The sequence below is a fragment of the Leptopilina heterotoma genome, unplaced genomic scaffold, assembly GCF_015476425.1.
Source record: "Leptopilina heterotoma isolate Lh14 unplaced genomic scaffold, ASM1547642v1 Lhet_180, whole genome shotgun sequence".
In the NCBI taxonomy this organism is placed as follows: Eukaryota; Metazoa; Arthropoda; class Insecta; order Hymenoptera; family Figitidae; genus Leptopilina; species Leptopilina heterotoma.
Window position 1 is genome coordinate 471,767 of NW_025110897.1, and position 64,927 is coordinate 536,693.

General features: G+C 28.5%; 1 protein-coding gene and 1 long non-coding RNA gene across 2 annotated transcripts; both read right to left on the reverse strand.

Moving 5' to 3' along the window:
* Positions 1–32,040: 32,040 nt before the first annotated feature.
* LOC122500007 lies at positions 32,041–38,956 on the reverse strand. The gene is made up of 3 exons (XM_043608676.1): positions 38,842–38,956; positions 33,704–33,879; positions 32,041–32,441 (listed from the first exon to the last, which is right to left on the reverse strand). Exons 2-3 carry the CDS (start codon positions 33,736–33,738, stop codon positions 32,108–32,110), a joined length of 369 nt encoding a protein of 122 aa, XP_043464611.1. The 5' UTR covers positions 33,739–33,879; positions 38,842–38,956; the 3' UTR covers positions 32,041–32,107.
* A 286-nt stretch (positions 38,957–39,242) lies between these two features.
* LOC122500008 lies at positions 39,243–44,754 on the reverse strand. Its single transcript, XR_006301423.1, has 3 exons — positions 44,377–44,754; positions 42,890–43,305; positions 39,243–39,559 (listed from the first exon to the last, which is right to left on the reverse strand). It is a non-coding gene; the product is annotated as an uncharacterized LOC122500008 (long non-coding RNA).
* Between the last annotated feature and the right edge of the window lie 20,173 nt (positions 44,755–64,927).

The window sequence follows — 64,927 nt, forward strand, 5'->3', positions numbered from 1 at the left end:
CAAAGGGTTGTATTTTGTGTAAATGTTTTTGTGATGTTTAACAAAATCTCATGTTGCGTGTAATTGTTGCATGTAATTTTAGTTTAATATAATTAAAAAAGGTATTAACAATATAAAAAGTTACGGAGTTCGGCCGTAACAAATGCCCCCCTTTTATTAGGCTGACGTCCCTTGTCAGCTGCTATGAATGCGTTATCGAAGATCCTCTTTTAAAATTTGTAGATATAACTCGTTTGAGTTTTACAAAAAATCGTATCCTGGTTATCTTGCTTTACAAAAGTTTATGTTGGAGAGTGATTATGTTAATCTTTCTTAAAAACTAGCCTTATAAATTTTAATATATTTTTCATTTATAGAACATGTTCAAAATGAAATGCGATTTAACATGCCGTATGCCTAAGTTCTTTGATTAAAGTATTTTTCTACAATGTTTTTACTTTATCGTTGGTAAAAATGGTTATACAGGTCATTGTGTTTTTAGTATAATTATATAATTTTAAAAGAATTTTGTCGAATATGACTTTAAACGCTGACAACGTCTTTCACTAGTATCATATGAATAAACGTAACCATGTCTACCTAAGTTGTATTGTATGTGATTGTCATAATGAAAAAAATTTTTTTTTTATTTTCGGAAAGAGAAGAAAAAAAAAATTGTGACGACAAGTCTGTCGTCATGTCCCCCTTTTAATTAGGCTGACGTCCCTTGGCAGCCGTTTCTAAATGCTTTTGTTCTTTCTTTTCTTTCCAATTTTTCTAATTCTTTTCGCGTTGTAATGATTTGTTATAAATAAAAACAGGTAAATTATTGTTGTGAGTTTTACTTTAGTTTCAAGTTTAGTTTACAAAAAAAGCAAAAACAAAACTGGTTTTCGATGGTTTACAAGTTATTTTTGTATTTAGCATGATTAATTTTATTATTTATATAAAAAATATTTTTAATATTTTTGTTGATTTGCATATTATTTTTGTATTTATTATGACGCATTTTTAAGTATTTTAAGGTCTAGAGTGGTAAAAAAAAACTGTTTTAATTTTTTTTAAACATGTCTTTTAACTCTATTACTAAAAACAGAATTCTAACTCTTTATATTTTAATTGCATTTTTACCAATCTAGGCATTCGCTTATTTCAAGATATGTAATTTTTCTGAATTTCCATTTCACTTTTTTTATAAAATTTGAGTGACAACGTTTATTATTTCAAGTATTTTCAAATTGATCCTTATTTTTAAATGTATATTGTAAATTATAAAACCTATAGCTATTTTTAGTATACAACTTTTTTAGGGTGCTATTAATTTCAAACGAAGAATACATTAAATATTTTTACTTTTAATAATTTGAAAAAACATAATTTCATAGATTCAAAATTTGAATTTATCATAACAAATTGTTTTTGCTAGAAATTTATAATTATAAACTTTTTTTTTTAACGAAGATTGTCGAATTTATTTATCATTTCAATTTTTCTTAATGCCGTTATGAAATAATTTTCAATAGGTTGCATTATATTTTTATTTCACAATAATAAGATAAAAATTTTATTTTTGCAAAAAATACTTTCATAGGTTGGAATATTGTGAATTTTTATACTTTTCTTGAAAAAATTCTATTTAAAATATTTTTTTGAATTGTAGTAAAATGTTTTTTTTATCTTTATATCATTAAATTATTTTAATATGTGGTAGCAAGAATATATTTTTATTAAAAAAAATGTCTTTTTAACTATAAAATTTTTGTGAATGTTTTGTAGTTCTTTTAAAAGACGTACAAAATTTAAGGAAAAAAATGTTAAATTTTATTAGTTTAACTCTGTTTCCTTATTACATTTTTGTGCAGTATGAAATAGAAATTGGTAAACAATATTGAGAATTTATAGAAGAACGGAACATTCTGATTTTTTTTAATTTCATTACTAATAGAAATTCTGGTCAAATAGTTTTGATAAAGCAAAACTTTTTAAATTATTTATTATGCTTATCCGTTTTAAAATTTTATTTAGAGCATTTAAATATAGTGCTTTGTATTGAAATTTTTCAACTTTTAAAAATTTCTTTATAAGTTCATTTTAGAAATAGTGTAAATTGAATAAGTTATCTTTTTTTTGACTAAGAAAATGTAAGGCAAAACATTTCGTTTTAGATTTTCTTTTTAAAAAAAAATGCTGTTTATCATAATTTAAACTCTTTTTTTTTAAAAAAAGAAGAAATAAACTGCACTTTTAATCAAAAATGGCTATTTAAAATATTTTAAAGAATTTGCCTTTTAATATTTATGTTTCAATTTATTTATGTATTTTTTTATATATATTTTTTTTAAACTATAAAAATACATTCGCGGTTTCTAAGACAAATGTATCTTTTTAAAGTGTTTTTATATTAATGTTTATAATTGTATAGTATTAATTTGTTAATTTATATTAGTGTTATTGGTGCCAAAATAGTTTCATTTTTTGCTCGAGCTTTAAGGCATTCCCTTTAATATTATTTAATTTGTCATGTCCTTTTAAGGAGTTATAAAAAAAATAGTCGCAGATTCTAAAAGCATTTAAAGCGTATTTTAATCTGAAATTTAATATAATTTGTCAAGAGCATCAATGAAACGAGATTTCTAAGTATTTTAACAAATACTATTATTTATTTTAAATCATTGTAGTACTTTTTATTTTTGAAACACCGTTCGTTTATGGATTCAGTTAATTTGGTTAATAATAATAAGATTATGTACAATTGCATTTTTAAAATAAAAATGTTGTAACTTTCTTGATTTCCTTTTTGAAATTTGTTTTTTAAGTAAATATCTTTTTAGTTTGACATTTTAATGTTTTCATTCATCACTATAATTTTAGTTTATTATTATATTATATATAACCCATTTTATTAAATTTGCTATTCCATTAGAAGCATTTACTAGACTAATATTTTTGTGTTAGTATTCGAGGCATTATTAAATGTATTAAAAAACATATTTTTTTTACTAAATTAGTAAGCGAGAATTTTTAGCATTTTATGTCTCATTTTTCAATCTGATATGATTCAATATTTTTAATTTGTTACTTAAATGTTGATTTAGTTATCATTTTACTTTATTTATCATTTTATTTTCATTGTTATAAATATTTTGACCTTTTTTTTACTTATTAAAGCATTACTATTTTTGAAGTACTTTACGTTTATCAATGTAGTTAGTTTGGAATTTTCTTAGTTTTATTTTTGTAATTTAATAAGCAGGAAAAATTTTAGTTTGACATTTTAATGCGTCTCTTCATGACGATAATTTTCATTTATTTTAGCAGCGTATCATATTTTTTAAATTTACTAAAAGCATTTATTAAGCTTACATTTTTTTTACATGTTAGTAATCTACTGTTTATAAAATATGTATAATAACTTGTTTTCCTATTTTTTACTAAATTTAGTTAGCGATATTTTTTTTTTAACATTGTATGTCTTTTTTTTTGGACTATTATTTTTTTTATATTTTCTTAATCTTTTATTTGTGTGTTTACTAGTTATTATTTTACTTTATCGATCATATATGTTTTTTTTATATTTTTATAAGTATATTAGATATTTTTTACTCTAAATGAGAACATAAAATAAAGATATAGTGTAATGGAAAGAGAATGATAAACTCAATTAATTAATATTTATATTACATTTAAGTCTTTGCAACTTGTAAAGTGCGAGTAAATTAACTGTTTTACCCGAAAGGAATCGTTGAAGATATTTTGTTCTTTCACTGTTATTATTTCTGTCTCCTGCTTGATTTTACATACGTCTAACCTATTCCTAACCTCTCTGAGTAGACTTTTGTTACTACTATTTTAGGTATTATACTTTGTAGTAGTGCATTCCCTTCGAATTTGTATACAACTTCATTTTTCTCATTTGTCCCGAGTAAAAATGTATCCCAAAAATATTTTTGATGTGTTTCTGATAATCCGTTATGCAATGAGATACAATATTCTACCATTTCTAAAATTTCTTGATTTAGGCTTTTTCTAGATGACACGTGATCGTCTAATTCTCTTCTTCCTTCTTCATTTGTAACGCTTAGTTGATCTGGAGTTCTTGATTTGATTTTACCAGGTTTTCCTTTTCTTAGTTTTTTCATAGGACTGTCCGGATTCACATGTTGTATTAAAGAATATGAATTATCCATGATTGTGACATTTTCATTGTTTGCTAGTTTAATATCGAAAAATTCTTCACTTTTTTCAATAATTTTTTCTTCACCTTTTTGACCTGATTTTGTTTCATTCCATTCATGGCTAATTTCAGATGGTTTTGAATTGTTTTCTCGCTGTGAAGTTTCGTGATTATAACAACTATAATTCTTTAAGTCATTATCTTCTTCTAATTTCATTTCATTTTTGCTTTCCTCCAAACTTGGAATTTGTAGGGATTCCTTTCTATTATCTTCCTCTTCTTTGAGCATTTTGTTGTCTAAAATACAAGTTTGGTTTTCTTCTAACGATAAACTAATTTTTCTGTCTAAATCTCCATGTATGTCCATCTTTTTCTTGTTTGGTGGTTTTTCATTGATGTTGATATCTTCTTTGTCGTCGTCGAAAGTACTTTTAATAGGATCCATATACACTGCTGTTTGTTCTTCCTCTAGAGACTTTTCTTCATTTTGAATAGCTTTCTTGTTGCTTGATTCTTCCTTTTCTGTTGCGAGCTGTGGATCATTTGCGGAAGGTGAAACACCATAATTTAATTGATTTTTATCCCTAAAAGAATTCGGGCTGGTGAGCGAGTTCTGCAAACAGATTGAATGATAAATATTAGAAAATATTTCGTTAAAGCTTATAGAAGACTGTTCGTAGTTGTCATATTTGTGGTCTCTATAATCATCTCTACTGTAACTATCCTGGTCGTCCTTGTATCTTTTGTATTCATTTCTAAATCTGTGTTGTGAATTTCTGTGTTCGACATTACGCTCGTCAAAATTTTGATCATAGTTATAAAGGTTTTCTCTTCCATAATCCTGCGAATGCATGTCCCTGTTTTGTCCATTTTCTCTGAAACTCTTGTTCCTATTCTGATTGTTAAATTTATTGTAGCCTCTATTTTTTCTTCTATGTTGTTGACCCCATTTTTGTCGCTGATTCCTTGGTTCATACGTGTTGTAATGATCAATGGCATTGTAATTTGTTCTCGAAAAATCGTAGTTAGAGGGAGAGGAGTCGTCGAATAGAACATTTGGAGAAAAATTTTCTTTTAAATGATCTAATAAGTCTATCAAAATTTTAAATTGGATGCCAACAGTGCTAGCTTTTGCGGTACCCTCTAATTTATCCAGTATAATTGTTATTATAAGGGCTTCACAAGTAATTGGCATTTGTGACGCTACAAATGTTATTTGATCTATGAATTCTTCAACTGGTATGTTGTATCCATCAAAAAATTTTAATTGTTTTTCGAATAGTGCTAAAGACAATGCAAGATTTAATCTTTGATTGACTATCCGGGAGTCTTCTCCACGGTTTACTTCCGACATTTTGTTTCAAACGTTAATCCTCCGTTTGCGTATTTCTGCTAATTCAGCATGATTTATTTATTGTTCTTCCAACTGATGAAGGTTTATTTTCAAAATGTTACTTTTTATTCTTCTATTTCGTAGACTGATTTCACCGAAGTCATGATCTTCAAAAAATTTCTTTTTTACTATAAAATTTTAAATCAAATTCCTAATTTTTCTTAATTTTCGAAGTTTAATAAAATACTGAATTTGTCTCCATTTTTCTATGCGTTTTAACTAAGATTTTTATTCAATTTATAATTTTTAGGTTTTTTAATTTCGTTAAAATTTTATTTGTTATTAATCAAATATGAATTTTATTGAAGAAGTAACAATAACAATGTGTACTTATTACATTAAATTATACAGAAGTAAATGAGTTTTTTAAAATGTCTATGTAAGCATTTCTTCCGATGTCTACTTCCTACTGACCTACACACCTGAAGTGTAATCTGACACAGTGTCGCGTAACCGAGTTCGTATACCTATCTAATTTAGCACATTGTCTCTATATTTTATTTCCAATTATTCTTTTTATTTACTCATAAAAATAAATTTAATTAATTTCGCAAACAATTTTTGTCATTTCCCGAATTTTATCTTCATTGTTGCTCTTCAAGACGGAGGATTCTTTTCTGGATTTCTTCGAACTTTGAACCTTGTTTTGCTTGTTGGGTTTTTATTCTTTATGTCAATTCTCGTTTATCAATTTTTTTTAGTTTATATTATTTATATTAAAACAATAATTTTTTAAAATAATATTTTCTCGCGATTTTATTTCTACTATACCCTTATATTTTCGATTTCTTTTTATTTTAAACATAAAAAATTGTATAATTTATTTTTTTATTAAAAGCTTTTATTTAACCGAATAAGGTAATTTTTATTTTAAATTGTTGTTTTACGCGATTGTATTTTTCAGTTTTTTAATCCCTTCACACACTTTCGGCAAGGTTGTAAACTTCTCTAAGTTTAGCAATAACAGAATAAATCTTTTTTGTTCCTCTCTTTCCTCTTTTACTTTTACAACTTGCTTTTGAATTTAAAATAAATGCTCCCTGTTTAGGCATAGGTAGTACGAAAATCAAACTCTACTAACAACAGTACGGGGAGACTGTGGTCTGTTGTGAGATGTATGATTAAATTCAATATTAATTAAAATTTTACATTTAATTAATATTGTATTGTTTCGTTTTTTGAACAAAATTGCTGAATATTCACTGCTAACGAAACTTTCGTTTTCGCTTGAAGAAATAAATTCTAAGCGTCTGTGAAAGTCGAGCGTATGAATGGTAAAATATGCTTTTTTAAAGAAATTTAAAAATACATATTACTCACTTCAGTAACTTTGAGGATTTGGTTAAATAAAATAAAAAGGATAGGTGATAATTCTGGAGCATTTATTTACTTTATTTATTTGTTTTTTTTTAACTAATAGATTTCATGAAGAATAAAAAAAAATTAGGATGTGAATTTCCCTTTAAATATTTTCCTTATTATATTCTTTTTAAAAAAGAAATCTACTAACTACACTCAGCATTATGAAATTTTCATTGATGCTCACTGCTCGCGTACGCACGGCCTTGCGTGTTGTAATTTAACCCAGTTACGTTTTGATACACTTTGTTAAAATTCGCAAAGTAAGCTTTAAATTCTTTATTATTTTCTTTTTAATAATTTTTCATAAAAACTTTTAGATTTTTTTTTTATTTGCAATTGGCCTAATTAAAATTTCTATTCTATATATTTTTTCTTACCCTCCGATAATTATCTGATTAAAAAATTTTCTCAAATCTTAATTCTGCTTTTCCTATGAAATCTTTATGCTGATTCACGCAACCTTAAACTGTCTAAGTTTCTTGTGATACTTTCGAAAACAGTACTTTTTTATTTTCTGCGCTTTGTTCTAATTTTTCTTCGGAAAATAACACTCGTTTTACTAAATCTACTTGTTCTTTATTGTATTTCTTTCGAATCAACACTACTCTGCTAGGGTTTTTCTTTATTCCTAAACTTTTAGTCTCATCAATTTCTAATTTCCCATATATTTGTAACTATGTTCTAACCTAACTGATTAATAGAATTTTTTTTTTAAAATGACTTTATTTAAACTTGTATTTTAGTACCCGTAACTAATTGGGAATTTTAATTTTTGTAATTTAAACAAAGTTTTTAGAAATTTTTAATCGTCGCAAGGGTAGTTACTGTTCCCTGTGTTCAACTTTAGTGAACATAAAAAAAATCTCTTTTACCGCACCTTTTAAATTTGATATATTTTTCTCCTGTGAAGAAACAGATAGACAATTTTATATAAAATAGACAATCAATGCATTTCAATATGTATATATCTAAATTTCTCATAAAATATATTAACCTTTTAGTATTAATGTGTATAGTGTAACCCTGTATGTAAAAATTTAACTTTGTATATGTCTTTAAAAAAAAAATTTTTTTAATTGTTAATTAATTTTTTTTTCTATCTTCTCTTTCCTTCAAAGAATAAAGAGAAAGAATCCCACCGCTGCCACCAGTTTGTTAGAGCCGAATTTGAAAAATTAAATTAATTAATTTAATAATATCAATTTTTAAATAAACTTTAACTTAACGTGTCCTTCGGACGAAAATCGTATAGGTAGTGAATTCCCCCTCTTCTTGGTTATTAATTCAACCAAGGGGTAAGAATCCTACTCTTTGAATTTGGAGAAGATAGGATAGTTTTAGGAATAATTAAATTATAAGCAAAAATAAGATTAAACAAATAAGATATATTTTACCCAAAGAAATCCCTAATACAAGTAATTCTAAATTGGTGTGAGTAAAGAGTAATTATATACTCGTGTATGAAAGAATAGTATGTGTATGTGTGTGAATGAGGTGAAGAGTATATGTAATTTTATACAAGATGCTTTACTCACTACTTAGAAATTCTTTCCTTGAAATGTGAATCCAATGACGAATGTTTTTATCTCTCTGTCTATCTCGAAACGGTTATTTCAGAAAATTGAGGAAATACCAAATCTAGGGTCACTAGATTGATATTTTCACTGAGTACTTTAATATTCCTTTAGGAATGCACAAAACCTGAGACTTAAACCTCGTAAAGAAAGGTTGTCTTTACATATATTGGAATTAAAACAAATCCTTTAAATTTATTAGAATTATATTTATCTTTCTGCTGACTTTAGATTTTTTACTTTACTTTAATTATTTTTATTCTTTTGTATGAATCACAACTTCTTTATATTTATTCTTTACTCTTTTATTTTATTATTTTCTTCAACTCTCTATTCTCAATACTTATTTCATAAATTCTCTATATTTATTTTCTTCCACTTAATTTCAATATTTTATGTTTTTATTTCATCAATTCTTTCAATTATGCACTTCAATTATTTTATTTTATTCAAATATATGTATTCAATTCAACTCTTTTTTACCTCGATTTAATTGTATTTTTCTCAAATAAATTCACTTCTTCTTGAACAAACTTTACTTAATTTCACTCTTTAAAACTTCTGAGAAATATTTCAACTTTGAACTCGGCTAACTTGCCGGACTTAGAAAATGCCTGGCCCAAACTGCCGGCTACATCAACAGGTGACTACGACCTGGGCTAAACTGCGGGCCCAAACTGCCCGGGCTAACTGCCGGCTACAACGGCCTGGCTTAAACTGCCCAGATTTCCCAGTGTCAATCAATTTTATTGAAAGACGATTTAGTGGGGAAATCGTATGTTAAGTTTATTGCACTTGACTGTTGCCAAGCCAATTCTGCAAGCTTGCAGATTTAGGCAGTGGCGTGATCCGAGTTCAGTGACTTGGATGCACCACTCCTTATATTGGGCAATTTATTCTTTTATATTTTCTAGATATTTCTCCAAAGGTCAACAAACTGTTTGTCCAAGAAAGGAATTTATTAAGAAATACCCTGTTATATTCTTAGGTTTTTCACCTCGAAATTGTGAAATTCAAAGGAATGTTAAATTTCATTAAATCTATTAATTAAATAAAATTAGATTTTTATCCGATTAAAATACTTTAGATTTAAATATTCAAAAAGAAGAATGTCCCTTTTGTGAAATTACAAAGGGTTGTATTTTGTGTAAATGTTTTTGTGATGTTTAACAAAATCTCATGTTGCGTGTAATTGTTGCATGTAATTTTAGTTTAATATAATTAAAAAAGGTATTAACAATATAAAAAGTTACGGAGTTCGGCCGTAACACTACAGAATTTTTTTTGAAGTTATTTCTAGTTTTTATTTTCTAAATATTTAATTGGAAAATTCCCGAATAATCGAAATTTAGTAAAATTGAATTGTAAACAAATGGATTTAAAAATTCTCAAGAAATTTGCGCAAAAAATTATTAGCCTCCCTACGGTTTATTATTTTTTAATTTTGCAGAACATAAATTCATAATTTTGCTAATATTAATTTTGTCCATTAATGTTTACATTATATTAAGTATGACCATTTAGCTTCAAGTTATACTAGGAATTTACAAATTTTTTAAAAGGAATAGATCAAAGAATCACCCTATGTTATCTCGGATTAAACCGTTAGGGAGGGTAAATATAATTGATAATTGAATTCTTTCGAAGAATTTTAATAAAATTTTTTAATACAATTAGTTTTCGAAGAATTTACCTAAAATTGTAGTAAAAATTATTTTAATTCCAGAGAAGAATTTTATTATTCAGGAGAATAATTGAATTCTTCAAACAAGTTTTATTACATTCTTTTAATTATTGAAATTCTGTGAAGAATTTTATTATTTATGAAAATAATTGGATTTTTGCATTGAATTTTATTAATTTTTTAAAACAATTTATAACTTGTAAAGAATATTCAATCTTAAAAAAAGAGAAGTTAATGATGTTTTTAAATAATTTTACAATTATTAATGAAATTTGTAAATAAGTGTAATAGAACATTTTTTTGAGAATCTAATCATTTTTAGAATGAATCTGAATATTCTTTAGGGTCATGGAGAAAGTCAAAATTCTGTCTGGAAATTAGGGAAAAACAAAATCAATTTTTTGTAGCAACTCTGACTATAATTGACTTTTTCATGAATTTTACATTAAAACATTCTAAAAATCAAGTATTTCTAATCAAATTTTTTTGGTTTTTGGTTGCAGAAAATCAAGAAGGATGTCAATCATATGCTGAAAAAAATTTTACATAAGAATGGTGTAATTTCAAAATTTTCAAATAATGAACAAAAAGGGCGTGGTGGCGGAGGTTATAATGGAAGAGGGGGTCGTGGTGGTGGATATAAAAGAGGTGGACGTGGTGGTGGCAGAGGTCGAGGAGGGAATGGAGGACAAGGACTCTCAGTTTAAATCTACTTTTTTAGCAATTTTATTTCAAAATACATCTTTTCATATGTTTATTTTAGAGCTGTGCAAAAATAATTCGAACCAAACTGTTCGGTTCGAATTTTGCACAGCTCTAGTTTATTTTTATTTACATTATTCTTATTACTTTTTTACTATTCTTCTTTTTATTATTATTATTACTATTTCTTGTAAAACAATTATTTACAAATGAAATTAAATACCAATTCTTAAAAAAATCCAACTATTCTTTAAAAAATTTGTCCATCATCCCATTAACAATAGAGAATTTGAAAAGTTTGACGTTTTGTAGAATATTTTATTTATACTCTTATTGTGAATTCCCTTTTTTTAAATTCATTTGGTACTCTCTGTTGGTACTAATTTTTGCTTAAAATGAATTTCAGTTAATTTTATTTTACTGATTTAAGGATTTCGTATACAAAGTATACCGTAAGGAATCCTATTAGTTTCGATATTTAGAAAAATTACAGTTTATCTAAAAAAAAATACTAGACCGATTGTCTTCAAACTTCAATAGACTTGTGTTTTTCAACATAGAATCGGGAATTAATTAATTAACTATAATAATTTGAATGTTCTTTCATTCTTTCATTCACTTTTTCTGTTCCTCACACTCTGAAGTTGTCTTTTGTTTATACTTTTGTTTTTTGTTAACTTTAGATAGATTGTTATTTTATTATTATGTTATCATTTTTTTTATTTTATAATAAAAATTGTTAAACAACTGTGATTAAGAAATAGAAAATTGATTTATTTTGCATTGTTTTTGTTTACGAATCACATTTTTTTTAAACAAAATTATTATTTTGTTTTAGAAAAAGAAGAAAAATATTTGAACAAATTTTATTTTTAATCTTATTTTTGGAACAAGATTTACCACAGGAATTAAGACATTAAAAAATTTCAAAATGTAAGCTTTTTCAAATGAAACAACTTATAAATGTATTTTTTATAAAACATGAAGACACCGATTGCTCCGAGTCGAAGACTCGGAGTGATCAATTTCTTCATGTTTTCTAATAATTAAAGATGACCGAGAGATAAAATCATTGTTACTGTAACTTCATCAAAATTATTTTCATCATTTTAATTGAATTATTATTTTCTACAAATTAAAATTATTTTTTACGAAAATAATAATTGAATTCCTTAAAAAAATTTTATTATTTATGAAAATAATTGAATTGCAGTCAAATTTTTATTATTTATGAAAATAATTAAATGTTTGCACAAAATTTTATTAAACTTTTTTTTAAATAATTGAATTTTTTTAGGGAAATTTTATTAAAATAGTAGATATTGAAAATCATTAAAATTAGAAATTTTTTGAAAATTATTGAAATTAGGACAAGAATTTTTTTGACATTTATGAAAATAATTGAAATTTGGAGAAAAATTTTGTTATTTATAAAGATACTTGGAATTTTTACGAGAATTTTTTTCAAATTTTGAACATAGTTCAATTTTATAAGAAGAATTTTATTTTTTCTTCAAAAAGTTGAATTTCTGCAATTATTTGAAAATTCTATTATTTTATTTAAAAATTTTTTCGAAAAAATCAATTTTGTTTTTAAATTGGACTTTTAATTTTATAAATATGGGGCAAAATTCCTCAACTGTCCAGGTCAAAAAATGAATTTTCTCTAAACTTTGATAAAATGTTACTTTTATTAGTAGAAGTATAAATATAAATTTTTTTTGAATTTGATAAAATATTTTTTGAGTTATGAAGTTTAAAAATTTAGATTTTTTTGAAAATATCTTTTTTCAATTTAATATATTGATAAGTAAAATTAATCAAATTTAAAGTATAAATAGTGATTTTTAAAGAGGTTTTCACGGGCTATAAGCTGGTGATGAAAAAAAGTTGTTTTCTTTCAATTAGACCTTGAAATTCAGGGTCAAATTCTTAATTTCAATATATCTAAAAATCGATGTTTTTTATTTTTTTCTAACCTATCCCAATCGAAAGCTTACCTTTTTTCCTATGAGCCATGTAAAAATCAGAGTGTGACCATGGAAATTTTTGAGGCAAATAATAATTTATTATTATTTTACATAGAAAATGATGATTTATAATTTTTTTTTAAATTTCCATAGTCCCACTCTGATTTTTACATGTCTCATAGAAAAAAAGGTAAGCTTTCGATTGGAATAGGTTAGAAAAATATAAAAAACATCGATTTTGAGATATATTGAAATTAAGAATTTGACCTTGAATTTCAAGGTCAAATTGAAAGAAAACAACTTTTTTTTATCACCAGCTTATAGCCCGTGAAAACCCCTTTAAAAATCACTATTCATACTTTAAATTTGATTAATTTTACTTATCGATATATTAAATTGAAAAAAAGATATTTTCAAAAAAATCAAAATTTTGAAACTTCATAACTCAAAAAATATTTTATCAAATTCAAAAAAAAATTATATTTACACTTCTACTAATAATAGTAACATTTTAGCAAAGTTTAGAGAAAATTTATTTTTTGACCTGGACAGTTGAGGAATTTTGCCCCAAATATATTTTAATAAAATTTTTTTAAAATAATTGCACTTTTTGCGGAATTTACTTAAAATTATATGAAAAAAGAATTGAAATTCTATAATGAATTTTATTATTTATAGAAATAATTGAATTTTTGCATCGATTTTAATTGAAAAAAAATTAAATTCTTAAGAAAAATGTTATTATTTAGAAAATTAATTAAATTCTTGCCCAAAAAATTGATTAAAATCTTTTAAATCATTCAAATTTTGCACACAATTTTATTATTTTTGAAAATAATTTAATTTCTCAGAAAAATTTTATTATTTTTATGAAATTAATTGAATTCTTTCCAAAAAATTGATTAAAATCTTTGAAATAATTGAATTCCTCACAAGAATTTTCTTACTTATGAAAATAATTGAATTTTTCTGAAGAATTTTGTTAAAATTTTAAAAAATAATTGAATTCCCCTGGAAAATTTAATTATTTATAAAAAAATTGAAATCCCCTAAAAATTTACTTATTTATAAAAATAATTGAATTCTTCACAAGAATTTTATTATTTATGAAAATAATTGAATTTCCCTGAAAAATTGAATTATTTATAAAACAAAAAATTGAATTCTTTACAAGAATTTTGATTCAAATCTTTGAAATAATTGAAATTTTGTGAAGAATTTTATTATTTTTGGACATAATTGAATTCTTAAGAAAAATTGTAATAGTTTTTACATTAATTGAATGTTTGAGAGGTATTTTTTAACATTTTTTTTATAATATAATTGTTTTGTAAAATTTTAATAAAATAGTAATTAAAAGTTGAATTCTTTTTTGGAAATTTTATTAAAACAGTAGATTTAGAAAATCATTGAAATTAGAACATTTTTTGAAAATTATTAAAATCAGGACAATAATTTGTTTGGCGTTTATGAAAATAATTGAACTTTGGAGAAGAATTTTATTATTTAAAAAGTTAATTAGGATTTTTACGAGAATTTTTTTCAAATTTTGAACATAGTTGAATTTTGTAAAAAGAATTTTATTTTTTTTAAATTATTGTTTGTAATTTCTTCAAAATTGAATTTTTTTAGTGTTTTCAACATGAACTTAAATTAGAAAATTTTTAAATTCTATTATTTTTAAAATTACTAATTATATTTCAATAAAGGTAGTAAGAAGTTAGCCATGCGCTTTAGCGCGCGAATTGTTGCTAGTAATAGGGTAATGTCACATTAAGTGGACCGCCACTTTGAGTGGACCACCTGAGCTTTTAAGTTATCTGACAGCGGAAACATAAAATAAATAAAACGAATAGCAGCACCGCACCTAGAAACCGTAAGAAATTAAGTTCCGCGATAAACATGTACGTTATTGTTTGATGTAACGCATTTTTAAGAATACAAACCAAAAAAGAAGTCGCTCTTACAATGAGTAAAGTGATTCAGAAGTGTAAAAGTAGTGTAAAATTTAAGTTTTAAAAGGTAACTTTTTTCCTACTACTTTGGACATTGAAATTGATTGTCTTAGTTTAATTAAGTGATAATTTTGACTCAAAAAAAAATTGTGGTGGCTGCTATAAAAAGTTGTATTTGACTATGAGTGGACCACTGTTTATAACCATGAGAGGACTTCCTGTTTTTTAAATTTTTAATGTCAGTTTACAATTTTTAAGGAAATAAATTGACAATAAATTGGTTTGAAACTATGTTTTTGTTCTTTATTAATTTTTTTGTGATATTGATGTGATATGTGCCAAAATTATTAAAAGTGGTTTCACTTGTAAACATTGCGACACAATCATGGTCTGAAGCTGCATAAGCATAAATTTTGTTTTAATATATTAGAAATATTAAATTAATTAAAGAAAATATAATAACTTTTACAATTTTTTAGGAGTGGTCCACTCAAGGTTACATTTTTTTCATTCCTTAAAAATTAGCTATTTTTTGAAAGTCAATTGTTTTTTCCAAATAAAAATAAAACAAAAAAAATAAAATAAAATAAATAAAACAAAACAGATAATCATCTGTTGTTTGTTAATTTAAAAAAATATTTTTTCCAATACACGATTTGAAAGAAAATTTTTTTTACCATCATAAAGTTAAGAAATTTTTCTTTTAAAACCACTAATAGTAAATAAAGTTTGTCTTTAATAAGTAGGAGAAATAATTATTTAAAAATTGCCTTTCAATGTCAATTGTTTATAAGAAGGGTCCTTTTAAAATGGAATGCCCCATATTTAAAGAATTAATTTTATTAATTAAATTTTATTAATTAATAATTAAAAGAATTTTATCATAAGTTTGGAAAAAAATTTTCCAATTTCTTTGTATTCTTTTTTAAATTTCATTAAATAAATTCTACGGAACTATAAAAAGCAAAATAGGGTCAGTGCACTAGTTTCTGCGATATTTTTTTATTCAAATTGTTTTATTGGAATTTTTTTAAGAATATATTGTTAAAATTTTGTTTAGAATTGTTAAAAAATTTTATAATATGCAATTTTTTTTAATAAATAATGCTGATAAGTGTTTCTATTAATTAATTTGAATTATTTATCTAAAAAGATAATTTAAGTGTATAATACTTGTACACTAGTTTATCTAGTTGGAAATCAATAAGGTTCTGATCAGTTTTATCTAGTCTAAAAGATCCTAAGTAGAATTCGATAGGATTCTGGTGAGTTTTTCCAGCCCAAATTATGCAACCACAATTTGATAAGAGCTGGATCAGTTATATACTGGAACATTTAAAAAAATTTATTTTAAATGTCTGTTTGTACCAAGTTTCATTGTTATTCATTTATTATTGTTGAAAATATTTTAACGCTTGAAAGTAAAGTTTTGACGTCTTTGCTTTTTTGTTATATCTTATTCAAAATTACTTGTTAAAAATTTTTGAATATCAGATTTTGAGTTGAAAACATTTGTTCTTAAAGAACAATTGACAATTATTGTTTAATACTTACGGTATTGATAAAAAAATAACAAAATTTTCAACAAGCACCTCCGGAGCGTAATGGATCATTGTGGCCGGGGCGTATTGGCTCGCTTATTCTTGTATGCTTAAATTTCTCAAAAACATTGTTCTAGAAAAAAAGTATGAGTGATATTAGGGCGTACATTTTTTAATTGAAAGCTGAGATGTTAGGCTAAGTTTTCTATATGATGAAATTTTTATTAAAGCAAGAATGACGAAGTTAAGGGGATGTCAAAGTCGATGCGATTTTCCCATTGAAGCTTAATGCAAAAATCCAATCGACTTTGACACCGCCTTAAGCAACAAAAAGTGAAAAATGATCCATTACGCCCCGGTCTTCCCTATAACTAAAAAAACCAATTTGACCATTCTGACTTCGGATTCGGATTCAGCGGGCAAAAACATTTGAATATACTAGTGTAGTGTCTCGGCCAAAACACTTTTTTGTGTGCCTTTGTTTTTGAAAGTAGATTCTTGTAGACTCAGTTAGTGGAGAGTTCAGAATTCCGATTTAATTTTTGAGAGTTTACTCCTACAGTTTAAGTCAGTAGAGAGTCCAAAATTCTAATTAAATTTTTAAAAAGTTTATACGTAGAATCTATCTGTGGAGAGTTAAAAATTCCGATTTAATTTTTGACAGTTTACTCGTACAGATTCGGTCAATGGAGATTTTAAAAACGTTAGTTGTAACAGTTGTAAATTTTGTGATTTTAATGAAAAAAATTCATTTTTAATACTTAGTTTAGTTCGTAAAGTCAATTTAATTAGTTAGTAAAGACATCTTATTAATAGGAACGAATAAAACACTCGTTTTAATAACTTAATTTATTTTTGGAATTAGGTTATCACATATTTCGTTTCCTTTAACACTATTAGATATTTTAAACCAATCTTTGACATTTAATTACGATCTATAATAACAATTTGAGCTTTATAATAGCTAAAAATAATATTATATAATATATTTTATAGAAATTTAAGAATAATACAATTTTTTCTGCGAATTTTTAAATAATTAAGGAGTAATTGGAGGAAGAAAATTTATCAGAGTGTCTACTCGTCCTGGAAGTCCTGGAAATGTCCTAAAATTTAATATTCTGTTGTTGAATTTTTTAAATTTCGGGTTAAATTTTTTTAACATTTTTAATTTTTGATCGAATATTACACCTATTGCGAGATAAATGATATATTTATAATTCTGATGAAGAATATATACAATTTTTTTAACGTCGGTAGTAGTTAGTGATTTAGATTTTTTAAATACAAAATAAATTTTCTAAAATTAAGAAATTAAAACTGTTTAACTGTTGAAAAAAAATATTCAGCAATGGAAATTTTTTGATTTGACAATTTTAAAAAATCTGAATAATATAAATAAGCATTATAAACCTATTAAATATGCTAAAGCTGATAATTTTACAAACTTTTAGTATGGACGTTATAGGGGATAGTGGAGCAAACTGAATATAAGAAAGTCAAACCGGGTACCCCTGTTTTTTATAATTAGTACTTTTTTAACCTTCAAATATAACTTTTATATTACCCACAGAAAATGAGAAGTGCATTTGAAACCAAAAAAAATTTTCTGATTAAAAGTTGTACAATTTTAAATTTTTGCACATTTTCAGAAAACATGTTTAATTTTTAAAACAATTTTCTTTCTTTAAATTATTCTAATTTTCTCATACTTGAATATTTAATGAAAAATTCTGGGAGTTATATAAATTAATTCGTTCATTGAATTCTTTGTAAACTCAAAATTCCTTTTTATTGTACTTTGACTTGCCCCGCTCTCCCCTATAGGACAAGAAAGAAATAAAGTAAAAATGTTTTAACTAATATTATTCTTATTAATTTTCAAGAGAAAGAAAACAGAAAAAATATAGGAGTTATAAAAAAAATTGTGTCCTGGAAAAATCCTTGAAATGTCCTGGAATTTGAAATGAGATTCTCAGTAGACACCCTGAATTTATGAGATCAATATAAATCAAATTAAACCGAAAACTAAATTAAAAACGAGCAACAAGCTCAATAAATAACAAAAAACCTATAAGTAGAAATTATTTTTGACTTTTGTATATGAAAGAGCAACTCGAAAAATGTTTTTATTAATATTTTTTTCGTTGGAAAATATGAAAGTGATTTACACGAAAAACTGTGCATCGGTTCGAATAATTATTTTTTATTTTAAATTTCGAGACTGACACAAAAAAACCATTTCATGAAACTAGAATATCCAACAGTTATTAAGGTAAATATTAGAATAACAAAAATATAATATGTATCGTATAATAAAGTATCAAAATTTCGACCGAAAACCTTATGATAAAAACAGCATCTACGAAGCCTCTTCCGTCGATTTTTAATGCAATATACAATTCCATCAAAGTTGGACAACTTATTATATACAATGTATCCTCACTTAAATGAAAATGTACATTGCATCTTGTACTTTTTTTCTCTTTGATTTTTAAGTTGTAATTTATTATTACTAATCATGCAGTTAATTATATGTAAAAGGCAAAGTTATATTAATCATGCACAAAATTTTTTAATGTTTAGCAGGCAAATTTAATATCATGTACGACAGACAACTATAATGTAAATGAATTCGCAATCATGTGAATTTCAGTCACATTTCTATATAGAAGTTTCGCTCTTTTAAATGTGAAACATCAAAATATCCATTTTTTGTATGTATTATTACATCGAGTATTAACAGTTGACAGACATGCAAATTTGTTTTAAATACTCACATTCATTAATTTTTATTTACAATTAATATGTAAATGATTGTTATACAAGTGCAACTCTTACTGTCTTTGATAACATAATATTACTTGCATTTATATTCACCATAAGTTTGTAAATGCTTGTCATACGCATGCAAGTATGAAGTTATTTAACTTATTAAAATATAAAAGAAAGAAGAACGTATTATTCTAATCACTCCTTCTCCGTTATTTCTGTAGTGGCAAATTTTATTCACACATACATAATATAACGGGTGTCTTATTATTGTTGTTAATATTTGAGAAATTATTACTAATTTTATTGCTCTAAATGAGGTTATTTTATTTCAAGAATTTATTTTTATTTATTTCCGAATCAACAAACTAAATAAAAACACACGTTACTTTGTTGTTTGAATTTATGCCCGAACGCCAGAGATATTTTATGGAAAAATATTCAAACCTAAAATTTAATTAATTTTACGCTAGCTCAATCTTTTCAAGGAGAGCGCGGGGTAAGAGAAATCACCAGTTAATGTTTAAACTTTGATTTAATAATAATAAATTACAGGTCCAGACGGGACCTGTTCAAATTACAGAAATGTCGTGAAACAAAGAAAATTGACCTTTTTATTTTTGATTGATTGTTCGTCAGGAGACAACACATTATTACTTTTGAGACTCACCGGAGATGCGCCAACGCCCCCCGCATTGTTCCTCGGCTCATCCTTGGGAAGTAGGCACAACTTATTAAACTTTTTAATTTTATTTTAATTCAAAATGGTCTACTGCGACCTGTCATTAAACGACGCCAAATTGAGAATCAATTAAATGTCCGACGGGGACGCCGAAGCAGACGCGCATCTCTGCTTCGTGGTGAGTCTCACGCGCACTTGATACAAAGATTTTCGGTAGGTAATCGATGCGCGACAGTAAGTAATTCAGGTCATTTATCGACCGTCAAAAAAAGAGTTCATGAAAGTTCGTTTAGTCTCCGCGAGGGGCACTGCGCGACGACGTCTGGTTCGGAAGATGGCTGCAGCCAGTGTTTTGACAGCTGATGTCCTCGTCGATGGACTTTCGCCTTTTTGTCACTTCGTGTGACCCGTAATCATTACAAGTAAAAACATTACTTGTTGGAATACGAAGCAATCTCTCGGCAGTGATCCCGAAGATTGAAAATCCGGATCTCGCGATGACAGTGGACATGAAATGATAAATCGAGTATCACCTTCTTATGTTTAATAGCAATAGTGTTGAGCAGCGATCTGACGGTTCGCTAATTTTCAGGTTTAAATAACAATATTTTAAGAGAAACTAAATTTTACAGTACTCGAAAAATTTAAAGTAAGTTTTCTCAGAAGGAGAAAATGATTGTTGATTCTCAGTTTGACGTGAATCAATTCAATTTAAAGTCTAATAAATAATAATTTAAAGTCTATTATTTAAGGAATATTAATTTGTACGCGGCAAATAAAATGCCGCGTTACAACTCCCTCCTGCCAAGGGTGAACCTGGGGGGGATAGAAGGCGAACCGATGAGCTCTCCCAAACGAGTCATCTCCGTCAGACTACCGATCAACCACAACAGTAATCAGATTTAATGTTAGAATTATATATATTTCTCATTTACGTGATTAGATTTCTAATTTAATTCGATTAATAATAAAAAAAATCAAACATCAATTCACCAAAAAAAATTGAGAACGTTTCAAGTTATTAATTAAAGTGACATTCAAAATGATAGAATATAGTTTGTCGATTTAATATCAAAAGGAATTAATTGTTTTTATGGATGAATTTAGGTTTTGAAAGCAAGAATAATAACATGTTAAATCAATTGTTTATAATTTTAATTTCAAAGTAGGGGTATTTCCCGTCCCTACAAGAGCTAATACGACATTCTAAGTTTTTAATTTTCCGAATTTTCCACTTATCACGTTTACTGGAGAGGACATGGAGTGATTTCTTGACCAGATCTTTAATTACAAAACGCTGGTCCCGATAATAACGATTGTAATATTTGGCTTGGTGAAGAAAAGCCTTATCTTGTTTCAAAGTTAGTTTCTCTCTTAGGTCACTCAATCCGGTCATTCGAGTTGACCACTCATTGACATCAGGAGGAGGCAACTCGACCTCCCCCTCCACAAGGCGACAGAAGGATCGTAGAGGGACTCGATTGGTGCTGTGAAGCGCCGTGTTATACTTGAAACGAAAATCGACTATATAGAAGTCCCAATTTCCATGGTTATTTTGACGGATCGACGAATGATCCTCGGTGTTAATGACGTGTTCAACCAACTTAACGGCCGGTAGTTTATCTGGTAGAGGACGTGCTAAACGTTTAATTATCGAGTTTAAGTCCTCCTGTTCAATAGGAGAGGGTGTCATGAGGCCTGCACATTTCTCAAGGTTAATTGGTTTATTAGATTTACAAAACGCAATTCTAATAATCGGTTCTTCCGCTAACCAAAGCCGCTGAACACTTGTGTCAATTACTACGCCAAATTTTGTTAAGAAATCTATTCCTAACACACATTGATCAGTTAACTCTGGGATAACTTTAATTGTTAAATCGCGAGTCACTCCCGCGATAGTGACAGGCAAGATTGCCTCACCAATGATTGTCTCAATCGTACCATTGACCAACATTACGTTACCCGATTCAAGTTCATTTATTTTATTACCTTTAGATTCAACAATTGATCTACCAATAGAATTCAAGTAACTTCTAGTCGAGCCAGTGTCAACCAGTGCCTGTACTTCAGTACCACCAATCAACAGTTTAATGTATGGTCTCGATTGAGAACCGATTCCACACAGTTTATCAAGGTTAATATAAGATTCAGGGCCCATTATAGGGTTTGAATCTAGAGTTAAGTTATTTTTAATTTTCTCCTGAACACTTACTGTATCAGTTGAGATTTTACAAGTTACTTCTGAATCGGTTAAACTTGATTCAGATTTATTTACTGGTGGCTCAACCAGAGGCTTACCAAAATCACTATTTTCATCATTTATTTTCATTTCAGATTTATTTGTTAAAGAATTTATTTTATTTTCAATTACTACATTACTTGAATGGGGCGATGGTAATGCTGATTCTACGTTAAGAGTTAAATTCATGTCCGATTTCTTGTTAGTCAGGGTCCTAGGTAACGAACAAGGAGAAGCATCGACCCTAGCGCTGCTCTCCTCAACTAGTTTCCCTGACAGTAATCTGAATAAACAGTCATATTTGGTGAATTCCGGTTTACCGCAAATGTGGCAGAATTTTTTCCAAGTTAATTTACAATTATTCCACGAATGGTCATTAGCTTGACAGTTAAAACACGGCGGTTGTTCAACCGCTTCCCGAAATTCTTTACGCTTAGGTTTAACTTTATCGTTACTTGCCTGGTGAGACTTAGACTTGTTATTTAATTGATTCGGTTTACCCGAGTTGTGTTTTGTTTCTTAAAATTTGACTCTGAAGGGGAATTTTTGTTTCCTCTCTAAATTTTATTAATTTGTTCAGTCATCGCGCTGAACATGTTTACTAATTTATCGATTGACGAGTCTGAGTCTTTAGTATTATTCGAAGCTACTGAATTTTCTTTACCCGAAAAGGCAAATTCTGGGAAGAACGAATCTTCCGGTTTTTGAGGCTTTCTCTCAACCGCGAGTGAGCTGTACATACGTTCAACGTCAGACGCAATAAGAGACAACTCTTCTAAATTATTAAATTCGCGACGTTTAATACATTGTTTTAATCTCGGCAACATGTTCATGTAAATTCTATCCAACATTTCCGAACTCGTAACGGCACGGTTAAATTTACAATACAATCCTTGCATGCAGGTGAGGTAATTCGCAGTGGATTCACCCAGGCCTTGGATTCTGTTGGCCACTTGGTATTCAAGTCGCCATTGATAATTCACGTCACCGAACCGAGCGCGACAGGCAGCTTTAAATTGGTCCCAAAAGGACCATTTAAATTTATTTTGCCTGTACCATTGAAGTGCAATTCCGTCAAGCAAAAGTACCGCGGCGCCAAGGACTTCTTCACAGGTGACTGAGGAAATTTCCATGACGTCATCGACACGCTCAAGAAATTCCTTAACGCTAACCTTACTATCTCCCGAAAATTTTATACCCCATTTCCGAACGATAGAATCTAGGGGCTTCCTAGATGGGGCCACAATACGTTCACGAGCGAGGTTCGAAGCTGAGCAGTCCAACTGGTAATCTTGCAATCGATTTTCATTCGACTGCGCATGATTAAAATTCAATGTCGCGTTATTTACGCGCTGGCTGCTGATTGGTCTAAAAAGGTGAGAATTACCTTGGTCATTTACTTTTATTTCACGATTGTCTACAGGCGAGTCAACATCAACGGTATTTGAGATGCCGCTGGGCTTTGGTTTATGTGAAAATTTCGATTCTAGTTCAATTAGGCTTGAACTAGATTCAGCCCGCTCTACAAGCTGGCTAAAACCGGGCCCTTGCCTGGGGCTATCTAGCGCCATATTTAGGCCAGGCTTCGAACTGGCTGGATACTGGCAAAAGGTTTTGCCAGGATTGGACCAGTTAACAGTCGAGACTTTAGGAATAGTCCCAACCGATCGATTTGTAGTGAGTGGGGTTCGAAAGGCTGACTTGTCATGTGAAAAATTGTTAATCGGTTGTTTAATTACGTCAGTGTGTAAAGGTGTCAAAAAATCTAAACCCGATTGCATTACGGAGACGCCGCTAGAAGCACTATCTATTTCCGCGGTCAAATTTTCATACAATTTTGGCAACGAAAAATCAAATTTTGGTTTTTCAATAGTCGCTGTCATTATTCCCGGTTTGTAAAAATGGAGTAACTCTAAAGGTGGAGCAACTTGAGTGGTTAATCCTAATGGGCCTGGAGTTTCAGAGACTCGTGAATAAGAAACCGAATTTGCTACGGTTGACCCTACTGTCACAAAAGAATGAATCAAACTAGTCGTGGTTATTGTGGGAAAAAGCGAATTCTGGGTACTCAAAACCGTAGTTGAAAAACTTATTGTATTTCCTTGAGAAAGAGGATTTTTAATTATTTCGTGTACTTGTTCTGATGAATCAGAACCAGTGTTTACAGGGCTTAATTCAAATTGAATTTCATCTGAGGGAAGCCACTATTCCGATCTATCGCCGGAGGAAAAGCGCATTAAACGCGAAGCACGATCTCTTAAGTGTTTCAAGGGTTCCGTGTGAGTTAACCTTAAACGATTCCAAAACAGTTTTTAATTGATCGATTGACCAATTGTCAAATAAATTTGACCTAATATTTTGTGGGGAATCCATTTTTAAATTTATTTATCAATTAATTTACGAAATTGTTATTATTAAATTGGGATTTATGGATAGGACTTGGTTCGCGACGTTCTGCAAAGAGCTTAGACCAATTTTATTACAAGTCAATTTAAGAAAATATTATTTTCAATTACTTCATTGATGTGATGTAAAAACAAAATTTTTACATCACCGTGATATTAATTTACAAAAAACAATAAAAAAAATAATTCTTATTACTTTGAGTTCAAGAAAAATTACAAAAATAAAATTTTTAATTGATACTAAACTCGTTACAAAACTGCAGAGCAGTCGGACCAATCAAGGAAAATTTTCAAGGAATTTTTCATTGCACAAGAAAATAATCAGGCGAACAAATATTTCATCATAATAGAAAAACATAATAAACAAATAAATGTCATATTATCAAATTGTCACCAATAATATTATATGAAAAAAATAAGTTTTATTTTTATTTATTTATTCTTATTTAAGTTCAATTTTTAATTCAATTATCAATTTATTTATTTCAGAAATTTTATTTATTGAAAGAATAAATTTTCTTTCAACTGTGATTCTCAATTTTGTAATCATTCAGTGAATTTTACCAAGAATTGATATTATACACGGGGCCATGTTGTTGGCCTAGTGACGCACTAAATTTTGTTTACTCGATTTGTCCTTGACGGACAATTTTTAATTTTCGAATTTTGACCAAGAAATATTTTTCACAATTATTTATTTTTCTGTTTTTTTTTTAGAATTATTTTATTTTGTTTAATTTCAAAATATCAATTCTTAGCTTTAACATTTGAATTTATTTTTCACGATTCGAAATTTTACTTTGTTTCACGAATATCATGGTGATTTCCTCGCGCGCGCTACGTTGGTCGCCATTTATAACGGGTGTCTTATTATTGTTGTTAATATTTGAGAAATTATTACTAATTTTACTGCTCTAAATGAGGTTATTTTATTTCAAGAATTTATTTTTATTTATTTCCGAATCAACAAACTAAATAAAAACACACGTTACTTTGTTGTTTGAATTTATGCCCGAACGCCAGAGATATTTTGTGGAAAAATATTCAAACCTAAAATTTAATTAATTTTACGCTAGCTCAATATTTTCAAGGAGAGCGCGGGGTAAGAGAAATCACCATTTAATGTTTAAACTTTGATTTAATAATAATAAATTACAGGTCCAGACGGGACCTGTTCAAATTACAGAAATGTCGTGAAACAAAGAAAATTGACCTTTTTATTTTTGATTGATTGTTCGTCAGGAGACTTTTTGTCACTTCGTGTGACCCGTAATCATTACAAGTAAAAACATTACTTGTTGGAATACGAAGCAATCTCTCGGCAGTGATCCCGAAGATTGAAAATCCGGATCTCGCGATGACAGTGGACATGAAATGATAAATCGAGTATCACCTTCTTATGTTTAATAGCAATAGTGTTGAGCAGCGATCTGACGGTTCGCTAATTTTCAGGTTTAAATAACAATATTTTAAGAGAAACTAAATTTTACAGTAGTGGAAAAATTTAAAGTAAGTTTTCTCAGAAGGAGAAAATGATTGTTGATTCTCAGTTTGACGTGAATCAATTCAATTTAAAGTCTAATAAATAATAATTTAAAGTCTATTATTTAAGGAATATTAATTTGTACACGGCAAATAAAATGCCGCGTTACAATAAGTACATACAATCATTCTTCAAACACTTTCACACATTAAAATATTCGTACACTGATTAAGATAATAATCAAAATTAATGCCACTATTTCTGTTCCTCTTGGGGAAAGCGTTCTATGTTTTTTGAAAATAAAATTTTAATAAAATGTTCTCTCATTAAGAGAGAATCTGATGAAAAGTATTCTTTTCTCATGTCATGACCCAACAAAACGCTCAAGACAGCTGCGCAACTGTAAACACCACAAGTGGAACCATCAATTTGGTATCCAGTCCTCAATAATTTTGTGTTGCTTATCTCGATACTTGGATAACGTTTTGATAAATAAACTTGTTCTGCGTTTGACAACTTGTCATACGTAGGTAGAGTTCTACTTTCATAAATAAATAATTCATTGCTCTGCTTTTTGTAATGACATGTTCTCCAATGACCAATAGCATTTCCGCCTATTATTTGTATATCTTCATCTCGAGAACATGGTTTTATACAATGTGGAACGCCCATGTTTAAAACGCTTAAAAATTCGAAATCTTGATACATTTCACTTAACAAAAAAAGAAACGTATCAATATCTTCATCACCTAACCAAACATCCACGTTCAAAACATTTTGTGCAATTGATTCCATTTTACCATTTAAAGGTAGCGCTAGTAAGACGCTGCGAACCTTTTCTGGTAAATTATTATTATTTGGTACAAAAATAATGTCATCTTCATATGCAACTTTGGTTTCTGTTTCACTTAAAATTTTGTCCATATTGTTGAAATTTTCGTCTTTAGTATTGCAATCATTGTTTGTGTCCGTTATGATTTCTGCTTTATCAATAATTTTGGCTTTCTTATTTACACTTTCGCCTTCAGTAATGCAATCATTGTTCATGTCCATTTCGAGTTTTATTTTTGTTTTTGCTGCTTCTCTTTTTTTTGCTACAGTTTTATTTACAAAAGTGAAGTCAGCATTCGCTTCTGTGTTTTTTGGGACATTTTTTGCAATTTTTGACTTTTTTTAACTCCCAGTAACGTAAACAGGTTCTCTATTATCCATACTTCTTTTATCACGACTGTCTACAATTTCTGGAAGTAGAGAGTCAAACTAAAAACTTAGTAACTTTGGCTCCATTTGTGTTCGCCAAAAATTATCATCTCTAAAAACTGGAGTTACTTTTATATCTTTGTCTGTCCACAACACAAAAAGACCATCTTTTCTCTCGGCATGATGCATTTGACCCTGCAGTTGATAATAATAATAATGTCTTTTATTTAGTGAATTTGGCTGCTTGGAATCGTAAATTCTTCTAAAATCTTTTAACTTTGTAATTAAGTCGTTGACTAACTTATTTTTTTCTCTTGCTGGACATTTAATTTCAACACAGCACCCCTTTTCAACTTTATATAACAAAAGAGGTCTTTTCATTGCAGATATTCCTAATGCCTTGCCAATCGGCAAATCTTCTAAGTTTACGTCAAGCAAACTGTTACGTCCCGAGCAGAAGGCAAGGTTAAATTATTATTTAAATAATTGTGTTACGTTCAAATCGTAACTATTTTAATTTATTTAAATATTTTTTTTTATTAATATTATATAGAATCTAAAATGGATAAACTTGTTAATTTAAATTAAGTAACACATACGCATAAAATAGGGTTAAAAGAATTTTTTTTATGATCTTCTCTTCAATTGATTACTTATATTATCGAATTTTTTTATTTATTATATCTGAACTTTAGAAAATTCGAAATTAAATATTTTTCAATGGTTTTTACCTAAATATTGGGTGATTGGGGAATACAAAATAAATGTTATCAAGTATGGAAATCGTCTACAACCCTTGGGAATTTATCAACTACCTTAAATTAAAAAGATATTTCTCTAAAGAAAGGAGTTTTTTCAAAAATAATATTGTGGAGAATATCTAAATTGAATGCACATTGGCGAAACAGGATATAAAGTATCAAACTATATCACGCCATTCTTGAGGAATTTGCAAGATTGCTAAAAGCTTGCTTGGCAACAGCAAGGTTTGGTGGGCCGTGTGCAACGGATTCTCCCACTTTACCGATTTGAGTCGATTTTCCAGGGTGTGACCGATTGTCCACGCTAATTAATCGAGGAGTCTTAATTAGTATTTCCCGCAGAGCGGACGTTACAAATTTTTTTATATTTCGTGATTTATTCCCGCAAAAAGGCGTAGGTTTTTGTATTTTATTTCCCCGAATTTAAGGGTTGATTTTAAATCAATTGAATTAATTTAATCTAATTAATTACTGTTGTGAAAATATATAATATTGAGTGAAATAATAATTATTTAAAGTTGTTTGTTGAAGATTATAATTGAAACAAAGTGATTCATTTAAAAATATAATTATTTAATGAAAATATTAAAGAAGTTATTTGAGATAAATAGATTTAAAAGTAAAAATATTTGAGAATATAATTTGTACGAAGAGTAGAGTGAAAATTTAATAAAGATTATTTTAAAAAAAGGATTTTAAAAGCAAAAAGAAATAAAAATATTAAACCTCAGTTTCTTTGCAATTTGAAGATTTATTTCTCTCATTCTACGTTAAATAAAGAATTTCAGAATTGATTACAAATTTAAAATTTGGTGACCATAAAATTTTAAATATTAAAATTAATTTTGATTTTTTTTATTTAGTTTGAAAGTAAAAAGAATTTATTTAAAGACCATTGAAAGAAGAGCATAAAAGATAAAGAAAAAAGGAAGTAAAAGTGAATACTATCACAGGTGTAACTAGAAGTCAAGTAATAAGAGACTTTTCTGTCTCTAGCAAAAAGAGGAATATAAATTTTAATAAGTTACCATTGGTGAGTTAATTAATAATTATTCTGGGACCGACACGGACACGAAAAAAACGAAAATTCGTGTCGTGCCCGTGCCGTGCCTTGGCACGACATGAAAAAAGTTTTGTAATTCGTGCCGTGCCTTGACACGACACGAATAACGCTTGGTAATTCATGCCGTGCCTAGGCACGACACAAAGTACGTTTGGTAATTCGTGCCGTGCCAAGGCACGACACAAATAAAATTTTTGAAATGTGTTGTGCCAAGGCACGTTTTAAAGGCACGCATGGAATATTGTGTAGAATCTCAAAAGCAATATTTAAGGCACGACACGATTTAGTAAGTGTAATTCGTGTCGTGCCTTGGCACGGGCACGAATTACCAAGCAAACTTCGTGTCGTGCCTGGGCACGGCACGAATTACCAAGCGAACTTTGTGTCGTGCCTTGGCACGGCACGAATTACAAATCGTACTTCGTGTCGTGCCAAGGCACGGCACGGGCACGACACAAATTTTTCGTGAAAGTCCCTGCTTAAAAATGGTAAACTGACATTAAAAATATAAAAAACAGGCAGTCCTCTCATGGTTATAAACAGTGGTCCACTCATAGTGAAATACAACTTTTTATGGCAGCCACCACAATTTTTTTTGAGTCAAAATTATCACTTAATTAAACTAAGACAATCAATTGCAATGTCCAAAGTAGTAGGAAAAAAATAAGTTACCTTTAAAAACTTAAATTTTACACTACTTTTACACTTCTGAATCACTTTACTCATTGTAAGAGCGACTTCTTTTTTGGTTTGTATTCTAAAAAATGCGTTACATCAAACAATAACGTACATGTTTATCGCGGAACTTAATTTCTTACGGTTTCTAGGTGCGGTGCTGCTATTCGTTTTATTTATTTCATGTTTCCGCTGTCAGATAACTTAAAAACTCAGGTGGTCCACTCAAAGTGGCGGTCCACTCAATGTGACATTACCCTAGAAATAGCGATTTTTTGCTTTAATTTGATCAGGATCTTATGTAACATACTCTTATTTAGAGGGAAATTCGTTTAAACCATTTTTAAATGTTTTTTAATTTGAATTTTTTTTTTAATTTTATTTTTGAAGCTTCATCTACAAGAAATCAAAAATAATATAATATAATTGTAATAAAAAAAGATCCAAAAATAAATTTTACATTAATAAAAATAGATAAATAGAAATATAATAATATTTATACTGAAAATTTCCATGTGTATGCACAAAAATAATAAAAATTGTGAAAAAATTGGTTGATGCGTTTGTTTTTTTCCAAAAAAAACAAAAAGTTTTCTACAAAAATTGTGAATATAAAATAGAAATTATGGTAATTTTTTATTTATTTCTAAAATTCTTAACTTTTATGAAAATCGTTATTAAAAATTAGAAAACATTTTGAAAGTTTTTGTACTTAAAAAAAAGAATACTTGAGATTTTCTTGAAATATTTTGAAAAAGAAAATATCAGATAGAAATTTTTTTTAACAAATTTCTTAAAAAAAGAATATATTTACATATTCAACTTTCATAGTAATGCTACTAAAATAATTATTTAATTAAAGTTATAATTCACTGCTGTCAAATATGCACACAATTGTTTGTTGTGTTATTATTATTTAATTATTTTTTTAATTAATGTCCAATTAACACATTTGATTTAATTTAATTAAGTTATTATAAAAGTTTAAAAAATAGAAAAATAGTTTTCTCTTCTCTATCATATACTGTAAAGAAAGTATTTATATCAATATTATAAATTATTGAACTACAGTTGAATAAATATATTTGTTTCCTTTTAATGTTCTATAATATATTTTTATCAAAAAAATAAATAACTTCTCGATTTTCTAAATATCGGTATAGGTTAATTGTCAGGTTACATGTTTAAAAATACAATCGACCATCGACAAATGGTGCTTTCGCTCAATTGATTTTTAAATATATAATTTTTGTTTAACAATGTAGTTTTGTATTAAAAAGTAAATATGAATATTAAACGTTATTAAATCCGTCGTCCAAATACACAAAAATTACTATACTGAAGTATAATGATGTGCACCGTCGATTATTGTCCGGTACACACATAGAATTCGACTGTCGATAAACCGGTTGTAATCGGAGAGGTTTTCTACAGTTTCCCTCTCCACTGGCGAGAAAACCCATTACAGCGGTTCCACATGTTGGCGAAATCGCGAGTCGTTGCGACTGTCGTACCCCCACCACAAGCTCTGTATTGAGTGAAACCAATGGTTCTCAACATGTACATAGAAAGCGCAAGAGGGGAAATATGAGCAGATGGAATCTTGTGCACTGTATTTAAAGTTTAAGATACCCTGTAAAATTCATGTTTTGAGGTTATCTTCCTACAAACTTAGATATTTTTGTTGGTTAAATATTATCTTTTATCATAATTTTTCCCTGAATTCCATACAAAATTTTCATCAGGGTGTTTACTATTTTCGTTCAACGAAATTCCCTGTATTTTACAAATTTTTCCCTGTTTTTCTTCTCATAAAATTTAAATTTATTTTATTTAAACATAAATAAATCTACAAATGTCTGTTTATAATTATAATTGAAAATATGATTTATCAATTTTATTAAAATTATATTGATAATAATTGAATTTCTATGAAAAATTCCAATATTTTTATAAATAATTGAATTCTTCCAGAGAATTGAATCAAAACATTTTTTGAATTAATTAATTTTTTTGAAGAATTTAAATTAAATTTTCAAAAATAATTAGGTACATTTCTCGATCAATTCCTGTGAAATTGTATTAAATATAATTAAAATCCTTCGATGAATTTGATTATTTATTAGAAAATAATAATTGAATAGTTGCTAAGAATGTTTAAAAAGAATTGAATTTCTGTAAAAACTTTTGTAATTTTTGAAAATAATTGAAATTTTTCATAAGAATTTTATAAACATTGCTTCAAATAATAAAATCACTAAATCAATTATTTTAAATCATTTTCAGAAAGTAGAATAATTGTAACTGTCTATGTTTTTTTTCTTAAGTTTATTAAGGTAGGTATAATATTTTCAAAAAATAAAAATAATCAAGTTTTTAAAGACTTTTAATGATAAATATGATGATTTGTAATTTTTTGCACTATAAAAATAGAAATGAGTTACATTTAATACTAAAATATTGGATACATTTTGCAAGTTGTTACTATTGTCCTTAATTTTCTATGATGTTCATTATTTTATTAAATTTCTCCAACTTTTTCTCCTTTGGTAGGCGCCTAAACGCTTCTAACATTATTTCTTCATAACCGAACAGATTGTTTGAACACATTTTTTTTTGCTTTTCGATAATATTATTTAACATTTTATTAATGAATTTGCCACATTGTAGAATTTCTTCTCCAATGTCATCATTTTCTTTTTCAATATAATCATTATTAGACTTTTCTAAAACTTGTTCCTCCTCATTTTCCTCTTCCACTTCAATTTCCGACCAGTTGTTGGAAGCGAAAATGTTGTTCGAAGGCAACTCAAAATTACTAAACGTTCTACAAAATATAAATAAAAAATATAGTATTAAAAGGTTATGAAAATGTAAAAATATGAAAAAAATTTGAAAATAATGCAGGTAATTAAATTATTTAAGAAGTAAAATTTCAGCGTTGCCACAAAAATTTAACTTTATTTTTCCCTGATTTCCAGACAGATTTTTGACTTTTTCTCTGACTCTAAAATATATTCTGATTCATTCTCAAAAATCTCATTCTCATTTCATACTCAAAAAATGTCTTATTACATTTATTTAAAAATTTTTCTTCAAAAGTTAAATTATTCTAAACAAAAATAAATAATTTATTGAATAATTATTGAATATTTTTTAAAATTTAATTTTTACGAAAAATTTTATTAACAACTATTTATTGCAATTTATAATATTAAAGAATTTTATAACAATTTTTAAAAATAATTAAAAACTTATTGAAGAATTTTATTACAATATTTAAAAATAATTAAATTTATGAGACGAATTTTATTAAATTTCGTTTAAATAAATAAAATTTTGTTTAAAAATGTTATTAAAATTGTTGACAATAATTTAATTCTTAACGAAAATTTTTTAAGACGTTGTAAAATAATTTAATTTCTGCAAAGTATTTTTATTACTTTAAAAAAAAAATTAAATTCTTGTTACAAATTTTGTTGTTTATCAAAATAATTGAATTTTGGAAAAGAACATTATTAACATTTCTTAAAATAATCGATTTCATGGGAATAATTTTGTTGTTTATCAAGATAATTGTATTCTTTTGTAGATTTACTTAAATATTTTAGAAAATAATTTATTCTGAGAAAAATTAAAAGTTATTTATGAAAATAATTTAATCATTTCGTCAAGTTTAAAAAAATGTTAAGAATAATTGCATTTTTCAAGGAATTTATTTATAATTGCATTAAACACATTTGAAATTCTGCGATAAAAATAATTGAATTTCTAAATGAAATTTTTTTATTTATGAAAATAATTGAATCTTTTCGTAGAAAGTGTATAAAAAATTGTTTTCAATAATTCAATTATTTTATAAATTTTATAAAAATAGTAAATATTTAAAATCATTAAATTGCAATAAAAATTTTAAAATAATTGAAATTTTGTAAAGAATTTCATTTAAATTTTTGATAATAATTGACTTTTTGTTAAAATTCTTTTTATTTATAAAGATAATAGAATTTATGACGAGATATTTGTTAGCATTCTAAAAAATAATTGAATTTCCTGATCTATGGAAACCTCGTAAAAACTCACTATTACCTGTTGTGCCTGACGTGACAATCTAAAAACATCATTGCATCATAATAATCAAATGTGCTCACTTTCTCCTCTTGAACACCTGTTCCACTAGGAACATATATACCTATTTCTCTTTTTGTGTTCTTTCATGAATAACTTTTTTTTTAAATAATCCCATCTTGATTTAATTGCTCTAACTGCAAAATAAATATATATTATTTTATTTGTTTTATTTTTATTATAAAATTCTAAAAGAATTTAATTATTTAAATGCAAAAATAAGTAAAAATGTGGGCTGGACTCTCGCGTTAGGAGTACCAGAGAGCGAGATAGAAGCTCTCCAAGCCCGGCAGTTGAAACTGTGTTTTGGGCTAGGTCAAATCACTCTAAGAGTGGCGAGGCAAGGTACTGACACAGCTGCTGGGCAGGGTACCCAGGGGGGGAAGCGACTAAGGAGACCGTGAATCAGCCTTAAAAATAGCTGCTTCCGGGATTCATTGTACGCAGATTAATTTGCATCATTGTAAGGGCGCTTCGGCGATTTTAGCCAAGAGCTTGACAAAGATGCAGACAGCTTTAGCCTTTATTCAAGAACCTTGGGTTTTCAAGAGAAGAATTAGAGGTCTGAACGGCTGTGGCGAGCTGGTTAGTTTACCACAGGAACCAGTTCCAAGGGCGTGTCTGATCTATAAAGGTCTAGACGCTTTCCCTCTTTTGGAATTTACTACTAGGGACTTAGCTGTAGTTAAAGCTAAGTATCTAGAAAAGAACGGAAATAAAAGGGAGGTGGTAATAGCGTCTGCTTATTTTCCGGGAACAGGGGATGAACCTCCACCACCAAGAGAGGTGGAGAGTTTGGTAGAGTACTGTCAAAGGCGAGGGCTTCCTTTGATAATAGAGTGTGCTGCTAATGCGCATCATGTTGTTTGGGGTACATAGCACAGACATTAATGACAGAGGCAGAAGACTTTTAGATTTTCTGTTAGATACAGATTTAGATATTCTAAATCAGGGTAATAAGCCGACTTTCGTTACTGTTAACAGAAAAGAGGTGTTGGATATTACGATATGTTCCAAGTCTTTGTGTGATGGCGTCGGGGACTGGAGGGTGTCTGATGAAGATTCCCTCTCGGACCACAGGCTTATTACGTTTAGATTGGAATCGATAGATCAGGAGCAGGAGTGGGGACGTAATCCTAGGAGTACCGACTGGGCTTCATATAGTGAAGACCTAAAGGCCTCCATTGCATGCTTCCACACTTCTTATGGAACGAGGGAGGAGTTAGAGCTTGCAGCGGAATATCTGCGAGATTCTATTATCTGTTCTTTTGAAAGGAACTGTGTAGTTAAGAAAATGGGCTTCAATGGGGGCGGTAAATGGTGGACCCCCCGTTTGGAGGAACATAGGAAAACTGTAAGAAAGCTTTTTAATAAAGCCAAGAAACGTAGGCATTAGCGAGCATGGGATGAATATCATACCGCTCGCGATTCTTCCAAGAAAGAAGTAGAGAGGGCAAGGGGTGTCTGCTGGAGAAGTTTTTGCGAGGGAATCGAGAGAGTACCAGAAGCTTCAAGACTTTATAAAGTACTAGCTCGAGACCCAATGGCAAAATTAACTACTATTAAGCTGCCTAATGGGCAGTATGCCCAGGATAAAAGGGAGTGTCTAAAGCACCTGATAGAAGTAAACTTCCCGGACTTTAGAGAAGGTTTGGAGAACAGCCATGGAATAGGACCAGGTAGGAACCGAGGATATCAGGAACACTGGAAACTAGCAGCCAAGGTCGTAACTCCGGAAGGGATTGATTGGGCAATAAGCACTTTCAAACCATTTAAGGCTTCAGGGGGGACGGTATATATCCGGTTCTTTTGCAAAAGAGATTGGATTGTATTAGAGTACCCCTGTGTAAAATTATGAGAGCATGTATAGCTCTTGGTTATACACCGGAGTCTTGGAAAAAGACGAGAGTTGTGTTTATTCCAAAGGCCGGTCGATCAGGGTATACTGCGGCGAAGGACTTCAGGCCAATCAACCTAACTTCCTTTATATTAAAGACGTTAGAGAAACTGGTGGATAATTTTATTCGACAGGAATGTCTTAGAGATTCTCCCCTACATCAGGGACAGCATGCATATAGAGCAGGCTTCTCAGTAGAAACAGCCCTCCATTCGGCAGTAGGCAGAATAGAGGGACAAATTAGCAGTGGTGGCTATGCGGTTGGTACCTTTCTTGATATCGAAGGTGCCTTCCCTAACACCTCTAGCAAAGCTATCTGTAGGGCAGCCAGGATGCGAAGTGTGCCCGAGCCGCTAGTTAAGTGGATTGACAGCATGCTTTGCGAAAGGGCCCTGGAAACAGAGTATGGTGAGGCTAAGGTAACAGGCCTTGTCTCAAAAGGGTTGGTGCAGATGAGTTAATTAGAAACCTCAATAGCCAGTGATATTATACGCAAAGTTATGCGGATGATTTCCTTATAATTATAAGAGGGCACGCAATTGAGACCCTCTTAGAACTTACAGAACGTCCACTTAAGATTGTCAAGGATTGGTCCAATCTGACTGGACTTTCCGTAAATCCAGAGAAAACGAATATAGTAGTTTTCACAAGAAAATATAAGGTACCAAGTTTGAAGAAACCGATATTTTATGGAAAAGAAATTTCTTTTTCTGAATCGGCTAAGTATCTGGGAGTAATCCTGGATAAAAAGTTGGTTTGGAAGAAACATTTTGAATATCAGTATAGAAGATTCTGTACTGCTTTTTGGACGTGTAGAAGGGCAATAGGGTCATCGTGGGGACTAAGGCCTAATCTGGTCAACTGGCTCTATCAGATGGTCTTAAAACCCAGGTTTCTTCACGCGGTGGTTGTTTGGTGGTCTAGGACTCAACTGATAACGGTTAAAGAGAAACTAGACCAACTGCAAGCAATGATTTTCAGGGGTATTACGGGAGCTATGAGAACCACGCCAACAGCTGCGTTGGGATTCATGCTAGCCGAGGTACCTCTGCATATTGCCGAAATAAAAAAGGCGGCTTTTACTATGGGCAGGTTAACCGCGCAGGGAATGTGGAAGGTTGGTGGTATACACACCAAGCTTCGACGCTCAATTCTATCAATACCAGAATTAAGTATGGTGCAAGATAGAATGATCAAGAGGGTGAAATTTAAACCCCGCTTTAAGATCATTACACCTTCCAGAATTGACTGGAAGAAAGGTTTTCCACTTGGGGACGAAGTCTGGTATACAGACGGCTCCAAGATGGACTGCGGTGCAGGCTTCGGAATTTATAGAAAAACTGGCTGCATTAAAGTGGATGAGTCACTAGAACATTATGCCACGGTCTGGCAGACAGAGGTCTGTGCGATTTTAACTTGCGCCCAAATATCCACTCGAAATGGAACAAAGGGCAAGAGGATTAGTATTTGTGTAGATAGTCAGGCGGCCTTAGGGGCTCTGAAAAATCCCACAATAGAATCAGAACTCGTTTGGGAATGCCGTAGCGTACTAGATGAGTTGGGTTCAGCAAATAAACTTTCATTGATTTGTGTACCGGGACACTCGGGAATCAAGGGTAATGAAAGAGTAGACGTCTTGGCGAAAATCGGTTCCGAGACAGAATTTATAGGTCCTGAACTAGCAGTGGCAATAATGCCTTGCTTGGTTAAGGGAGTCATAGAAAGATGGGGTCAAAAAGAACATAAGAAGTATTGGGCGAACGTTGGGGTGGGAAGGCAAGCGACTTACGGGACATGGACAATTGAATTACCATCAGCATAAAATAGGCAGACAAGTTTCACCTATGTGCAGACTGTGTGGGGAGAGTAACGAAACTTCAACTCACATATTATCAGAATGCCCAGCGTTAGCTAGGATCAGGCTATCTAGCTGGGGTCAAGCAATTATTGACCCTAAGCAGGTGAGCAACCTATCGATAGAAGAGATACTGGACTTCTGGAGAAAAACAGGACTCTAAGGGGTTGCGATAAACGAGCGAGCTGGAGTTTGGTACAATGGGTTTTATAACTTAGGTTCTCACTTTCCCCTCTTGAGGAAATCCAGCTCGATCTCGGTTGATAGATTAGATTAGGTTAGATAATTAAACTTAGTTAAGTGTTTTTAAATAAAATTTTTCTGTAATTCCTTTATTAGGGTAACTGCTCCAGTCGTTGGCACCCTTAAGGCCAAATTTTGACTTTAAGAAATATTTTAATAGATAAAAACTAATATTATATAATACTTATAGTAATATATGTATTCAGAATTTAATGCAGAATACGATAAAATTATCAATTTTGAATAAGAATAAACTGAAACTTTTAAATTAATTAATAATGATATAATGACACCAATTTCCAGTCGTTGGCACTGCAAGCACTAGTCGTTGGCACCCACCAGTTTCAAGTGGTTGGCACCTATACATAACCTTTAAATTTCTTATGTTTCAAACAAGCAAATTAAAATTTTTTTTATTTTCTGAATAATCAAGAATAATTTATTATAATTTTTAATAATAAACAAATACAAGAAAATGTACTTATATATAATTCAATAATACATGTATATATCATTTTTCAAAGAGACTGAAATTATTGACTAGACGTAAACATTGTTACATAACCTCACTTTTCATTGCGAAATGAGGGATGTCAACGACGAAGAAGAAGATGATGATGAAGGAGAAGAAGAAGGCAGATGTAATTTGAACCAATCAATAATGTCTAAGGTAAAAATAAGAGAAGAACTTGCAAAATATTTTGACATAAAATAAAGCAGCAATTACAAAGAATTTTCTTTGATTGTAGTGTTTAAATCAGACCAGAAGTTAATGCTTATTTAAATTTCGTCTCCTAAGAGAAACATTTGCAGATCTTTTGTTTAAATTTTAATGAAGAATACGTATAATATAAAGCTTTTTTTATTTGATAAACTTTAATTAAACAATATGAACAAGAAGTTTGCTTGTAAATTAACATTTGAATCTCTTTATAATATATTTGTATTTCTAATTCAATACGGTCACAAAAATATCTTTTTTGTATACTATAAATGACAATGTCAATAACAAAAAATAAACATGTAATGATATCACAATTATCTTGAACACTATCGTTATTATATTACACAAAGCATTTAAATATTTCATATTTTTCAACCAACATCTGCTAAGCCTTGTAAATCACATGTCAACAATTTCAAAAATAGAATATATATTTATCACTTTTCTCATTAAGAGAAACAGGCATTATAATAATATAAAATAAAAAATTGAAAGAAAATATTTAAAAAAATAAAACTAGAAAATTTTCATTCCCTATTTTTTACTTTTAAAATAAAAAAAAAAATAAAACTTTATTATGAATATTGCTGCTAGTGCAGCTCGGTGCATACTGCTTGTTGCAAACAAAAATTATAAGAAAACATAAAATAAAAATAAATGTTTTAAAAAAATAAAAAATTCGAATCTCTTTTTTATTGCCTTATGCATTACCATCATTTTCCTCTACTATATGTTGATCGTTGTTTTCTAATGTTGTAATCATATTATCAACATTTTTTATTATTGAACTAAAAACAAATCGTTTGTTTTTAAAACTTACTTGTCTGAAAGTGGTAATTAACTCCTTCTCATATCCATCCATATTTCATGACGTTTTCAGTTCTTTATTAATAACATCTTGGATGATATTCATGTTAACGTTGCTTTCGTTGTTGTTAGTATAGTTCAAATTAGTCAAATTGCTTTGGTTCGCATAAAAGAAAGTTATTACATTAGTACACTCTTTAAAATCCTTAATTGCTTCTTGAAACGCTTGATCTCTTTCCTCCCAACACTGTCTCTTTTTTTTCGCGAAGTTATTAACAGGTGGATGGTATTCTGAAAATAAGTAAATAATAAGAATTATAAATAACACATTAAATAATAAAAAATAAGCACATGTTGATATAAAGAATAACGTAAAATATTATAATAGGGTCAAATTTTCTCAAAAAAATCAAAGTTGGTCATGGGTCTTTTAATTTTTGTGAAACTTGGTATAAAGGTAGTGTTTAATGACAGAAGATTTTAGGAAAAAATTATTTTTCAAAATTTTCAAAATTGTGGATTTTACCGGGCACGAAACATTAAAGCACATTTTTTTGAAAAACGAATAACTTTTATCCATTTAGTTAGATTTTGTTTATATTTTAGGTAATAATAGTTGATTATCTAACAATTTAAAGTGCAATATTAAAGAAAAAAAATCCAAAATTTGTCAGAAAAAAAAGTCAAAAAAAATTTTGATTTCATTTTTTCGGACATAAGCACCCCTTTGATTTTTTTGTAACTATAATATTTGGATTCGTTATCTTCTCCAGAATTTTTTGCAAATAAAAATCCCTGGAGACTTTAAAACTAACCGAAATATCGAATTTTTTGTCTCGAGGTGCACAGATTTCGATCTCGCGTAACACGCCGGAGATGTGCACCAAACGTTCTTAAGCGTGAATTTTCGCATTCTAATATTTTTTTGTTAATTTTGAGTGAAAAAGAAAGGTTTAAAAATTAAGTTTTGCAATTACAAATTTGTTTTTAAACAATTTTGAATCTCAAAATGTGTATGTAATATATAAGGGGCAAATTTTCTCAAGTGTACCAATGTCAAAATTGGGTCAAATTTTCTCAAAAAAATCAAAGTTGGTCATGGGTCTTTTAATTTTTGTAAAACTTGGTATAAAGGTAGTGTTTTATGACAGAAGATTTTAGGAAAAAAAGATTTTTCAAAACTTTCAAAATTGTGGATTTTACTGGGCATGAAACATTAAAGCACATTTTTTTTTAAAAACGAATAACTTTTATCTATTTAGTTCGATTTTGTTTATATTTTAGGTAATAATAGTTGATTATCTAACAATTTAAAGTGGAATATTAAAGAAAAAAAATCCAAAATTTGCCCGGAAAAAAAGTCAAAAAAAATATTGATTTCATTTTTTCGGGCATAAGCACCCCTTTGATTTTTTTGTAACTATAATATTTGGATTCGTCATCTTCTCCAGAATTTTTTGCAAAAAAAAATCCCTGGAGACTTTAAAACTAACCGAAATATCGAATTTTTTGTCTCGAGGTGCACAGATTTCGATCTCGCGTAAACACGCCTGAGATGTGCACCAAACGTTCTTAAGCGTGAATTTTCGCATTCTAATATTTTTTTGTTAATTTTGAGTGAAAAAAGAAGGTTTAAAAATTAAGTTTTGCAATTACAAATTTGTTTTTAAACAATTTTGAATCTCAAAATGTGTATGTAATATATAAGGGGCAAATTTTCTCAAGTGTACCAATGTCAAAATTGGGTCAAATTTTCTCAAAAAAATCAAAGTTGGTCATAGGTCTTTTAATTTTTGTAAAACTTGGTATAAAGGTAGTGTTTTATGACAGAAGATTTTAGGAAAAAAAAATTTTTCAAAACTTTCAAAATTGTGGATTTTACCGGGCATGAAACATTAAAGCACATTTTTTTTTAAAAACGAATAACTTTTATTTATTTAGTTTGATTTTGTTTATATTTTAGGTAATAATAGTTGATTATCTAACACTTTAAAGTGCAATATTAAAGAAAAAAAATCCAAAATTTGCCCGGAAAAAAAGTCAAAAAAAATAATGATTTCATTTTTTTGGGCATAAGCACCCCTTTGATTTTTTTGTAACTATAATATTTGGATTCGTTATCTTCTCCAGAATTTTTTGCAAAAAAAATCCCTGGAGACTTTAAAACTAACCGAAATATCGAATTTTTTGTCTTGAGGTGCACAGATTTCGATCTCGCGTAAACACGCCTGAGATCAGTATAAACAGTGAGTTTTATAAAAAATCGTAGCTTTTATATAATAAAGAAAAAAAATTGTGACCTATATGTTTTTGGTAGGTTTTTTTCTGCTCTATCAAATAGTGAGAATTTTTTTTAAAAATTCAAAATTTAACCCTTCTTTTAAAAATTAAAAAAAATTTTGAAAAATTTTTTTTTTTTAACTATTCTTCCCGGCTTAATATTTTTTTCATAACGCGGTGCTAAAAAGGGCACTTTTTTGCACCTTGTTATGAAAAATATCGTTCGTAACTAGTGCTAGCAGTTTCCAATTTTTGAATGAGCACTTTTTTGGAACAAACTGTAGGCGCAGCTTCGTTTCGCCTACATTTTGTTCCAATCAAAGTGCTCGTTCAAAAATTGACAACTGCTCGCACTCGTTACGAAATATACTATTAACATTTTCTTAAGTACATTTTTTTAATTTTTACATTTTTGATGTAAGAAGAGATGATTATTTTTTATCTAAATAATTTTTTATTATTTTAATATCAATATCAAGCGTGATACACGCATAAGGTGTTGAATATTTTATTTAAACAATCGTTGCAAATAACTAAAATATATTTTTTTAAAGTAGAATTATATAAACATTTGTTTAAAAAAAAACTAACACTTTATCTTTATTTTTATAAATATTTATTTGTAAAACGTCAATTTAATCAAAATACTTCATATTGTAAAATATTTCAATTTTTATTAATTAATTAATTAATAATTAAAAAAAAACTGATTATACTGATCCAAGATCTTCAACCCCCTCCCCCCTACATTTTTTTTAAACCTTCCTTTTTTACTAAAAAATTAATAAAAAAGTATTAGAATGCGAAAATTCACGCTTAAGAACGTTTGGTGCACATCTCAGGCGTGTTTACGCGAGATCGAAATCTGTGCACCTCGATACAAAAAATTCGATATTTCGGTTAGTTTTAAAGTTTCCAGGGATTTTTTTTTGCAAAAAATTCTGGAGAAGATAATGAATCCAAATATTATAGTTACAAAAGAATCAAAGGGGTGCTTATGCCCGAAAAAATGAAATCAATATTTTTTTTGACTTTTTTTCCGGGCAAATTTTGGATTTTTTTTTCTTTAATATTGCACTTTAAATTATTAGATAATCAACTATTATTACCTAAAATATAAACAAAATCTAACTAAATGGATAAAAGTTATTCGTTTTTCAAAAAAATGTGCTTTAATGTTTCATGTCCGGTAAAATCCACAATTTTAAAAAATTTGAAAAATCTTTTTTTCCTAAAATCTTCTGTCATAAAACACTACCTTCATACAAAGTTTCACAAAAATTGAAAGACCCATGACAAACTTTGATTTTTTTGAGAAAATTTGACCCAATAGTATTGTACCGTTTCTTTCGTAAGTTTTTTGGCGATGATTTTCGTAATTACTGAAAACTTGATTTTTGAAATTAGAACTTATTGAAGATGTCATTTTCCTGCTTGATGGTGTTTTCGTTAAGTTTATACCATCTGTCTCTTTTCTCCTCACAACAGTTTCTCTTTCAATACATTCGATGTTATCAGGCTGACAATCATCCCTGTCTTTAATTGTACACATTTTCTTCAAAGTATTTATATTTTCCTTTTCTCCGTCATTAGAATTAATGCCATCTATAGAATTATCCTAATACAATTCAAGTTTCTTTTTCTTAATGAGTGGTTCTTTTAAAACTACAGTACTAATAATGCAAGGTTTCCGTATTTCATCATGAGACTTTACATTTTTTCCAATGAAAGTGTTAGCGAGTTTCATATCTAATTTACTGAAAACAATTATTTTTATGTATAAACCTTTATTTTGTATAGAAATTTTCGTTATTAAAGACAAGCATTATTTTAAAATACATATTAGATATCATAATGAATTGAATTTGCAGGTATAATTTTTAATTGAATCAATGTGATTGCAGTTTTTTTAGTGTTACTTAAATTTACATAAGGGAGATTAGGGTATTGTGGGCTACACTTTTTCTTAGTTGAATATCTTAAAATTTTTTTTTTAATTTTCAAATTTCTCGTTTTAGTAAGAGGTCTAAACAATCATATATCATAGTCAGTTTACCAAAATTATCACTTATCTAAAAGAAATTTCAGTTTTACCAAAGATTGCACTATTTTGATTTATAAAAATGTTGGGAAATTGTGGGCCACTGCCTAAATTGAGTTTAAAATAAAAAATAACGATGAAATATATTTATTACATGGTTAAAAATATTAAAAATGTTATTAATATTTAATTATTAGTTTCAAATTAGAAGACAAAAAGTAAAAAAATGAAATGAATCGAAATCACAATTTAGACAAGTAAAATAGGCTCAATTAATTACACATTTTAAGTGAACAGCTTTATCGCTTGAATCGCAATGTATAAAATTGTTTTTGTTAACTTACTATAATTATGAGTGATTTTAATAACATTTGCAATTGAATCGACAAAAACAAGCAACAAATACTTCCCCAAAAAAGTGGCCCACAATTCCCGAAATGCTTCATTTTACAAAAAGCTTTGTATTATTTATTTATTTTAATATAATGCATAATTTCTTTTTGGAGTGAAAGTACCAATACCACACAAAAAATTAAAAAAATATTTTCCATAATTTATTCTTGACAATTCTTGTAAAAACAATAAAAACATGAAGGCCCAAAATAAATATTTAAATGCAATTTTTTAGGTAATTTTTGTTAACGGTATGTAATTTACTTTAGACGAAAAAAAATTTTTTTTAAATTGGATGATCAAACTTGTAAATATTATTAAATTATGGAGGTGGCCCACAATTCCTAAATTTCCCCTACATATATTTATATATAAATAGGCAATACTTGCTTACATTTGTATATCACCATTTTCTTCAAGAAAATTATATTGCTGCACAGATGAAACACATTCTTTCTTGTGGTTAACTGCGCCAATTAGGTTTTGAAAATATATTTTTCTTTTTTAACCAATAGATTTGAAGCTCCACAGTAGTTCATTCCAGGACTTATAATTTTTTTTTGCTAATTTATATTCAACATAGTTCGCATTTTCTACTACATCAGCTGTTGCCAATGTTGTTGGATAATTCATTAATGTTAAATTATTATTAGTAACTTGAAGATTAGCTTTTTTGGCAATATTTTTTTTGTTTGAATTAATCATTTCAAAAATTTCTCTTTCTAAAAAATAATTATTATGAAGACTTTCTTTTCTATAGAGTGTTTCATTTTCCCATCTGTAATGATATAAAGATTTGCAAAATATGTTTAAAAAAAGGAAAAGATATAAAAATTTGATTTGATTTTTTAAAAAATATTAAAAACAATCAAATTTTTCATGAATTTTAATTATAAATAATTTCTCAAAAAATTATAAAATACTAAATTTTAAAAAATTTAAAATTACTTTGTCAGAGAATTACTTTTTTCAAAACTATTTTAATATTTTCATTTTTTATCGAATTTATAGTTGAAGCGTTTTGTGCAGAAACCGCATAAGTCAATTTTGTTCGAAAATCACTTTTTTATTGAAAATTTATCTTTAAATGAAGCTTTTCAATCTGGTAAAATATTACGTAAGTGACTAAACTCTAAACCCTTAAAAAAATAATTAAAATATCATTTCGTGCAGAAACAGCACAAGAACATGATAAGTTTTATATTTATTTGTGATATTTTAGACGTATTTTAATAATTTATATTAAACAGTTTATATTATAAATAAAAACACTCATGGGAAGCAAAAAGTGGCAGTGGTGACTGAATTAGTTTAAAATTAGAAAATATTAAAAATTGGTTAAATTTATTCTTAAAACAATTTTATTATTTATAAAATGGTACTAAAAATTATCCAAATTTAATATTTTAAATAAATGTTATTAAATATTTCATAAAACTTTGATATTTCACTGAATTTAATAAATTTTCTGTGTTTTTCATTTCATTTTGTGCAGAAACAGCATAAGTCTAAATGTTAATTTATTTTCTAATTTTTTATATTAAGTAGATAATTAATTAATCATATTGGATTTTTTAACTTATAGGTTAGTAGAATATAATACAAAAAGCCGAATTAAAAAAAATCTTAACATTTACGAGAAAAACAGTTTTTATTGATTCCTGAACAATTTCGAATTATGGACTTATGCTGTTTCTGCACAAAACGCTTCAGTTGAAGATTATTCATAAAAATGTTTAGAAATTTAATTATTTCTAAAATTTTCAATAAAAATTCTATAATAGTTAATTTTTGAAAATTATAATACAATATGTACTTGAAAAAAAGGATTTACTTTTAATTAATTTTACTAAATAATTACTTACATAAGTGCATTTTCCAATTGTTCGGTAGCTTTATATTGATTTATAAATGAAATTTTTCTGCTTCTTTCTTTTCTTTCGCATTATCCACTGGATCAGTTTAGTGCTGATGTTAAAGAATTCTATAATTTTGATTCACAGCCTTAAAATTTATTAGTTAACATTTCCACAGTACCGTTTTTGTCATTATGACTATTTAACTTTATGATTTCATTTGACGCAGTACCTAGTGTCTCATTTCTGTCGATAATTTCTTCAGTATGTATACAATTATTTGATCTACAATTCAGTATAATTTTTTTATGTTTTATATAGAAGTATGTAAGTATAAGACATATGTGACGTTCCGCGACAAAAGGGACCTTAGGTCCGAAAAAATTAATTTCGAGTTATGTATATTATTCAATATTTATTGAGTTGCTCTTTCACATACAAGCATCAAAAATAATTTTTACTTATAGATTTTTTTGTTATTAATGTTTAAAAATGAGCTTGTTGAGTGTTTACACGTGGTTGTTCAGAAAAGCAGCCCCTCTACTTTTCAATACAACTGCACTGGTCATCTACATACAATTTGTGCGCTTCGTGTAACGCGGACAAATATCAATGTGTAGTGAGTAGTGGGGCTGAATTCTAGTAGAACGTCTCCACCAATCAGAGACGCACTACTTCAATCGCCTTTCCTGCAGAATTCACTATTGGGAGCTAAGGTCCTTTTTGTCGCAGACAGTCACATATAAGTAACTTACATTTGGAATTTTTGGAACTCTTCTAGAACTTCATATTGCTGTAAGGGTAACTTTTCCTTTTCTTTATTATCCAACATAACTATTTTTTTCTCGAATTTTTCTCACCTTCTTGCTTAATCCATTTTAATTTAGTAGATACTCCATTACGGAAATCCACATGCTTGTCAGAAAACTGTATTTTCATTTTTTCACATTATCTACTGCAGAAGGTGTTTATACAGGTGTCGAAGAATGTATTGTCTGAGCATCAAGGATTAGATGGTCCTTGTTGAAACTTATAGTCGATGTTGTTGACTAATAATAATAAATAATACATACTTTTTTCTACATCTTTCATATATTGATCTCGATTTTCACCTGAAAAATAAAAATGTTACTATGTATTACGTTATATTAATATCATTTCTTACAACACTCAATAATATCTTTTTGATGAAAGAGGCTGAAAAAAATTAAATAAAGAATAATTAAGTGATCATATTACTTAATTTAATGTAAAAATGTACTTACCATCTACTTCATATATTATTTATTATTACTTATACCATCATTTTTTAATATTAATCAAAAATGTTACTCTTTTATAGTTTTAAATTTTAATTTAGACCTTTTTATTTTGAAAAGAAAATTGTCTTTCTCTTTAGTTAGATATCATGTAGACGGGCATCTAATAGAAAATGAATAAAATGCAATATCAACTAAAATTGACTTTATTACATTCAATAATTATCTTTTTTTTTAAATCTTTTTGAAAAAATAATTTCAATGTTTGACACTCCATTCCTTTTTTATAATTATTATAAATTTATTATTCATTGTTATTATTTAATTGTTTATTATTTAATTGTATAAATATTTAACATAGCGAACCAAATTCGCCAGATATCAATTTATAATATCCGGCTTGAATCATGTGGGATACAATTCCACTCCATGCAGAACTTCTCTTCTCTGCACTACATTTGTTTCTTTGGTATAAGCAAGGATAATTATTCTTGGTTAGTGTTATTAATGTGATGTCTCTTTTGTCACTTCCTTCTTCTTGGTACATTTTGGTAAAAAATAACTAACACAATTCACATAATTTTCAATAAAAAGCTGATAATCCAAAGACTGATAAAACTAATTTATTTTCATAAAACTATGAAATTTTTTGGAAATGAAATTTATAAAAGTAAATACACGAAAAACTAATAAACAATGAAAAATATTACATAAACACAAAAAGGAAAAGGAACAAAAAGCTAAGAATTTTAGGAAAAGGGAAAACAACAAAAAATTGGTTGGTTGAAGGAGAGGTGTAGGTTAAATCTAAACTTCTAACGCGCATGAATAAGATTTATAAGAATGTGAACGTTTGTCATTGGCTGTGTGATATTTGTCCATTCAGGGCGAACTTGTTTTTCCATTGGATGTAATCAACTATTAAGCTGCTTCTACAACAACTTTCTTTTTCATGGTTGGTGTCGACAGTAACGAAACGCAATGTCGATGCAATGCGCGCGCAGTATTTAAGTTCGAATTCCATTATTCCTGACATTCAATCGAAAATAAGTACATGTGTATGTGTTTACGCCGGTGAATCTGTTTTTCGCAGTTTTTCGTGTCTTCCTGAACAAGGTAAACAACATTTACTATTATTATAATAATTAACCCTTTGCGTCACAGTGGGTCGCTCAGCGACCCACCTTTTCCTTCTCAGTTTTCAGTATTTCCATAGCATACTTATTAATAAATTTAGGGTTTTTTTCCAGGCATGTTCCTCATACCTAAACAAGTCTAAGGAAACTGTTGATTCACAATTTGTTAATAATAAAAATATTATAAACAAATAAATAACAAAAAAAATGCTTCTTTTTCAGAAAAAATTCATTTTCTACTTACCCTTACTAATTTTTGAGATAATAATTTTTTTTCTTTACAAATTAGATCCTAAACTATATTTACAATTACTTTTTTGAAATTTTTTTTTTAATTTTTAATAATACGAGAACGATCGCGCGCTGCCGCGCGCGCGTTTTTTCTTTTGCATTTTTATTCTTTAAATTACAGTCTTTTGTTTGTTAAGGTATCAATTTGAGTGACAGTTTCTGATAATAGGAATTTTTAAATATTATTCAATTTAATAAAATAATAGCCTATGTTGTGCGTAAAAAAAATTTTTATACCTTTACAATTCTAGTTCTGTTTTTATCTGTTTCTAAATGTATCATTTCTAAAGTTTATGGTTTTGATAAAAAAAACACTTTTCTTTGCTCAAAGAAAAGCGTATATTTCAAGAATGGCACATTTTATAAAAAGTTTTGTACAATGAAGTTATAGAAAACCTTTTTATAATCAAAGTAATCTATTTGTTAATTAAATTTTGTAACATTTAAAATCTTCCATAGTAAATTTATATTTTAAAAAATAGTGATGAAAGAAAAACGTTACTAAATAAACAATTTTTAACTATTTTTCACTTAGCTAGCAAAAAAACATCTCTACTGTCAAAGAAAGCCATAAAAAGAGGATATTAAATTAAAAATTTACTTTTGTTTCTTAAAATCGTTCCTACTTTTGCTATAAAAAAGAAATATAAGTGTGGTTTCTGTAAATATTATACAAAAAATGTAAGTACTCCGTCATTTCGAAGAAAATAATTTATTTCAATATATGCTTTTCTATAAGATTCATGGGATGCAAAATTTCGTTAATAATCTTGAGAAATATTATCTTTAAACTTTTTTCAAAGTTCATTTGGATGAACTGGATGGCAGTACATTAAAATACGTACAAATAAGTGTCTTAATTATCTGAAGTTTGAACTATTATTTGAAATTAGGAAATTAAAACGTCTTTGACCAATTGATAAGAAAGAAACGTGTAAAGAAATCTTACGTGTGAATCTTATTACAAAAAAATGACATAATTTACCAATAAGAAGCGTCGAAGAAAGTCTTACGCGTAAAGACAGCCATACTGAGACACACTCCTTTTTGAAGAAAAAAAATATATAACGACTCAGACATTTTTATAGAAAAAATATTTACTTTTATTTCAATAATTCAGTGTAAACATAATTCTTGATTAGTAAATTAGGTCTTTGATTTCCTAAATATATAATTAATGATTCCCAAGATTTAACTCGTGAAAATGCAACATATACTTGCCCATGATTAAATACATTTTTACGAAGGTCTACACCAATCTTGTCAAAAGTTTGTCCTTGGCTTTTATTTATTGTTATTGCGAATGCTAATTTTATAGGAAATTGCCGTCGTTTGAAAGTAAAAGGATAAATATCCTCACAATACAGCGTAATACGATTTATAAATACAATATCTCCAACCTTATCACCTGTTAAAATACGACAACGTAGCAGATTGTTTGATAGTTCTAATACCTGCATTCGCGTTCCATTACATAAACCTTCATTAATACTAAGATTTCGAAGTAGCATGACAATACAATTGGCTCTTAATCGTAATTCATAAGGCGGGAAATTTGATGGATTTAAAGTATTCAAATACTCTGGTAAAATAGCATCATTTATACTTCCATTATCACAATTTTCGGTACTATCAACACTTGTATAAATTCGCTCACTTTTATTATCAAACAGTTCGAGTACCTTGTTGTTAATTTCATCAACATCAACATTTCGAGCAGACAATATTGATACTTTTGCTAAATCATCGTATTTATTATTGATAATTAATTCTCCAAATATTTTATGAATATCACCATTTTCTACACATTGCTCTGGTGCTAGTATATTATTATCATTATCATTTAAAGTACCATTTCCAACTGATAATAAATATTCTGGAAATTCTTTTTCACCAGGTAAAGTTCTCATATTTTCTGTTAATGATATCACCTTAAAATGACTCCATAATGTGCTAGATTTAATAGATAAATTAACTAATTTGCTTCTAGTAGCATTAACTTTAACAGGCAATAATTGTCTAAAATAACCACCCAAAAGCATAGTTTTTCCACCAAATGGCATATCAACATTCATAAAATCGCGTAATGTTCTATCAATTAATTCCATAGCATATCTTGGCGCCATTGGAGCTTCATCCCAAATAAAGACATCAACCTCTTTCAAAAATGTAGCTTCCTTAGATTGACTTTTAATATTTGATGTAGAATCATAGAACAATGGAACAGGCATCCCAAATGTTTTATGTACAGTTTTACCACGGGGAAGTAATATTGCGGCAATGCCTGTAAATGCCATAGTACAAACACATTTTCCTTTACTTCTTAACAAATGGTATAAAGTTGTATAAACAAAAGTTTTTCCGGATCCACCTGGTCCATCAATGTAATAACATGAAGAAGATGGTATTCTTTTATCTTGAATAACTACATTTAATACTTCATCAATAATATCCTTCTGTTTGGAATTCAGTTTCACATATTGCATTTCACCAATCTCTTTATGTTGTTGCAATGACATTTCGTTGTTCGCTTGATTTTGTTTCAATACTTATTTCATTTAACTGTATCATTTCAGGAAAATTGCTAATATTTGATCCTTCATGCAACAAAAAGTTAATTATATCATTATATGCTCTTTTATGAGCTTCATTAGATGGATAATTTTTCTGATAATCTTCAGACATAGCCTCTTTAAACTTTTCCCAAAGTTCGTTTGGATGAACTGGATGGCAATAAATTAAAATACGCACAAATAAACGTCTTAATTGTTGTGGCATCATCCATACTTCTCCTTCTGTCAAAGCACGTTCCCATTCTCCATCATCTTCAATAAGGCCTAATGCTAAACATGTACTACGAAAAATGTCATGTAAAATATTTTTGACAGTTCGCAGAACAATTTATTAAATTGTTTAAACAATTAATTGTTGTAATTTTTTTAAATCTGCACTTAGGGCTAAAAATGTCTAGTTTTTTCTCAATAATTGTGCAATTTGTTCAAGAGTAAAACATCTGGTAATGATAAAAAATAAAGAATAAATTAATTAAACATTGTTTAAACAATTAATTGTTATTTTTCTCATAAAGTGTACTTGGGATTAGAAATTTCTAGTTTTTTCTGTATTGTGCATTTTCTTGTAACTACCACATTTAAGTATCAAAGAAAAGCAAAATATTAAATATTTAAACATTGTTTAAACAATTTATTCTATTAATTTTTCAATTTACTGTACTTAAAACTATAAATTCCTAGTTTTTTCTTAATTGTGACATTTTTTATATAACTTAAACACTTAAGTGTAATAGAAAAACTAAAAATTTATTATTTAACCATTGTTTAAACAATTTATTAACATTTATTTTATTATTTTTTTAAATTTAATTTTTTTAGTTGATTGAATTTAGAAAAAACTAGATATTTCTAGCTCTAAGTACACTTTATGAGAAAAATAACAATTAATTGTTTAAACAATGTTTAATTAATTTATTCTTTATTTTTTATTATTACCAGATGTTTTACTCTTGACAAATTGCACAATTATTGAGAAAAAACTAGAAATTTTTAGCCCTAAGTGCAGATTTAAAAAAATTACAACAATTAATTGTTTAAACAATTTAATAAATTGTTATACTTTTTTCATACATCAGAAACACTCAAACATTATTTAAATAGGTTTTTTTAATTAATTTTGTTAATTAATGAAGCTAAAAAAAATATTTTTAAGATTTTATGATTTTTTAATGCTTATTATTATTAACATAATTATTTATTTCTTTTGAACAAATGTTAAATACCAATTTTTTCTTTTTGGTAATACTTGGGCATTAAATAAGGAACAATATTCAATTTTGAAAAATAAAATAACAGATCGAGAAGTTGCATTTATTTTCATTTGTTTAAATAAATTGTTTATAATTTTATCAAATTACGTTAAATTTTAAAATGAAAAATGTTAATCAAAAATCGTGTTATTTTTATATAACCATACCAAAAATCATTAAATTTTACCTATTACTTTATTTTAAAAAAAAAAACAAAAAAAAAACAAAAAAAAAAAACTTTAAAAAAAAATTTAAAAAAAAAAAAAAATAATAAAAAAAATAATAAAATAAAATAATAAAAATTTTAAAAACTTTTCTAAATTCATGCAAAAAAGTTTGTTTAACAATATGTACAACAAAAAAACGAATTTTGCAAAACTGTTCAACTTGTATTTTTTATTTATTATTTCAAACAGAAAAACACAAATTTTATGAAAACTTATTGACCAACTGAAAATTAGTTGCCCACTTCACGAATTTTGACCCATTATCTTTACACCAATTTCCACATGGGCCATGAATCATATTTTTCATAACGATGTCATGAAGTATAACATTTTCTGATTGACTTGGAATTTCTGCCGAAATATATTTGTCTACAATCTCGGGTGTTGTTATTTTATAATTTTGTTTCAAAGTCACTAATAAATGCATATGCGGCAATCCACGTTTTTGATATTCAATGACATACACATAAGCAATCACTTCGCCAAATATTTGTTCCTTTACAATAGTATTAATAAGTTTATCTTTTTTTATGGTAAAAACACGCGATACAATATCTGGTCTGTCAAAGGCAGTTTGGTTAGGTAATAAATTTTCCTTAATTTCACGCCAGTTTGGATTACACGTCATCGTAATAAAAAGATCAGGTTTACCAAATTTTCTCACAATAGCCATTGCATCTTGGTAATGCTGTAACATATTTCTCGGAGAACCTGTGAAAGATGATAGAAGTATTACAATTTTCCTAACTTCATTGTTTAAATCATTAGCTCTTCTTTGTAAATGATCAATTAGACCTTCGTAAGTATCTGCACGAAGTTTCTTTTGATTATTTCGAGAGAAATTTCTCCTATCTTTTTCAATTTTCACATAACTGTCGACAATCCATTGCTGAAATAATCTACCACCCTTTAAAAATTCATTGTTGTCCCTAGAAGCCATTCTATGCCTGATGTATGCAGCTCTTGATACACGTTTATTTGTATTAGCGCAGGTCAGATTTTTGTCCCAACCTCTTGTTCCATGTGGATAAAATAAAGGATATATCCATGGCTCAACATTGGGATTCATAGAACTTATATATTGTAAACTTTTTGTACTCTTATTATATACGGTAACATATGATTCTGGAATATCACCATCAGCAGTTGTAGTAAAAATTGCTGCAACTTCATTGACACTTTGTAAATTATAACGTCTACTATCCATCCCAGGCTTTAATGAAAATAATAATTGCATCTCAGGCTAAATTTCTGCATTATTTTCAGTCATTGTTTTTTTAATTTTTTCATGCATCATACGTTAGGACTGTGCAAATAGGTTACAATCCCGAAGGGCTGTTTCAATTCCATCAACAATATCTCGGTTTAATTGAACATTATTCTTACAACAAATTTCGGAAGCTTCGTTTTGATCAACAATAAATAACTGTCCAAATGAAGGAGTATCGTTCCTTTCTGCATACAAAGATGTATTCATTTGATAATAAACCTGACCATGTATTTTGAAACAATATGGTCCTGGTCGTCTATTGTTAAAATTAACTAAGTTAGCGTTGAAAGAAGCAAAACCAAATGAATTATTGTAAGGTCGTATATTATGAAGAAAATGCCCAGATAATTCGTGGGTGCCATCAAATAAATTTTGTAATATGAGTGGAGGAGCAGGTAGATCTTCAAGAATGACTTCGCCATGTTTACAACAATCATGAAATGAATTTTTTTTATTAGATACTCTTTCTGCTTGGAAATGTTTAGCATAACAATGCTCACATGAAATGTTTATCGCACCAGCAAAATGTTCTTCTATATGCGAGACTGAAATACTGTCAGAGAAATTTTGATTCTGTGCAAAATCCCGTTTTTTTGGCTATGAGTTTTTTGATAAGCTACATTTTTTTGACGACCGGAAATATTAGTATTTGCTAAATTTGCTGTAACAGTTACATTATCTTTTGCCAAAGATGTAGTAACAGTTGTAGAGGATTTTTCTGAATTTATATTTGATTTTGACACTGTAATAATACTGTCCTTTGTTTGAAGTGATTAAAGGTTAAGAATTCTATTATTCTCTTGTTTTTTTGTCGAAACTTTCTTTGATAAGCAGCTTTCTTTTGAAGTTTCATGACTTGATGTTGTTCTTCTTCCTCTAAAGAACGTATTATTGATCTTTTTTTTACTTGGTTTTCATTTTTTAAATTAGTATATTTTGTAACATTTCTTGAATCATTACAATCATCATTAGTTTTTGATTTTATAAATAATTCACTGTTAACTTTATGTTCACAAAGTTTTACATAAGAATGATCACGTGTTATGTTCATTTCATTACAATAACCCATCTCTATATGTGACTTTGAAATAATATCAGACTGATTTTGTTTTTGAACAGAAGTATGTTTACTTTGTCGAGAGGTGCGCTTGTAAGCAACATTTCTGTCACGAATTGACGTTTTAACTTTAGAAGTAGAAATATTTTCTTCTGCTGATGATAAAGCTGTAGATGTGCTTTAGGGCCTCGTATTTAAATTTTGCTCTGCACTAATGAATTCAGTAGAATCCAATGATTCAGAGGGAACAATTTTATTATTTTCTCGCTTTTTTTGTCGATATTTTTTTTGATAAGCAGCTTTTTTTTGACGTTTTATGATTTTATATTTTTCCTCTTCTTCAGGAAAATGAACCATAGCTCTTTTTTCTCCTTGCTTCTCAGTTATTATTAATCTTGTATCTTTCATTCTATTGCTTGAATCAATAGAAATATTATTAACATCATTTGCTGGAATTAAAGGCAAATCTTCTAAACAACTATCAACAAAATTTTTTTTACAAACATTGCTGGTTGAATTCAACGATGATAAATTATTGTCAACAATTTTATTTTCTTCATTTTGGAATCTTTTTTCTCTAGCTCGATTCCTAAGAAGACACTCCCAATTACATTCAACAGTCATACAGTACCGTCCGAAATTGTCAGTCCACCCATTTTCAAAGGAATGACAAAAGTTTTTTAACATAAAATTCATAAAAAGTAAAATTTTTTTTAGTTTATATTTTGAAAGACGATAAAATTTTAAAAAGAATAAGACCTTACAGAAGTCATTTGGCCAAAATTTGTAGAAGATATTCTTAAAAATCGTCATTTTCAATGTTTTACAAAAATTTGAATAACTTCTAAAATAATGAACGCTTTTTAATAATCTTAGGCTTATTTTAAAGACCATTTTCTACAGAATAAGAATTACTTATAGGCATTAACCTGTAATTTTTAACTTGGAGTAAGCATGACGTCAAAGTTGGACAAAAAAATTCAAAAAATTTGAAATATTATTAAAAGAAAAATAATTTTTGAAACTCAAACATATATTTTTATTAAATTTTCTTGAAAAATCTACACCATATCATGTTTTATATATGTTCTAGAATAGTTTTTAGTACAAAAAATTGATTTCAAATTTTTCCAATTTTTTTGTCTAATTTTGACGTCATGCTTATTCCAAGTTAAAAATGACAGGTTAATGCCTATAAGTAATTCTTATTCCGTAGAAAAAGACTAAATCTCTGTTTATCAAGTATCTTGTATCTCGTAATCACATGTTATTTTTAGTACATCTTTAATATTCATAAAGTTTTTTCCAAAATAATAACTAACTACCAAAATGTTAAAAAACAAAATGTTAAAAAATCAATAATTAAGATTTAAAAAAACAAATATTAATCAATACTAAATAATAATTATTACCACTATAATATAATTATGTACAAACATCAGAATTTAAAAAATCAATATTCTACATTTAGAAATCAAAATAACAGGCAAACGTCCTTTATTCCTTTAAATTAATAAATCAAATAATTCACACATTATATTTACAAACTCTTCCTAATAAATATATATACAAATAATATTAACAAAAAATTTAATTTGTATTTACATGTATTTTAATTTTAATACTTACGTACGTAACGTATGCAATGTACTTTAACTTTTTTCAAATGTACAAAAAAATTGCAACTTTTTTCAAATGTACAAAAAAACAAAACCACAAAATTCACAATCAACACTTTCAGAAAAAAATCACTCAGCAAATAACAGCCAATACTTCTTATCGAAACGATACACTTGTCACACTTTGCAAATGGCTGACAGTTGCTGACACTTGTAATATTTTGTAATTTTTCATACCAACCAAAAAAAACTATGCGTTTCACACTGAGGTGAGGTTACGTAGCTAACAAACAATTGTTTGGAAAAAAGATGCTCGCGCAACAATTTTGTAGCGTCGAAAATGAATCATAAAATTAAATATATTTTATTATTAAAAAACTTTTCATTTATTACAAACCAAATCATAAATAAAAATTATTTTTATCTTAAACTACTTTTGGTTAACTTTTAGTTAATAAATAAATTTTAATTAATTTATTTTAATTTTAATTTTAAAAAAGAGAACAACGAAAATTTAAAAGTGTGAGGTCACCATCATTATAAAATTCAGCCAATGAGGAACACTCATTATAAAATCAGCCAAAAATCAGCCAATGAGAAAAAAGTTCTACACTTGAAGTTAGCTGCTTTGACATCAGTAAGTAATGTCGTCTCGATTATATCCAATCAAAATAAAGGATTTTGAATTTTATCCAATCAAAATAAAGGAATAAAGGATTTTGAAAAAATAGCCAATCAAGAAAAAGTTCTACACTTGAAGTTAGTCGATCTTACGCACCTCGTTTTTAAGAAAGGAAATAACAATTTTTTGTAATATTTTATAAAATAAAAGTATTTCAGATGAAATTTCAAACCTATTTTCATAAAACTCGTTACTCGGGGGTTTTTGGTGTCGCTGAATACGAATCTAGCATCAGATTTTTAAAATTCAAAATGGCGGATCCAATATGGCGGACGCGAAAATTAAAAATGAACTGAATTTGCTTGAAACTGGTTACTCAGGGGTTTTTGGGGTCTCTGAATACGAATCTGGCATCAGATTTTCAAAATTCAAAATAGCGGATCCAATATGGCGGACGCGAGAATTAAAAATAAACTGAATTTGCTTGAAACTGGTTACTCAGGGGTTTTTGGGGTCGCTGAATACGAATGTGGCATCAGATTTTCAAAATTCAAAATGGTGGATCTAATATGGCGGTCGCGAAAATTAAAAATAAACTGAATTTGCTTGAAACTGGTTACTCAGGGGTTATTGGGGTCGCTGAATACGAATCTGGCATCAAAGTTTCAAAATTGAAAATGGCGGATCCGATATGGCGGACGCGAAAATAAAAAATGAACAGAATTTGCTTAGAACTCGTTTTTTTGGGGTTTTTGGGGTCGCTGAATACGAATCTGGCATGAGTATTAATAAATTTATTAATAAACTTAGAAGATTCAAAACGTTCGGATAAAATTAAAGAGTAAAATCAAAAGTGAATAAATCCTGACAATCAACAGTCAGGTAACTCGTTTAACGTAAAATCCTCGTCATAGTATTTCTGTCTATAAAAAAAAGCATTAATTTTTTGATACTGAATATAATGTACCATTTTTGACAATCCGATTGAACAAACTGTAGATATTAGTAAAGAATTGCTAACCGATAAGTAACTGAAAATGTCAAACTTAATGCAGGATGTGATGTAAAAAAACACATACAATAATACTGCTTCTACTCAACAAAATTCCTTCTTTCAACGTAAAAGCTATTTTAACCTGTTGAGAGAATCGTTAGTAATAGTTTCTCGAATGTCGTTTGTTTGAATGAAGTTGATACTTACCTTTGGAGGGATTCGTTCGTGTTAGTCTGTCGTTTGTCATTTGTTTGTTTGAAGTCGGTACTTACCTGTGGAGATAATCGTTCGTGTAAGTCTGTTGATTGTGATTTGTCCGATTGTAGCCAATACTCACCTGTAGAGGAAATCGTTTGTGTTAATTGTGTCGATTTTTATTTGTTTGATTAAAGTCGGTACTTACCTGTGGAGAGAATCGTTCGTGTAAGTCTGTCGTTTGTCATTTGTTTGTTTGAAGTCGGTACTTACCTGTGGAGATAATCGTTCGTGTAAGTCTGTTGATTGTGATTTGTCCGATTGTAGCCGATACTCACCTGTGGAGGAAATCGTTTGTGTTAATTGTGTCGATTGTCATTTGTTTGATTAAAGTCGGTACTTACCTGTGGAGAGAATCGTTCGTGTAAGTCTGTCGTTTGTCATTTGTTTGTTTGTCCGCCATATTGGATCCGCCATTTTGAATTTTGAAAATCTGATGCCAGATTCGTATTCAGCAACCCCAAAAACCCCCGAGTAACGAGTTCCAAGCAAATTATGTTTATTTTTAGAGTTCCGTACACCTACGGTGTATCGGCGGAACCCTATTGGTGAGACTCTGTTGTCCGTAGCCAAATCGTGCCCCCCCCCTAGCGGCTAAACTATTTGACCTAAAGAGCTCAAATTTGGTCCAGATATGTATTTTAACTCGTATATTACAGGAAAAATATAGCGAATGTGATTGGACGTGATGGGCATAGCGTTGTCAAGGAAATAACAAGATTTTTGGTCAAAAATGCATAAAAGGTGACCATTCCCCCCCCCCTTAACTTCTAAACTATTCGACATGGAGAGCTGAAATTTTGCATGCTGGTGTATTTTTACTCGAATATTACAGGAAAAATATAGAGAACTTGATATGTAATGATGGCCATAGCGTTGTCAAGGAAAAACTAAAAAATTTTTAAAAAAAATTTTGTTTTCCCTAACTTTTACATTATTTGACCTAATGAGCTGGGAATTGGTATCCTTGTGTATTATTACAGTCTGACGACAAAAAATTTATTTAAGAAATTTTTTTTTTTTTTTAATTTTTTTTAAATTTTTTTTTTCAAAAAAAAAATTTTTTTAATTTTTTTTTAGTTTAAACACGTGGCATTAAATATTTTAAGGAAGAGTGAAATTTTAAGAGAATAAAAGAGAGACTGTTTTCTGACTTTAATGTCTTAACTAAAAATAAAAAAAAATTGGACAAGTGCGAGTTGTACTCGCACTGCAATGGCGGGTTCCGTACGCAAATATTAAAACAATACTTGCAACATTTATCGGTAATTAGTAGAATTAAAATAAACAATTAAAAAAATATATTAAAATCATTTGATAAGAAGAAATAACTAAAAAAAAATTAAAGTATTGTATATCTAATATTGTAAACAATAATAAGCAGAGGAACAAAATTTTCAAAATTACAGTTTCTCTGCTCTTATTATTGTTTACAATATTGGATATATACAATACTTTAATTTTTTTAGTTATTCTTTTTTATCAAATGATTTTAATATATTTTTTTAATTGTTTATTGTAATTCTACCAATTACCGATAAATGTTGCAAGTATTGTTTTAATATTTGTGTACGTAGCCCGCCATTGCAGTGCGAGTACAACTCGCACTTGTCCAATTTCTTATTTATTTTCGCGTCCGCCATATTGGATCGGCCATTTTGAATTTTGAAAATCTGATGCCAGATTCGTATTCAGCGACCCCAAAAACCCCCGAGTAACGAGTTCCAAACAAATTCTGTTCATTTTTTATTTTCGCGTCCGCCATATTGGATCCGCCATTTTGAATTTTGAAAATCTGATGCCAGATTCGTATTCATCGACCCCAAAAACCCCCGAGTAACCAGTTTCAATAGATTTCAATGAAATAAAAAATGTATGACTTAAAGGGGTAAAAATTTTATTAAAAAGGGAAATAATTCACCTAAAGTGTACAAATTTTAATTAATATAATAACAAACTTTATTTCCTGAGTATGTATAATTAACTAATGTTGCATTTTTTTGGTTATGTTGGTTGTCTAAAAACAATATATTTCACATTTTTCATTATTTATAAATTATTAATTAACTATAATAATTTGAATGTTCTTTCATTCTTTCATACATTCTGTCCCTCACACTCTAAAGTTGTCTTTTGTTAAATGTTATCTTTAGATAGATTGTATATTATATTATTATGTTATAATTATTTTTATTTTTGTTCTTTACTTCTAAAAAAATTAGAAAATTATTAAACAACTGTGATTAAGAAATAGAAAATTTATTCATTTTCCATTATTTTTTTTAACCACAAAATTATTATTTTGTTTTAGAAAAAGAAAAAAAATATTTGCACAATTTCTATTTTTTCTACACGGAAAAGTTTTCGGGCGAGCTGCGTTCTCCGCGCGTAGAGAAGATTTCCTAAAAGAGAGAAGGCATATCGCCTTGTAAATGGGTGAGCTTCTCTCTCTACTGGGAACGCTGCTCACCCAGTGTTGGACGAGCTGCGCTGAAAGTCAGTGGTAGATACACGACTGGTAGAGCAGCTCGTTTAATGCTGGCCTGCTGCGCTATCTTTTTGCGACTATTGCTGCACCAAAGTGAAGTTGCGCAGCGTTACTAGAGCAAATAGAGTTGCTCGCCCCAAAACTTTTCCGTGTATTATTTCAATTTTTAATTTTATTTTTGGAACAGGATTTTCCACAGGAATTAAGCCATTCAAAAATTCAAACCTTTTTTAAATTAAACAACTTATAAAAGTATTTTTATAAAATGAAGATATCGATTGCTCCGAGTCAAAGACTCGGAGTGATCAATTTTTTTGTTTTATAATAATTAAAGAGATAACCGAGAGATAAAATCATTCGTTTATATTATAAGAATATTGTTACTGTAACTTTATCAAAAGTATATTCATCATCTTAATTCAATTATTATTTTCTAGAATTTTAAATTATTTTTTATGAAAATAATAATTTAATTTCTTTAAAAAAATTTATTATTTTCAAAAATAATAGAATCTCTGTAAAAATTTTATATTATTTATGTAAATAATAGAATTATTGCGAAAAAATTTATAAAAAATTTCCAAATGATTGAATTCTTGCAAAGAATTTTATCAAAAAATTTGATAATAATTTAATTTCTTCGAAATTTAATTTCTTTCAAGTTTTTACAATAATCCTCTTTCTTATTAATTTAAATTAAGCATTACTGATTCAAATTTTGAGATTACGCATCTAACCTTACATAACTGGCATAATTGCTAAAAATCAATTCTTGAAATTTCCAAATCGATAAATATTCAATGTTACAAACCAGAATAAAAAAAAAACAAAATTCTTTCTTTTGTTTGGGCTTTTGAGATGGCCCTTATTATTTCTGAATTTGGGGAGGCACCAAGCTGCCAAATTCCCTTGGGAATTTGTTTGAAATTGTAGGTCCGTTTATCCACTTTTAAAAGTTAAACACCGCTTCAATTGACGATTTTATTGTGTTTTAGTTGAAGTAGGTATGAAAAGTAAGTATAGTTGAGACAGAGTTTAGTTAAGAAAGTTTATTAAGGATAATAATAATTCATTAGAACGATACAAATTCTTTTACTTACAACTACCGACGGTAGCGATGATACCACAGTTGCCGTCGGGCAGAAACAATTTCGTCGTTGCACACACACAACTCTTAATTATCAGGTTTATTATTGTTTATTTAAATTCGAGCACTTTTCTTTATCAGAGGTTAAAATTTGATAATTAGTACATCGAGCTTTGGGTGCAAAGAGCTTTTCTCAAATTCTTTCGTCAGCACTATCAGAATGCGCTTAGCAGAATTATATAAAAAAACTTCGCGGGCCGTTGGTTTTGAACGGTGCAGGTACCACACGCACGGGCTGACCGGTTACGGGAACAAGTTGGTTTACTTCGGTTTTGCACCTTAATTAACTAACTTTTCAAAAACAATCCTCGCAGGACTCCGTGGGTTAAGAGATTCTATTAAAATTTTTCGTCCGCCTTTCGCGTTACTTTAAAAGTTGTCGCGGGGGTCCGACGCGCAGACGGGCTTAGTCGCGGCGTTCTTGATCTCGTCACACCTTGCCAGGTCAAGACCAGTAGAGGTGTTACTTAGGAGAAACAAGAAGTTGTACTGCCTCGATTAAAAGATTTTGACTAGCCTCTAGTCCTTGCTTCTTTTCAAGGTGGGGTGATTAGGTGATAAGGGGTCCTAAGGTAGGGAGTAGGATTCGCGGCCCATTGGTCATTGCGTTTTGCTGATCTTTTTGATTCTCACGGTAGCTCCGTGAGAACGGAAAAGAGTGAATTTGATCCTTTTCTGGAATAATAATTCCATTATCAAATAATTATTTTTTTTTTTATCCTTTAACTATTGTTAATAACTACATTCACACCACCATAACCAAATAAAGGGTAATTCATTATACCATGGTGGTTGATGTTGTTTTTTTTTGTGTTTCTCAATTTGTTTAAATATATTTTTTTTTTGAGAAATGTGTATTTTATATTCAAAATTGTCCCTTTCCCTTTATGGATACAGCTATTGAGCTTATGGCCTGTGGTAGCAATTGGCCATTAGTCAAACGCACGTGCGTTTGTTATGATGTAGCAATTCAACTTGTAGGCCGGGGGAAAAGGGAAGGTTCCGTTGAGCAAGAAGCAAGGAGTAGAGGCGAGTATAGGTGTACGTGTGAGTTTGTAACGGAGGGAGACCTGCGAGAGTGTTGGTGTCTATAGCCTAGAGTTACAATGGTGCGAGTTCTTAAAACTGTGAAGGTATTGGTACCTTCGTCCCGCAAGTACCAACCCGTGTGCGTCACCGTCTACACATATGCGCATTTACTCGATGCGTCTTCCATCATGATTTTAAAATTCTTGCAGCGCTGCCGAAAGAGAAAAGAAAGAAGGAGAAGAAACTCTTCCTCCCCACCATTACAACAATGTTGTTTATTTATTATTGCAACAATGTTGTTTATTATTATTGCAACAATGTCGTTTATTATTATTGCAACAATGTTGTTTGTTATTATTGCAACAATGTTGTTTGTCGCCGTTTGGCTTCGCAACATTGCTGCAACGTTGCTCATTTTATTACAGCAGCGATGTCGTTTCCAATTCATTGCTTTAAGAGAGTAATTTTGGGAACAAATTAATTGATATATTATTTTAGTTGGCTCTTTCGTGAGCTCGGTAGAGAAATATTTTGCTGACAGAGTCAGGCTTATCAGGGTGTCGGGTGTCCAGCATCAAGGCCCTGCTATGTGGTAGCAAGCCTTGATGCTGGAAATAATTTTGAAATTAATTATTTAAACGGTGTTGCCAGATCAAGCCGGAAAGTATATTACATCCAATAGTTGAATAAGGACCAAAAGTTAATAATCGTGAACTATTTAAATTATTTAAAAAAACCAAAAATATTTTTTAAAATTTCTCAAACAAAATTTGATTTATAAATTGTAATTGAGAAGCAGAAGATTTGCAAAATATTTTCTACTTTGCAATAGTAAAAAAATATAAAAGTATAATTATCTATCAAAACGTATACAAAAAACAAAAGCATAATCATGACTGAAAACATGTGTTGACTGTTAACAGAGTAGACATAATGAAAGAATAAATACGACGATTATTATAGTTAATAATAATAATTCCTTTTATTAATTTTTTTATCTTGTTTTTTATTATGTATTATCAAGTGAGATATTTTCTTAATTAATGAGAAGACTTCTCATTGTGAATTATGTCTCTTAATTTAAAATAACATTCCCTTCTTTTACTTTCAGGAACTTTGCTCCAAGCATCAAAAAGTACATTTAAATATTGATTGGAAAAATCAGTGTTTCGGTTAGATTCATGATAGGTTTTATTATTTGCAGACGCTCGATCCTGTGTCGGGAAGTGTTTAAATATATTGTCTGAAATACAAGTGAAAGAAAAATTAAAACAAGTGAACATAAAAAATTAGAAATAAAATACAGTGAAACCCACATATATTTTATATATATATATATATATATATGTTTTATATTTTCCGTTACGTGCGACTTTCCGAAATAACAGTGTCCGATATAAGCGGATATCTTATTTAACACACAATCAGATATGAAAATCCAATGGACCGGTAAAAATATCCGATGTAAGCAAAAATCCAACATATGCGAGTCCGATATATGTGAGTTCTACTGTGTAGTCGAAAGAATGATTACAATCTTATAATTTTAAAAATTAACCCGAACTCTTGTCCATTGTAGTATCCTCATTCTCAGTATCTTCAGAAGACAATTCATGGACATTAGTATTTTTCCTTGCAAGTTAGCTCATTGTCTTACTTTCGTATTGTAAAATAAAAAGGATAAATTAATTTTTAAAGTTAATTTACTGTATAAATACATAATTTAATTACCAACAATGACAACAAATAAAAATTGTATTTAATTATAACTTTCAATTTATGTCGATAAGAAATATTTAAAAATTTTTAAATTATCTAAATGGGTTCGTATTAACAAATTTTACGTTTTCACTTAATGGAATTTGAAATTGA

What these genes read in the sequence shown, in the direction of transcription:
- LOC122500007 (XM_043608676.1), bottom strand. Translation starts at nt 33,738, where the DNA reads ATGATGTTTTTAGATTGTCACGTCAGGCACAACAG. An exon ending in TGTCACGTCAGGCACAACAG is followed by an intron (nt 32,442 to 33,703) that starts GTAATAGTGAGT and finishes TATATTTTGTAG; the next exon opens with AACGTTTAGTAATTTTGAGT.